At 44.5% G+C, this 71669-nt stretch overlaps 1 protein-coding gene and 1 pseudogene across 9 annotated transcripts; both read left to right on the top strand.

The window, feature by feature from the left end:
- Positions 1–23548: 23548 nt before the first annotated feature.
- LOC129458828 (double homeobox protein 4-like protein 4) lies at positions 23549–24940 on the top strand (annotated as a pseudogene).
- A 1003-nt stretch (positions 24941–25943) lies between these two features.
- LOC129458829 (putative uncharacterized protein LINC02693) lies at positions 25944–70692 on the top strand. Of its 9 annotated transcripts, XR_008649739.2 has the most exons (5): positions 51555–52322; positions 56373–56608; positions 62120–62176; positions 62942–63042; positions 67726–70692. XR_008649739.2 is itself a non-coding variant. In XM_055235108.2 (4 exons), exons 1-4 carry the CDS (start codon positions 37429–37431, stop codon positions 67962–67964), a joined length of 465 nt encoding a protein of 154 aa, XP_055091083.1. In that variant the 5' UTR covers positions 37230–37428; the 3' UTR covers positions 67965–70692. The 9 variants fall into 9 exon arrangements, 6 of the variants coding, with proteins under 6 accessions (XP_063469927.1, XP_063469926.1, XP_063469925.1 ...); XM_055235108.2 differs by lacking the exons at positions 56373–56608; positions 62120–62176; positions 62942–63042 and adding exons at positions 37230–37435; positions 37609–37706 and having other exon boundaries at positions 52202–52322; XM_055235107.2 differs by lacking the exons at positions 56373–56608; positions 62120–62176; positions 62942–63042 and adding an exon at positions 54598–54710 and having other exon boundaries at positions 51563–52055; positions 52202–52322.
- Positions 70693–71669: the final 977 nt, after the last annotated feature.

The raw sequence follows: 71669 nt of genomic DNA, 5'->3' as shown, positions 1-71669 counted from the left end.
CTTTCCCCATTGCTTGTTTTTGTCAGGTTTGTCGAAGATCAGATGGTTGTAGATGTGTGGTGTTATTTCTGAGGTCTTTGTTCTGTTCCATTGGTCTATATATCTGTTTTGGTACCAGTACCGTGGTGTTTTGGTTACTGTGGCCTTGAAGTATAGTTTGAAGTCTGGTACCATGATGCCTCCAGCTTTGTTGTTTTTGCTTAGGATTGTCTTGGGTGGATAGGCAGACAGGCTCGAATAGTTGGGGTCACATGCGCAGAGTATCACAGCTAATTAAGAAGTGAGCTGAGACTTGAATGCGCATGCTCCTTCCCTTACCAGGATCTGTTGTGTCATGCATCTTAGCAGCTATTTAAGGGTAGGAAGTAGAACATTTGGACATCTTTTAACAACTTATTAGTCATTTTCATAATGCAGGAAAGACCCTCATCCCATCCCTGAGCCCCTCTCTCACCAGCTGCACCTCACTGCTGACCACGTTGTGTGGTGGCCATTAAGAATCAGGCGGGCAGCGGGGGCTGGGAATACATAAGCAAGAATGATGTTGCCTAAATTTGCTCATCTTAGAAATGCTCCACAACCATTCTTTGTGAAGTCCTGATTTGGTTTCCTAGTTTAGACCCTGGAGGTAGCAGTGAGAAAATGTTTGGGCCACATCAGAATACTTGTTCTCAGCTGGAGGAGATATAGAAATTTCTTGATAATATCTAACCGTTTATATGTAACAGTGACAGCTGGAGGGCAGGGAGGGATACAGATGACACAATCTTAGAAGTTTAATTTGACTATAAGGTTTTTTTGTTCTTGTATTGTTTTCCTTTGTTTTTGAATACAAGGTCTTGCTCTGGTGCCCAGGCTGGAGGGCAGTGGCACAATGATAACTCATAATTTGGTTGTAACAGTTCTTTAAAAAATATTTTTGGCTGAATTTGGTAGCTCACACCTGTAATGTAAACAATTTGGGAGGCCAAGGTGGGATGATTGCTGGATCCTATGAGTTCAAAACCAGTTTGGGCGACATAAGTAGGCTCAGCCCCTACAAAAAAAATTTAAAATTGGCCGGGTGTAGCATTGCATGCCTGTAGTCCTAGCTATTTGAGAGGCTGATGTGAAAGGATCACTCGAGCCTAAGAGTTTGAGGCTGCACTGACCCATGATTCAGCCACTGCACTGACAGACTGAGATGCGTGTGTGTGTGTGTGTGTGTGTGTATAAACAATATGGATGTGAAAAAAATTGAAGCACGGGAGAAAAGTGAAAGCCCATGGTGGGGGATGTGGAGAAAGGTGAGTGCGGCTCCAGCAACTCAGTGAAACTTGGTTTTCCATCTTGGAGAATTGCCCATCCACACTGAAACCATAGCCTAGCACATTCCAGTTATCACACTACACCTGCTGGGATACCACTATGTACCCTTTTTTTAAAAATAAAATCTTTCACCTAAGAGAAGCAGAAGAGAAAAGGAGGGTTTCACATCTAAAGCCTTCATTTTCTTTATGAAACAACAGCCACTTGTCATTTGAGTTGTCCAAAGGTGACTGACAGCACTAATACACTTAATAAATCAACCAGGAAAAATGGGCCTCTCGGGTGAGGAGGAGGCACAATAGTAACTAAACCCAATCCATTCTCAGCTTTACGTGGTGCCCGTATCTCAAGAAGTGGTGTTAGCCACGTGAACCGCTTTCACTGGACAAGGCCAGAGGAAAGAATATTTAGTACAACACAACCATGAGGCTGCAAATCAAACTGCTAATGGGAGCATGCACGAGGCTTCAGTGGCCGAGACACTGGTGGCTACCCTTGGGTGTCACTTAAATCTTGGAGATGAAGGACATTTTTTTTCCAGTTGGCTCAGGGAAACTAATAAACATTAGAATTGAAATTTGTTTTTCTTTTCAAAATTTCTAGGACGTAGAGGACTCTCTCAACACTCCAAAAGACATTCAGATACACATGCAGCTGAGGACCTGCCTGCTCTGCAGAGGGATGGCTGAGCAGCAGCCACCAGCTGTAATAGCTTTAAACTTCTCCTTTCACAGGGACAGGCCACTCCCACACACACCAGTTACTTCATAGGCTCTGGCCTTAAGGTGTACTTGGGGGATTGCCTTCCTCCCATCTCATTAGCTCTCCAAGAGAGTCCACCTCACTCTAAAACCTACCCTAGGTTGGTGAGTTGTAGACTCTCCTCCATTCTCCCAGTGCAGTGTGACTTCCAGAGGGTGCTCCCCCATCCTCTTACCTCAACTGATGTGAAAAGGGCCGGTGCCTGAGAAGTTAGATGTTCAGTGACCTCACAGGTCCAACATGCCCAGGGCCTGGCCCCACAGCCTGGCACCTCTCCCCAACCTGGCCTTCATGCCGGCCTTTTCTCTTCTGTCACCAATATCAGGTGATGTTCACCTCTGTCACACTCTCATGAGCCTTGTAAGTGATGGGTGGGTAAACCCCAGCTGAGTGCCTGTGACTCTACCTCTTACCTTTCACTCAAGTGACATTATAAGCACAATTTTACATTTGATTTAATTTATGCATGATCTTTTCTTGTAACATTTCTGACAACAGCCCTCTCAACCGTCCTTACAAAGGAGACTGGGTTACAGAACACACGGGCGAGGCTGGGGTAGCAGATTTCACTTACTTTATTCCAATGTGAAATGCAGATGTGATGGTTTAAAACCAAGACAAAGTTGTTTATCAGCTGTGGGGTTGCTACGCTTGCTAGCTCATGCTCACTTCCTTTGAAACAAGGTATCTGGAGAGACTATATTCATAAGTAGCTCTTTGCAAAACCCCAGGCAGAAACCCAAGTCAGACACAGCTCCCTCAGGCTTACAAGGCGGCAACCTCCTCCTCCATGTTAGGCTCTGCCAGCAGGTAAGGGAAGGAGCACAGTCAAGGGGGACAGGAAGCCACCTGGGCCATAGGGATCCCCAAATGCCCCAGAGCTATTCTCTGTAGAAAGGGCTGTGTGGCAAGGACCAGGTATGGAGCTGGGTTCCACAGAGAGGTGACAACAACTTCTGTATCTCTAAATTTCCCCCCAGGATCCATAATCCAGCCCTGCTTTCCCCCAGGCCCTTCACTCACCCCACTCCCACTGTGTGTTAGGCAGCTCGGGTTAAAATGGGAGAAAAATACATTCAGATTGTAGCCTCCAAGTATTCCCGTCTGGGCTGCAGAGAGTAGGGAAGGAAGTCGGGGCCTGTGGCGGTGCCTTTTGCTGTGCCTGAGGGCAGGAAGGCCAGGGCTGGGCACATGGATGTCTCTGGGACCACCACTGCTGACTCCCTCCCCCTCACCCGGAGCTACAACCAGGCCAGGCTATCACGATTAATAAAACCACTGCAGCTCTCATCCTGTCACAAAACTAATGTGCACCCAACCCCAGCCCTACACAGATCCCTGGCTTCCTATCCCAGAACACAGAAAAGCCTCTTATCTTTTTTATTTAAAACCTGGACTTTAAGCCAGATTGGGCCTGGGGATAGTGGCAGCAAAAGCAACAGCCAGATGTATACACTCCAGATGTATACGCTCAAGGGCATGACGTTCCACACTTGCTGGAGAATGAAAGGCCTGAGAGGCACCTGTTTCCCAGCTGCTAACTGATGTCCACACACCCCATTCATGTGTCTTCATTTAGGCCTCTGCATCTTGTATTTGTTCAGCCAGTGCAAACACATCTTCTGGGGGGCATCATTAATTGCAGCACCAGCCCCACTTGTTCTGGGAGGGAGTCAGGAGGAATCTGGTCAGTTCCTAATCCCCCAGGACAAAGGTGCTGCCCCCTTTTCAGCACTCACATCCAGCAGCGCCATCTCGGGATGGTTTTTCAAACACAAGCAGCATGAGGTAGCAAGCATGGTGTGACAGGCTCAGGGCCATAGGCAGCCGGCTGCTGGAGAAGCAGCACAGGGCAGGCACATATGTGGGTGGTGCCATGACAAGCCAAGGCAACTACAGCCCCTACCCCCAATAGCCCCAGCCCAGATGGCACTCAAATCTTCCTGGATAGTATTGGGGTTCCCAATGCCCATCACTCCCCTGCTCATTAGCACTGCCTTGTGTTGGTTACTCAGGGACTAAGGAGAGGGGGTGGGGGTGTAGATCCAGGGTGGACACCACCTCGCAACCAGAGTCCACCTGACTGCAGGCCAGCAAGCAAGCCCAAGCAGCTCAGCTCTAGACACTTAGCCTCACCACCTCTGGCTACACTTTCTATGCATACTTTATACAAAGGTAGAAAAAGAGGTCAGTATTAGCTGTTGTGACATAAAAGTCTATGCCCCACTAAGACCTTCTTAAAATGTTGTTGTCGTAAGCCCTCTTTCTTCTAATAAAATTTATACAAATACACACATACAAGCTGAAGCTACTATAAATGAAATATTAGGATTTTTTAAACCCATAAACAAACACTAAAACAGTCATTGTTTGAATGCAGAGAAAGTGGGAGTCTAAAGCAGCTGACCCCAAAACAGCCTCACCAAGCCCGAGGCCAGGCCAGGCAGTGTGAACACTACAAGGTCACGTGATGGTCACAGAGGATGACAGCTCCCATGGGTATTCTCAGGCACTGTTAGTTTCTCACTCACAGAGTCTCAGACACCTCCTCGCCAATACCCTGTGAGGGGAGGCCCCGCCTCACTAGAGCATAGGAGGTTCCTGAGCTCTTCCCAGAAAATGGTTATCAAAGGGTGGAGCTGGGGGAACCCAGACAGAACAAGTGAGTCCCCAGGGTCTCCTTAACCTCCCTCAGCTCCTCCACATGGGGCCCTGAGGGAAAATGAGCAGCCTCCTAACCCCTTTGATAGGGTTCCAGTCCTGCAGGTCTGGACTCCCTCATTTTCTGGAACCATAGGAGGTGACAATGCAACCCCAGGCCCCTTATTTGCCATCCCTCAATGCCAGGCCAGGCCCAGAGCCTTGTGCTGACACAGCCCAGGGGATGCTCGAGGCCCACCTCAGCACAGTCACCAATAAGGTAGTGAGATGAGCAAGGAGGTGCAAATAGGCACAAATCCCCATGGGCATGGCCTCAGGCATGTTCCACAGGCTCAAGGTCTCCCTGATGAGCTCACAGCCCTCCTTCAGGGAGCCTGCAGAGCACACCCCCAGGGACCAGTGCTCAGATGAGCAGGCAGGCCCCAGATCCCCCACCCCAGGACGCTCTGTTCCACTTTACAGGGCTTCTGCCTTGGCCAGTCCCCACTGCTTTCTGGCGAAACGTCTGAGTTGAAGTGAATGTTGAAGGGTATACAGCTGATGGAGGTGACTGCCTTGCAGATGCTGTAAATCACCTCCTGGCTCCACGGGTCAGCTGTGGAGACACAGCTTGATGGGAGGTAGCCCCACTCCACCATCAGTGTTGCTGGGCTGCCCTGATCTGCGCCTTCCAGCTCCTTGCTGAGATGTCTGCATGCTTCTCTAAGGGACTGGGTCACGAGACAACCCTGGCAAGGCCCAGCTGGCAGAACAGGCTGGACACTCTCCCTCAGCCTCCCCAGCAGCCCTGGCTGTGCTGTCACCTGTGCTGATGACCTCACTTCTCTATCTTAATAACAGCACTGATAACTTTTAAACCCTAGCAAGCGGAAACTGCAAGACAAATGATCTTCTGCCTTAGAAGGGCCATGGTTGGGCAGTGTGTGCCCAGATGAGAGCCCTATGGTTGTTAGTGGAAGTAGGGAGCTGGATGGGCCTGGCCTCATAGCCTAGTGAAAAGTAGGGCCCTCTCCTTCCAGAGCATCAAAGTCTTAGAGGCTGGAAAAAGGTTCTTGGGTGGGCTACCAAGAAGCAGAAGGCTAGAAGGCTTTGCAAGGAACCCCAACAGCCTTCAAGGTGCCTGAGAGGGCTGGGCTTATTCCAGCTTTCTTTGCTTTCATCCTGTTAGCAAGAAAACCTGCTCACAGGTGGCAGGTGGGCCTGAGGCTGCCGGTCACTCACCAGGGGCTATAGGCGCCTTGATTTGGCTGTTTCTTGAAGCAGCTGCTCAAGCCAGTTATTGCAGAGCAGTTCCCTCATTATCCACAGGTCCTTGTTCCAGCCCCGCCTCTGCAAAGGGACTAGGGAGGGACTAGGCAAGGACTCAGCCTGTGCCCCACAACCTGCTCTGAGATATCTCTTTTGTTACTTCCTCATGGACAGCCTCAAACTTCCAAATGAACAGACCAGCATGGAGCCTCCAGGAAAGTGCATAGAATTCTGTCTGGTGCCCAGAGGGAAGGGGGTTCCCAGTGAGGGCAGGGCCAGGCTGCATGCACCTCTTCAGGAATGTTCTCCTCATAGTCCAGCCTCAAGGTGTGCATCCTCTGTGTGCATGGAGTCCATGGCAGGCTCTGCCTTGGGAGCCGTCCAGCTGCACACCTGCAATGTGGTGGTGACCCTCTTGAATGGGTGGTTCTGGGCCCCATGGCTGGCAGCAGAGAGGGAGATGCTCAGCCACCAAGCCCAGAGCCCTGCCATAGGCTTCTGTGAGGCCTCCATCTGCTCTGGGTTCTTGCCCTGGGAGGCTGCCCTGAAGTCAAACAGAAGCAGGTGGGCCTCTCTTCCAGGGCTGCTCTCTCCCCGACTGACAGCTCCCTAGAGGGGGACTCGGACAGCGGGGACAGATTCTTCAGGCAGAAGCACTGGAGTTTAGGCTAGCCAGTTTATTCCATACCCCCACATGACATGACACAAGGCAGAGGCTGTGGGACAAAGGCATTGCCTTTTCTTCTGGCATGAGGAACGGCTCAGGAAGCAGAGGATGGTGGGGCTGGGGTTGAGTGATGGGCTGTGGGCCACAAGGAGTGGGTGGGCACTGGGCAACTGTCCTGGTTGTCTGTCTACGGACCCAGAACAAGTGGCATCCCAGGAGCCTGTGAGGGGCTGGCGGAGACTTACTGGTTCCAGTAAAAGCCCCATGTGGATGCAGTAATGCTGCCTGCTGGTCCTTGGCTGTAATTACAAACAGGTACGTGAGGTACCCATGCATCTTGAAGCTCTCAGGGAGTGGGTTCCAGCTGCTCATGGTAGGCACTTTTAGTCACTGAAAGTGCTTCAGGTATGGCCAAGCTTGATTAAGCCAGGCGTCTTGCTGTGAGACCCTCCACTTCACTGAGGACACTCTTCCTTGCTCCCCCTGGAAGTTTGACCTTCCAGTTCTGGTTCTGGAGACATGATGGCCCCTCCTGGACCCCTGCGAGAATGTGCTCAGGTGACACACCATCGATGGGGCCCATTTCCAAGCCATTCTTCTGTTTCCCACCGTTTGAGGGACCTGAGGCCGGTGACAAGCAGAGAGCCACCCCGGCCCAGCTGTCTGCACCTAAATGTAATGCTTGTCTGGATGTCTCAGGGCCAGAACCCTCCAGGTGAGGTGGCCTGGTCCTCACCACCTGGCCTCCATGCTCCCTTTTCCTCTGTTCAATCCTGGACCCAATGCCTCCTGCAACTCTCAGGTCACCATTGGAGAAGATGCTCAGGAAGAACAAGCAGCTGCAATCAACCCTGCTGAAGGTGGCAGATGGGTCCAGGCTCTTGAGCTCGTCTTGGACATGGCACATGTGGATGCAGGCTTTGAGCAGTGTGTGTAGCTCTTTCAGGAAGGAAGGAAAAAGGGTGTTACCAGGGTCTTACACTCTGGAACGACCCATCTAGGACAGTAAATAGTTTGCAGGGTGCAGTCATGTGTGATTTTAGTTTTCAACTTTAGGCTTTCGTTTCAAATTCCACAATAAACACATAAGGTGGGGTTCTGGTTTCAACACACACACACACACACGCACACACACATTCTCTCTCTCTCTCTCTGTCTCTTTCTGTCTCTCTCTCTCCTTCCTGCTAGTGGGCAAGGATCCTTGTTAACAAGAAACCTGCCAAATGCCTCTGAAGCACAGGCAGGTCTTGGGGAGCCACAAGGCCACCTCCCCTTTGTGCACTAGTGTCTTGGGTAGACATAGCCTTCAGAGCTTTGGGGCCTCCACAACCTTGCCCTGCTGTCCAGGGGCAGCCCTCATGCAGGGGTGTCCTAAGAACTTTTCAGGACCCCCACGTTCAGCACTGTCTTCCAACGTGTGCTTCACGATATTTTAATGGTGGTTTTTTGGGGAAAAGGAAAGGTTCTGTGATCAATTATGGGACACATTGAGCTACAGATCTTTTTACAATTGCTCTTAACAAGCAGGTAGGCCCTGAGAACATGAGTAGCTTCCCCGCAGGTAACTTGAGTGCATAAGAAGTTTTGCTTTACAACAATGCCAATTTCACCTCAGCAGTTGGCAGTGCTGCACTGGGCAGACTTCCCTACTCAAAGGCTGTGGAGCTTTCCTTTCTTTTTTTAATACATTATTTTTCTTTATAGAATTTGATTGGGCTGATATCAAGCCTGGCTTGGTACTGCCTGAGTTTTTTTTAGAATCAGAACCCTGTTCTTTAACTTATGGATTGTGAAGTTAGAAGGTGCTGGTGTGACAGCCTGAGAAGCAGAGCTGCGCTCCAGTCCCACCTTCACGTGCTCATCCGTGACACAGAGCCCTCAGAGGAGTGGAGAAGTGCTTCCTGGCCCTGCTTCTGGGGGCCGTCCCCAAGGCAGTCCACCCAACTTCCAAACCAGCCTTCCCTCACGCACAGCCCTGAGCCCACCTGCAGCTCCTCAATGTTGCACATCTCTGAGAAGTGGTCCAGAATGTTGCTGTCCAGGGGCAGTGAGAAGCAGGTGCAGTGACACATGTCTTCACAGACCATGAGCACCGGGTAAATCTCCTGCACCGTCTCCTTGGGGGACACCTTCAGGGAGAAAGCCCCAACAACTGATGACACACCACATGGCAGAAAGCAAAGACTTACACTTTCCCCAGCCCAAAGTCCTGAGAATCATGCCAAAAATTCTTGGTTTCCCACTTTTTGAAAATTTAAAAATTAAAATCCCAGGTTCCATGTATACATGCTATGCCCACCTGCACCTGTGAGTGTGTGTGTGTGTGTGTGTGTGCACGACAGAGCCTGGCCCATTGACTATTCCTGTAGACCAAGAAAAATCCTCATGCAGAGTAAGGGGAGATGGAAGAAACGAGGGAGAGAAAATGGCAGCCTTGCCTCCTCCCTTGCCCAGCGTTAAGGTCCCCAGGGCAAATGGCTTTTGCCTTCAACTTCACCTTAACAGCATACGAAATATATTCTCTTTTACTTCCCTCACTTTCTTAACATTACAAATTGTATCTTTATATATGATGTGTATTTTCACAGAGATTTAAGAATTTAATGCACCATTTAGTAGAAAATTGTAAATCTGTGTATATATTTATATTTAACAGAGAGCTTTATATTTTCATATGGTTTTATGATGCTGTCCAGCATCATTTAATTTTTCAACATAATTAACTCTCTTTAGCATTTTTTTTCCTAGGATTATTCTGGTAGTTAACAATCTTAGCTTTTTTATTTTAATTTTTGAAAGTCTTTATTTTTTTCTAATTTTTGAAATACAATATTTCTCAGATCAATTATTCTTGGTTGCTAGTATTTTTTGTTTCATCGCTTTGAAATGTGGAAAGTTCTTAGCATCCCCACTTTCTCTCTGAAATAATGTTTATGCCATTTTCTCCCTCTGTTCTTTTTAAAAGACTCTATCTCTGAATGTATTGGTCTACTTGATGGTGTCCAGTAAGTCTTATATTTCACCTGTATTTTTCCCATTCTTTAAAATATTAGTTTCCAGGACTCAATATTTGTGAATAATGTATGTTCAATTTTCTTTTTTCTTCTCCGTTGTTTGCTGTTGTGCCTCTGTAGTGAATCTAGAAAACTCAGTTATATTCTGCCGGGTGCGGTGGCTCACGCTTGTAATCCCAGCACTTTGGGAGGCCGAGGCGGGCGGATCACGAGGTCAGGAGATCGAGACCACGGTGAAACCCCGTCTCTACTAAAAATACAACAAAATTAGCCGGGCGTGGTGGCGGGTGCCTGTAGTCCCAGCTACTCGGAGAGGCTGAGGCAGGAGAATGGCGTGAACCCGGGAGGCGGAGCTTGCAGTGAGCCGAGATTGCGCCACTGCACTCCAGCCTGGGCGATAGAGCGAGACTCCAGCCTGGGCGACAGAGCGAGACTCCATCTCAAAAAAAAAAAAAAAAAAAAAAAGGAAACTCAGTTATATTCTTCAACTCTATGATTTCTGTTGGGTTTTTAAAAATAGTTTTTATCTCTTTGTGATATCTTATTTTGCTCATTCATTATTTTTAAATTTCACTGAGTTGTCTCTTTTTGTTATTTTTTTTATTTTTTATTTTTTTGAGACGGAGTCTCGCTCTGTCGCCCAGGCTGGAGTGCAGTGGCGCAATCTCGGCTCACTGCAAGCTCCGCCTCCCGGGTTCACGCCATTCTCCTGCCTCAGCCTCTCCGAGTAGCTGGGACTACAGGCGCCCACCACGACGCCCACCTAATTTTTTGTATTTTTAGTAGAGACGGGGTTTCACCATGGTCTCGATCTCCTGACCTCGTGATTCGCCCGCCTCGGCCTCCCAAAGTGCTGGGATTACAAGCTTGAGCCACCGCGCCCGGCCTCTTTTTGTTATATTTTTGTTCATTGAGAATGCTTAAGATGATTATTTTAAGTTCTCTATCAGATATGCAAAAAATCTTTATTTGTTAAGATTCAATTTCTGGATATTTATATTTTCCTTCCAATGGGGAATATTTCCTGCCTTCTCTGTGTGCCTTGTGATTTTATAGATCTATACAGCAGCCATCAAATCTAGCATTTAGAGACTGGCTCAGTAAAGAGGGATACTGACAGCAATAGTCCAGGCTATAGATTCTAGGTGCTTCACAAACACATTCCCAAATACATTTTCTCTGGACTTGGGTGTGTTTCCAAGTTAAAGAGAATTTTTTCTCAATGTTTTCTAGATTCTATTGTCTATTTTCTTCCCCAGTTGACTGTCTGTGGTATTGCAGTTTCTCTAGTGCTGTAACAACACTCATCTTTCTTCTCAGCGACACAAACTGTCATCCATATGACTCCGTCATGTTCTTGAACACTCCACGTCAGGAGAGACAGAATCGAGTCATCAGACAATCTCTTAAAAAGCCAAATATTTAAACACATATTCTACAGTTCTAATTCCCTCCTGAGAGAGATACTGGGAGTTGGGCATTTTCTGATTCGCCCAATTACTGTTCTGGGTAAAAAAAGAAACTGTAGTGGACAGTTTGTAATCCAGACTTGATCACCTTCCTGCAGCAATGAAAAAAAAATTTACAGGAGAAAAACAAAAAACCCTATTAAAGGTCACGGACAAGGCCAGAGTTTGAATATGTTTGGTCATCTCTGCTCCAATGGAAATTGTTTCGGAAAAGCCTACTTTTATTTTTCTTGCTGTTACAGAGGAATATTTCCTGTCTTATGCTTATTCTGCTCTGCAATCCTCTAAGGCTTTTTCTCTCCCTCCCAGAATCTTCCAGTGCATTCGCACTGACAGCCAAAGTCCTCCCAGAATCTTGTGAGAACCTAAATGATCTGATTAGTTTGTCATTGCTTTTGGGGATCTGGGAAAATCTGTGCACAGTTCTTGAGACCCTTGTTATGCCATTTTTTATAACTCTGTTGTGCCTCAAGTCAGAAGTGTGTGAAGGGAGTTGTGGAGGCATTGGGATTTGTTTTAGAAATTCCAGGAACACCAGAGACAGATGACACCTGTTTTCTGCTTTATAATGTCAAGTCCTATGAAGACTAAAACATAATTCTACAAAAAAATTAGACTGAAAAACTTTATAGGCAAAAAGTGTCTTATTAAATAGGAAAATCTAATTATTTTATTTTAAAATTTTCTTCTTTGTGGGACCTAATCATAGAAATTTAAACTCTATATACCAACAGCCTCTACTGTAGGGTGGTTTATTGTATGTACTCATTTTACAGATTTCTTACAAAAACTTTTTCTGTAAGGGAAATTAGAAAGTTGTTCAACATACATTGAATTCCCAATTGTTACCTCATTTCTCACTTATTATTTTATGATTCTGTCTTCTTTAATATGAAGATTACTATGACTGTGTTTTCACTTTCTGAATTGTCATATGTCACAATTGTCTGTAATTTCAGTTTCAGAAGTTCTAAAATAGCATGCTCCAATGTAGATGTTATGTATAAATTATATAATTAATAATTTATTAAAATATTTGGCTTATATGTTTAACTGAATTAGGCACAGTGTTACTATTAGCATTTTCTTTCAGTTTCCTCAACTTTTATTTGAATAATAGTACAATTTATTCCCAATTTTTTTTATATATCAATGTTTTATACTGTATTTACAATATTTATATTGTTACTGCACATAGAAATGTAAGACTTTTCTCCTAAAGGCTAGATTACAGCCTTACTATTTTGTGTAAGAAAAGCAGCAATGCATCAGTAGCATAATTTGAAAGTTTTGGCCGGGCGCGGTGGCTCACGTCTGCAATCCCAGCACTTTGGGAAGCCAAGACGGGTGGATCACGAGGTCAGGAGATGGAGAACATTCTGGCTAACAACGTGAAATCCCGTCTCTACTAAAAATACAAAAAATTAGCTGGGTGTGGTGGCGGGTGCCTGTAGTCCCAGTTACTCGGGAGGCTGAGGCTGGAGAATGGCATGAACCCAGGAGGCGGAGCTTGCAGTGAGCTGAGATCACACCACTGCACTCCAGCCTGGGTGACAGAGCAAGACTCCATCTCAAAATAAATAAATAAGTAAATAAAAATAAAAAGTGTCTCTAGTATTACTTAAATGCTTATTCCTTAAAACTTTCTCATCACAGCTCTTTATGATAATTATAATGTGTTTTCTCTAAAATGTCATTACCCTGACTGTATCCAAATGATTCAACACTTACACATTTCACGGATTCACAGGAAGAGTTGAAAATTGTAGTTATCTAGGATTCTTTTTCAGTAGGACACTATGTTTATTCAGGATTTTATGGATTAAAGTTTCTCTTAATTATGTTTTATAATTTTATGTTCCTGCATTTTTTTAGAGTAGGCTGTCTCGCATCAGTCAATTGTGCTTTTACTTTCTACCTATTTATTATGATTTTGAATTACATTATTCTAATCAGAATTCTGGCGGTTATTGTTTCTTTTAACTTTGTTTTGCAATTTTACATTTCTGTGATTCATTTTTTAGGGTAGGGCACCTTATATCAGTTTATTGTTTTTAGTTTTAATTTATGTAATATAATTTTGTATGACACTATTCAACTCTGTACACCTTAAGACAGTGTGGGGCAAAAGTCAAATATGAACCAGTCCTATGTGTTTTGTCAATATAATGATCTGTTTGTTTGCTTGTATAAATATTGCCCCTATTTTGTTTATGACTTGTATATTTTCTTCTTGGTTAATGGCCAATAATTGATTTTAAGTGAGTAGTCATGGAAATTGTCTTAATTTCAACATCTGTTGTTTATATTATCTTTGAGTGAAAGAAAGACGTGATTTGGAGGCAATTTTTCAAAACTTTGTAACTCTATCTCTTTCAGGTAAACTTTTTTTTTTTGACAGAATCTCACCCTGTCGCCCAAAGTGCAGTGGCACAATCTTGGATCACTGCACCCTCCAACTCCCAGGTTAAAGCAATTCTCCTGCTGCTGCCTCCAGAGTAGCTGGCATTAAAGGTGTGCACCACCACACCTGGCTAATTTTTGTATTTTCCGTTGAGTTGGGGTTTCCCCATGTTGGCCAGGCTGGTCTTGAACTCATGGCCTCAGGTGATCTGCATGCGTCAGCTTTCCAGAGTGCTGGGATTACAGGCATGAGCCATCGCTCTTGGCCCTTGGGTGTCATTTTTAATTTTGATTGTGGTAAAAATACATAACATAAAATTTAGAATCTTTAATATTTTTTCTTATACAATTCAATCATGGTAAGTGTATTTACATTGTTATGCAACATATTGGTAAAACTTTTTTCTCTTGCAAAACTAAAACTCAATACACATGAAATGACAAATACTCATTTTTCTTACCACCTGGCTCCTGATAAAAATCATTCTATTTTCTGTTTCTAAGTGTTTCAATACATTAGATATTACATATAAGTAGAATCATAGAGTATCTGTTTTATTGTGACTAATTGTACTTAGCATCATGTTCTCAAGATTTATCTTTACTGTGGATGTTAACAAGATTTTCTGCCTTTAAAAGCTGAGTAATATTCCATTACTTTTATATTACAAATTGTATTTCTTTATTCATTCTGTGAGGAAAGTTTGTGTTGCTTTCACATATTGGCCTTTGTGAATAGTGCTGCAATGAATATGGGTGTGTAAATAACTATTTGCTCATATGTGTGAAGTTTACATCTGTGCTACCTTCTTTTTTTGGGGGGGAAATTGTCTGTCTTTTATGCCAGAAACAAACTGTTTTCATTACTGTTGCTTTGTAATGTGCTTTGAAATCAGAAAAGATGAGGTCATTAACATTGTTGTTTTTTTAAACATTTTTGGGCTCTTTATGGTTGCTTGAGGTTTCATATAGTTTTTTGGTTTCTTTTTCTATTTTTTTTTTAAAAATCGTTAATTTAAAAGGGATTCCATTGAATCTGTAGCTTGCTTTAGGCATCATGAACGTCTCCACAATACTAAGTCTTACAACCCTTAAACATGAGCGTGCTCAAAAGTGAGTTGTTTAATTTCCATACATATGTTGATATTTCTGTTTTCTTCTGTTATTGATTTCTAGTTTTATTCCATTTTGATCAGAAATAATAATCATCAAAAAGGTAAACCACTCTGGGAAGTGACCTCCATTATAGAACATTAAAAAGACATGTGAGGGCACGGTGCTTCTGCCCTGATGGGCTGCAGGGATGAGTTCTCTGAGATGACATATTGCAGACAAATGCAGGGAACAATGTAACTCCTTTTTCATGTAACCTCTTCCCTATTTTTGTAGAGTAGTAGTGATAGTGGTGGCGTTTAAGTCTTGGAGAAGGTCTGGCAGTACAGTGAGGCTGTCTGCTACAGATGGTACAAGGAGTGAATAATTAAAACAATACAAACTGTAGCAGCATGAATAAATACAGCCTAGTGTAGAGTAAAAACAACAGAAAGGCCTTCTCTGATATTTCTACAAGTATGTAAAAAAGGACTTTACATCTAACCAAGTTGCCATTGGGACTAATGAAGGCCAGATTTTTGGGGGGCAGAACTTTGAGTCACTCATTGAAAAGCCTTAAGAGAGAGCCCAGAGAAATTCCACATTTGGGTCTGGGTCCTGGGCCCATCCTGGTTTTGTCAGGCCCCTGTCTGTAGGGACTCCCATGTGCCTGCTCTCACCATAGCTCACTGTATGCCATGCGTGGGGGTGTGGTGAACCTGCCCCTTGTCCAAAGAGATGGGGGAGTTGAACCCATCAAACAGCTGCTCACTGATTTTAATGCAGCTCTATAAAGAAAGTTCCTGATGGGGCGTGGTGTCTCATACCTGTAATCCCAGCACATTGGGAGGCCGAGGCGGGTGGGTCACGAGGTCAGGAGATCGAGACCATCCTGGCTAACACGGTAAAACCCTGTCTCTACTAAAAGTACAAAAAATTAGCTGGGCATGGTGGGGGCACCTGTAGTCCCAGCTACTCGGGAGGGTGAGGCAAGAGAATGGCGTGAATTTGCGAGGCAGAGCTTGCAGTGAGCCAAGATCACGCCACTGCACTACAGCCTGGGCTGCAGAGTGGGACTCCCTCAAAAAAAAAACAAACAGCAAGTTAATGGTCTGCCCTTCCTTCCTTCCTTCCTTCCTTCCTTCCTTCCTTCCTTCCTTCCTTCCTTCCTTCCTTCCTTTCTCTTTTCCCTCTGTGGCCCAGGCTGCAGTCTACTCGGCTCGCTACTGCCCCGCACCGCGGACTGCCTGCGACTGCGGGCCCGCGCCACCACCGCTGCCTGCTTCTTCTCCTTTGGCTGTAGGCGCGGTTTCGCCATGTTGGCCACGCTGGTCTCCAGCTCCTGACCCCGAGTGCTCTGCCCACCTCGGCCTCCCGAGGTGCCGGGACTGCAGACGGAGTCTCGCTCACTCGGTGCTCGGTGTTGCCCGGGCTGGAGTGCGGTGACGTGGTCTTGGCTCGCGGCAGCCTCCGCCTCCCAGCCGCCTGCCTTGGCCTACCAGGGTGCTGGGATTGCAGCCCTTGCCCGGCCGCCGCCCCGTCTGGGAGGTGGGGAGCGTCTCTGCTCCGCCGCCCCTCTGCCCGGCCACCTATCCTCTGGGAAGTGAGGAGCGCCTCTGCCCGGCCGCCCCGTCTGGGAAGTGAGGAGCGCCTCTGCCCGGCCACCCATCATTTGGGAAGTGAGGAGCACCTCTGCCCGGCCACCCATCGTCTGGGAAGTGAGGAGCGCCTCTGCCCGGCCATCCATCGTCTGGTAAGGGAGGAGCGCTTCTGCCCGGCCACCCCATCTGGGAAGTGAGGAGTGCCTCTGCCCGGCCGCCCCGTCTGGGAAGTGAGGAGCGCCTCTGATCAGCCGCCCCGTCTGGGAAGAAGTGAGGAGCGCCTCTGCCGGGCCGCCCCATCTGGGAAGTGACGAGCGCCTCTGCCCGGCTGCGTCTTCTGGGATGTGAGGTGCGCCTCTGCCTGGCCGCTCCATCTGGGAAGTGAGGAGCGCCTCTGCCCAGCCACCCATCGTCTGGGAAGTGAGGAGCACCTCTGCCCGGCTGCCCCGACTGGGAAGTGAGGAGCGCCCCTGCCCAGCCGCCCCGTCTGGGAAGTGAGGAGCACCTCTGCCCGGCCGCCCCGTCTGGGAAGTGAGGAGCGCCTCTGCCCGGCCGCCCCTTCTGGGACGTGATGAGCGCCTCTGCCCGGCCGCCCCTTCTGGGATGTGAGGTGCGCCTCTGCCCGGCCGCCCCGTCTGGGAAGTGAGGAGCGCCTCTGCCGGGCCGCCCCATCTGGGAAGTGACGAGCGCCTCTGCCCGGCTGTGCCTTCTGGGATGTGAGGTGCGCCTCTGCCTGGCCGCTCCGTCTGGGAAGTGAGGAGCGCCTCTGCCCGGCCACCCGTCGTCTGGGAAGTGAGGAGCACCTCTGCCCGGCCGCCCCGACTGGGAAGTGAGGAGCGCCTCTGCCCGGCCGCCCCGTCTGGGAAGTGAGGAGCGCCTCTGCCCGGCCACCCCGTCTGGGAAGTGAGAAGCGCATCTGCCCGGCCGCCCCATCCGGGAAGTAGTGAGGAGCGCCCCTGCCCGGCCACCCCATCTGGGAAGTGAGAAGCGCCTCTGCCCGGCCACCCCGTCTGGGAAGTGAGGAGCGCCTCTGCCCGGCCACCCATCGTCTGGGAGGTGAGGAGCGCCTCTGCCCGGCCGCCCATCGTCTGGGAGGTGAGGAGCGCCTCTGCCTGGCCACCCATCGTGTGGGAAGTGAGGAGCGCCTCTGCCCGGCCACCCATCGTCTGGGAAGTGAGGAGCGCCTCTGCCCGGCCGCCCATCGTCTGGGAAGTGAGGAGCACCTCTGCCCGGCCACCCATCGTCTGAGAAGCGAGGAGCGCCTCTGCCCCGCTACCCATCGTCTGGGAAGTGAGGAGCGACTCTGCCCGGCCGCCCCGTCTGGGAAGTGAGGAGCGCCTCTACCCGGCCACCCATTGTCTGGTAAGGGAGGAGAGCCTCTGCCCAGCCACCCATCGTCTGGGAAGTGAGGAGCGCCTCTGCCCGGCCGCCCCGTCTGGGAAGTGAGGAGCGCCTCTGCCCGGCCGCCCATCGTCTGGGAAGTGAGGAGCACCTCTGCCCGGCCACCCATCGTCTGGGAGGTGAGGAGCACCTCTGCCCGGCCACCCATCGTCTGGGAAGTGAGGAGCGCCTCTGCCCTTCCACCCATCGTCTGGGAAGTGAGGAGCGCCTCTGCCAGGCCGCCCCGTCTGGGTTGTGGGGAGCGCCTCTGCCCGACCGCCCCGTCTTGGAGGTCTACCACGGAGGCCAGAAGCAATGTGGGGGCTGGACGTGGTGGCTCACGCCTGTGGTCCCGGCACTCTGGGGGGCCGAGGCGGGTTGATCACTTCAGGCTGGGAGTTCGAGACCAGCCTGGCCAACATGGCGAAACATATGAAAAATACAACAGAGAAACCAACCAACCAACTCAGTGATAACAAAACAGGTCTACCCTGGAGTTATACTCTAATTTTTTCTATTTTCCTCCCTTTCTGATCCTTTATCCCACTTTCTTTTTCTTCCTCTTCCTTCTCCTTCTTCTTTGTCAAATGGAGGATTGAGTTGTTATCACTGATCCATATAAAGTCCCTCTCTCATTTATTTTAATTCCCACCCCCCATTTCTATTCCCCGACTTCCCATGTGCAACCTTCTTAATATGTTTGATACACATCTTTTTGTTTGTATGTATTTTTAGAAAATGTTTATTGTTTTTGTGTGCAAAAAAAAATTAATTAAAAAAAAAATGGTCTGCTTTGTTTTTACCACCAGGTCACATCCCCATTAGAAATTCTGCTTCCTAGATCAGGAACATAGGAGCATCCTCATAGACCCCCAGCCAGTGAGGAAACCAGAGGACAGTTTAAGGCCTTGGGATTCACATCTGAGTAGACGCACTTGGTCCCCAACGTTCAACTTTTTATTCCACCAGCCATGACCTGGGTATGAACGTGACAGACCCACCAGGGTTCCAATGCCTGACAACTTCCCCCTGTCAAGAAGAGCTTCCTCCTTTCCTGCTCCCCCTGCAATACATGGTAATGGTGGGCAGCGTGGGGTTGCCCAGATGAGATGACAAGGGAGGCCTGGCATGGAGGGACCTGCCCTGGGCTACACTGTGTTACCTGTGGGTGCCTCTTGCCAAATGGTCAGAGGTATCAAGGATGTGCGCTGAGCCAATGTGTATATTACCGGAAAGGGCTCTCACTTTGAGCCTTTCTCAGGCAACAGCTTAGGAATGTAGCACACAATGAGAACACAGTGCTCTCTGAAGCATCTCCCATGAAATGAGCTAGATACAGGGCTGTCTCTAGCATGTGGGTGTCTGGTTCCCAAAGTTCTAAATTCTGTCAGATTCTGTCACAAGGGAAGCCTGTTAACTTCTTCAAGGTTCCATCCCTTGAGCCCTTTTCTTCCACAAATCTATGCAAAGGCCCCGTAGGGCTGCTGATTGCTCACCCTCCTCTCCCGTGTCCACTCTTTACCTGTACACTGTTATGCACACACAATTATGCTCCTTACTCCTCAAAAAGATCTAAATGCAGCCAAGGCCCCAGGTTTGAAGAAACAGATTTGGGTTAAAACCTTCTTTTTCTTTTCATTTCTGTGACCATATAAAAGTCATTGTGCTTCAGGTCTCCCCAGACCTGAAGTATGCATAATGGGATTATGCCAGCATCAACTTCCAAAACCATTCACTGGGGATGTATGAGATAGGATAAATAAAAATCGGTTGGGTGCAGTGGCTCATGCCTGTAATCTTAGCGCACTGGGAGGCCAAGGCAGGCAGATCACTTAAGGTCAGGAGTTTGAAACCAGCCATGGACGACATGGCAAAAATGCTTCTCTACTAAAAATGCAAAAATTAGCCAGATATGGTGATGCATCCCTGTAATCCCAGCCACTCAGGAGGCTGAGGTGTAAGAATCACTTGAACCCAGGAGGCAGAGATTGCAACGAGCCATGATTGTGCCACTGCACTCCAGCCTGGATGACAGAGCGAGATACTGTCTTGAAAATATATATATATATAGGCTGGGCACGGTGGCTCAAGCCTGTAATCCCAGCATTTTGGGAGGCCAAGATGAGTGGATCATGAAGTCAGGAGATCGAGACCATCCTGGCTAACATGGTGAAATCCTGTCTCTACTAAAAATACAAAAAAATTAGCCGGGTGTGGTGGTGGGCACCTGTAGTCCCAGCTACTCCGGAGGCTGAGACAGGAGAATGGCGCGAACCCGGGAGGTGGAGCTTACAGTGAGCTGAGATCGCGCCACTGTACTCCTGCCTGGGCGACAGAGCGAGACTCTGTCTCCAAAATAAATAAATAAATAAATAAATAAATAAATACACACACACATATAGACACATATATATACGTATATATAGATATATATACATATATATAAACACATATACACGTATATGTATATATGTATGTATATATACGTATATATGTGTATATATGTATATATGGACACATATGTATATATATACACATAATATCTATATATGTGTGTATATATTTTAAATAATAAAATAATGCATAAACTGAGAGAAGCTTTACAGGGAGGGGTGGGAGGAAGCATGGCCTGCAACTCAAACAGGCCTGGGGTCCAGCAGTGTGATCCTGGGAAAGGCACCACCCCACTGGCCTTACATTTCCATTCTACACCAGAAAGAGGTTGAAATTAAAAAAAAATTAGATACTGTCCTCTGGCATTAAGTATTCCAGTGCCTGTTCATTATTTTTAGAATCATATCTATATGCCTCATCTCAGCCTATGTGGTGGGCACCCCCACAAAGTCTCACAACAACACTAAGTTGTGAGTGACTCAGTTTGTTATTTTAAAAAGTGGCTCACAGCTCAGTGCCTCAGAAGCCAGTACTGTAACACTGGGTTTTTGAGCAAATATATGTATATATGCAGGTTTGTTACATATGTATACATGTGCCATGTTGGTGTGCTGCACCCATTAACTCATCATTTAGCATTAGGTACATCTCCTAATGCTGTCCCTCCCCCCTCCCCCCACCCCACAACTGTCCCCAGAGTGTGATGTTCTCCTTCCTGTGTCCATGTGTTCTCATTGTTCAATTCCCATCTATGAGTGAGAACATGCAGTGTTTGGTTTTTCGTCCTTGTGATAGTTTACTGAGAATGATGGCTTCCAGTTTCATCCATGTCCCTACAAAAAACACGAACTCATCATTTTTTATGGCTGCATAGTATTCCATGGTGTATATGTGCCACATTTTCTTAATCCAGTCTATTGTTGTTGGACATTTTGGTTGGATCCAAGTCTTTGCTATTGTGAATAGTGCCGCAGTAAACATACGTGTGCATGTGTCTTTATAGCAGCATGATTTATAGTCCTTTGGGTATATTCCCAATAATGGGATGGCTGGGTCAAATGGTATTTCCAGTTCTAGATCCCTGAGGAATCACCACACTGACTTCCACAATGGTTGAACTAGTTTACAGTCCCACCGACAGTGTAAAATTGTTCCTATTTCTCAACATCCTCTCCAGCACCTGTTGTTTCCTGACTTTTTAATGATGGCCATTCTAACTGGTGTGAGATGGTATCTCATTGTGGTTTTGATTTGCATTTCTCTGATGGCCAGTGATGATGAGCATTTTTTCATGTGTTTTTTGGCTACCTAAATGTCTTCTTTTGAGAACTGTCTGTTCATGTCCTTCACCTACTTTTTGATGGGGTTGTTTGTTTTTTTCTTGTAAATTTGTTTGAGTTCACTGTAGATTTTGGATATTAGCCCTTTGTCAGATGAGTAGGTTGTGAAAATTTTCTCCCATTTTGTAGGTTGCCTGTTCACTCTGATGGTAGTTTCTTTTGCTGTGCAGAAGTTCTTTAGTTTAATTGGATGCCATTCGTCAATTTTGGCTTTTGTTGCCACTGCTTTTGGTGTTTTAGATATGAAGCCCTTGCCCATGCCTATGCCCTGAATGCTATTGCCTAGGTTTTCTTCTATGGTTTTTATGGTTTTAGGTCTAACATTTAAGTCTTTAATCCATCTTGAATTAATTTTTGTGTAAGGTGTAAGGAAGGGATCCAGTTTCAGCTTTCTACATATGGCTAGCCAGTTTTCCCAGAACCATTTATTAAATAGGGAATCCTTTTCCCATTTCTTGTTTTTGTCAGGTTTGTCAAAGATCAGATAGTTGTAGATATGTGGCATTATTTCTGAGGGCTCTGTTCTATGCCATTGATCTATGTCTCTGTTTTGGTACCAGTACCATGCTCTTTTGGTTACTGCAGCCTTGTAGTATAGTTTGAAGTCGGGTAGCGTGATGCCTCCAGCTTTGTTCTTTGGGCTTAGGATTGACTTGGCGATGCGGGCTCTTTTTTGGTTCCATATGAACTTTAAAATAGTTCTTTCCAATTCTGTGAAGAAAGTCATTGGTAGCTTGATGGGGATGGCATTGAATCTATAAATTACCTTGGGCAGTATGGCCATTTTCACGATATTGATTCTTCCAACCCATGAGCATGGAATGTTCTTCCATTTGTTTGTATCCTCTTTTATTTCATTGAGCAGTGGTTTGTAGTTTTACTTGAAGAGGTCCTTCACATCCCTTGTAAGTTGTATTCCTAGGTATTTTACTCTCTTTGTAGCAATTGTGAATGAGAATTCACTCATGATTTGGCTCTCTGCTCGTCTGTTATTGGTGTATAGAAATGTTGTGATTTTTGCACATTGATTTTGTATACGGAGAATTTGCTAAAGTTGCTTATCAGCTTAAGGAGGTTTTGGGCTTAGATGATGAGGTTTTCTAAATATACGATCATGTCATTTGAAAACAGAGACAATTCGACTTCCTCTTTTCCTGATTGAATACCCTTTCTTTCTTTCTATTCCCTCATTGCCTTGGACAGAACTTCCAACAACATGTTGAATAGGAGAGGTAACAGAAGGCATTCTTGTGCCAGTTTTCAAAGGGAATGCTTCCGGTTTTTACCTAGTCAGTATGATGTAGACTGTGGGTATATCATAAATACCTCTCATTATTTTGAGATACGTTTCATCAGTATCTAGTTTACTGAGACTTTTTACCATGAAACATAGTTGAATTTTATCAAAGGCTTTTTCTGCATCTACTGAGATAGTCACGTGGTTTTTCTCCTTGGATCTAATTATGAGATGGATTATGTTTATTGATTTGTGTACGTTGAACCAGACTTGCATCCAAGGGATGAAGCCTACTTCATCATCGTGCAAAGCTCTTTGACTATCCTTGCCAGTTTCCAAACTGGCCACACTGAAGACTCCTCACGTTGCGGGACACAGGAATCCATCATCAGGCCATCATGCCAGGGATGTATCTTTTCTCTGGGGTTTCGCTCTGGTCTTCGATGTGGAAATGAACGGGAGCCACACACCTGCGTGTATGAGACTGTCACGGCAACAGCGACACTCACAGGCATTTGGTGTCTTCACGGAGAGGGGGCCTGGAAAGCTGAAGACTCTCTAGGAGGTTCAGTTCCACACTCCACTCCACCCTTCCAGGCTGGTTTCTCCCTACCGAAGACGCGTGGGAGCCCAGAGAATGGCTTCCAGTTCCCGCGGGATTCCTGGAGAGGTCTGGAGAGCCAGCCCCCGCCGGAAACCCACCCCCTTCACCCCTTGCCCCTCTCCCCCTTCGGCTTCCTCTCTGGCCTCTGGCCCCACCAGCACCACCTCCCTCCCCGACCCCCCCCACCCCGCCCCAGGCTTCAGTGCCCTGGGGCCCTTCGGAGGGCGGGCTGTCCCAGGGCTCAGCGGCAGGCATGAAGGGGTGGAGCCTGCCTGCCTGTGGGCCTTTATAAGAGCCCCTGGCTGTCTGCGCGGGCCTCCTGGCTGGACCTGCGCGCAGTGCACAGGCCGGCTGAGGTGCACGGGAGCCCGCCGGCCTCTCTCTGCCTGTGTCCGTCCGTGAAATTCCGGCCGGGGCTCCCGCGATGGCTCTCCTGACACCTTCGGACAGCACACTCCCCGCGGAAGCCCGAGGACGAGGACGGCGGAGGTGACTCGTTTGGACAACGAGCCAAAGCGAGGCCCTGCGAGCCTGCTTTGAGCGGAACCCGTACCCGGGCATCGCCATCAGAGAACGGCTGGCCCAGGCCATCGGCGTTCCGGAGCCCAGGGTCCAGATTTGGTTTCAGAATGAGAGGTCACGCCAGCTGAGGCAGCACCGGCGGGAATCTCGGCCCTGGTCGGGGAGACACGGACCGCAAGAAGACAGGCGAAAGCGGACCGCCGTCACCCGATCCCAGACCGCCCTGCTCGTCCGAGCCTTTGAGAAGGATCGCTTTCCAGGCATCGCCACCAGGGAAGAACTGGCCAGAGAGACGGGCCTCCCGGAGTCCAGGATTCACATCTGGTTTCAGAATCGAAGGGCCAGGCACCCGGGACAGGGTGGCAGGGCGCCCGCGCACACAGGCGGCCTGTGCAACGCGGCCCCCGGCGGGTGTCACCCTGCTCCCTGGTCGGTCGCCTTCGCCCACACCGGGGCTTGAGGAACGGGGCTCCCCGCACCCCACATGCCCTGCACGCCCGGGGCTCTCCCACAGGGGGCTTTCGTGAGCCAGGGAGCAAGGGCCGTGCACCTGCTCCAGCCCAGCCAGGCCGCGCCGGCAGGAGGGATCTGCCAACCTGCCCTGGCAGGCGGGGATTTTGCCTACGCCGCCCTGGCTCCTCCGGAAGGGGCGCTTTCCCACCCTCAGACTCCTCGGTGGCCTCCTCACCCGAGCAAATGCCGGGAGGACCAGGACCTGCAGCGCGACGGCCTGCCGGACCCTTGGGCGGTGGGACAGCCAGGGCCCGCTCAAGCTGGGCCACAGGGCCAAGGTGTGCTTGCGCCACCCACGTCCAGGGCAGTCCGTGGTGGGGCTGGGGCCAGGGGCCCCAGGTCGCCGGGGCGGCGTGGGAACGGCAAGTCGGGGCAGCTCCACCTCCCCAGCCCGCGCCCCCGGAGGGCTCCGGGAGGCAGGAGCAGATGCAAGCCATCCGGGCGCCCTCCCCACCGCACCAGGAGGCGGGGCGCTTGTCTGCACTCCCCTCCGGCCTGCTGGATGAGCTCCTGGCGTGCGCAGAGTTTCTGCAGCAGGTGTAACCTTTCCTAGAAACCGAGGCCCCGGGGGAGCTGAAGGACTTGGAAGAGCCCGCTTGGCTGGAACGACCCCTCAGCGAGGAAGAATACCGGGCTCTGCTGGAAGAGCTTTAGGACGCGGGATTGGGACGGGGTCGGGGCAGGGCGGTGGCCTCTCTTTCGCGGGGAACCCCTGGCTCGGCATGGAGGGGAGTGTCTTCCCTCCGGGCTGACCCGCCTGGGATTTCTGCCTTCTAGGTCTGGGCCCAGTGAGAGACTTCACACAGCGGAGAACTGCCATTCTTTCCTGGGCATCCCGGGGATCCCGGAGCCGGCCCAGGTACCAGCAGGTGGGCGGTCTACCGCGCACGCGCGGGTTTGCGGGCAACCACCTGGCCTCCTCTGGGAGCAGCCCGGGCAGAGCTCTCTTGGGTTTCCACCACCCTATCCCCCACCGGGCACATGCCTGGACACCTTTGTTGGCTTCGCCATCGCCCCATATGCCTCAGGTGACACACATTCACACCATCTGCTCTGGGATACGTCAGTGCCTCGCCTGATCGCATTGTCTCCACCTCGGATTCGCCGGGGGTCCCTGTCTGCACGTGTCCTGGGAAGCTGTGTCGGCTTGCAGGAGCCCCAGGGCTTTTAAAAGCGGGGCAGGCCACTGCTCTTTCAAAGGAGGAGGGAGGCAGAGGGCTCAGGGATCAGTGAATTTTCAGCTGACACCACGCCTCGAGGGCCATGGGATCATTCTGTGCTGCAGCGAGGCCCTGCCTGCCTCACCAGATATGAGCCCATCCTTTCTCACCCGAAGGGGTCCAAAATCGCATCTGAAGAGGAGTCCTGAGAACCCAGCAGGCGCCCTGAAGCTCCCGCTCCATCGGTGGAAGTCCGCTCAAGGAGGTCCTGAAGATCGGACTCCTGGGGTCTTGGCCCTGGGACACCGGCGGCCCCCTCTCCCACGCGGCCCCAAACTGGACCCCGGATCCAGCCGCAGCCGCGGCTGCAGCAGGAGCCCCTTGTGCCGCCGCGTAGCAGTCATTATTTAAAGGGGACGCAGCCTGATTGCCAAGAGCGGAGCGCGAGTTGGCCCAGCCAATGCGCATGCGCGAGGCGCGAGCTGATTCTCCCGTAACAGTGGTTCCCACGGTTGTCTTAGAAACCAGTCCCTGAGGCTGGGCAACGCTGGAGCCCTCCGTGGCAGCGCTTAGATGTGGGGCCTCCGAGGCTCTGGCCTGACCTCTCCAAGGGGTCCACAGGAACGTCTCCGGCTTCCAGGAGTGGCAAAGAGCCGACCAGGATGACGAAACCACAGGAGGAGTCCGGGGAAGCAGCATGGCATCCCAGCCTCAGGCCTGTCCGGACGATGTTCGGGTGAGTCTCAACAGAAGTTGTGCCCCCGAGATCTCCAGGACAGGTCTGCCTGTTTGCCCGCGGGCTGTTCTCTCACCCGAGGGTCATTGCCATCGAGAGCAGAACCCCACAGCCACAGGGGTTGCCTGGGGGTGTTTACTTCTGTGCCACGTCTGTGGGACTGCGTGTGTGGGTGTGTCTCCCATTCTCTCTTCTGTCTCTGTCTCTCACCCTCTCTGTGCTTCTTTCCCTCTCTCTGTCGGGGTGTGCGTTTGTGTGTGTGTGTGCCCGTGCGCGTGTGTGTCTTTGCACGAATGTTCCCTATGCGTCAGAAAGCGATTTCTTGCATGTCGGCCGGTCTTTTTTGAGCCTCTTTCTGCGTCTCTGCCTGGGTCCTGTGGCCGTTTGTCCATCGTTTTCTCGGCGGTTCCACTTTGGTTTTGTGAAGGCCTGGATCACGTTAGGAGATGCGTCTTTCCCGGAGCTATGGAAGTCTCATCCCCATCCTTAGCGGCCTCTTTTCTAGGGTCATGAGGACCACACTGCAGCCCAGGACAAAATCTCCACAGGAGCACATTGTCCGACAGGAGAGGAGCAGACCCACGTCCAAGAAGATGGTTGTATTTTTCCACGGCTCTTCTCTGTGAAATGAAGCCACACCATGGTACAATCTTGAAGAGGAAGCCGGGAATGGGAGACGGCAACAATCCCTGAGTCTGGAACGCTGGCCTCTCCGGAGAAGTCATCCATTTCGCATCCCTCCTCTTATGCCCGTGGCGGTTGCTCGTGCTGTATCCTGCCTGGGCTCTGGCCCCTGCTCTGTCCTCCCTCTTGCTCTGTCTCCCCTGTGTCTGAGGGGCATCAATGCTTCTTGGTCTGGCTTAATGTCTTCAACAAAGATCACTGCCCAGTGCATCAGGGAGACACTTTGCTTCGTGGAGATCCGCATCTTGATTGTTTCTCTCTTCAAACCTGTTTCTGCTTGTTTGGGCAGGTTTGATGACCCTGGAGCCCTTGGTTTCCATACTTGTCTCAGACAAGGAAGCGACGTTGGTCTCCACGTTTCACCTCATGGGTGGGTGGACTGCCTGCAATGAGCAGTAGGCGACCGTGACTGGCCTTGTCTTCTAGGACAGGAGCAGTGTCCCATTTCCTCTGCATCTCTTGTCTCATCCTTGAGGGACATCCTCTCCTCTGCTCCTGGGTGGACTGACTCCCTGAATCTTTTAGCCCCCTCCTGTATCCCAGGTATTCTTTGATTTTCCTTGGCATTGATGGAAAGGTCACTTGTGTCCCCCTTCCTCCGGGCACATGCCCGGACCCCATTGTTTGTTTCACCATCGCCCCATACACCCTCGGTGACACACGTTCACATCATCTGCTCTGGGAAACGCCGTCCCACGCGTGGTCGCATTGGGTCAACCTCGGAGTCGCCCCTGTCCCTGTGTGCATGTGTCCTGCAAAGTGGTATCAGCTTGCAAGAGTCCCAGGGCTTTTTCTCTTTCAAAGGAGAAGGGAGGCAGAGGGCTCTTGGGTCAGTGAATTTTCCACTGACAGCACGCCTCGGGGCCCATGGGATCATTCTGGGATGCAGCGAGGCCCTGCCTGCCTAGCAAATGTGGTGAACCCATCCTTTCTCACCCAGAGGGGTCCAAAATCGGATCTCAACAGGAGTCCTGGGACCCCAACAGGCGCCAAGAAGCTCCCCCTCCACCAGTGGAAGTCGGCTTAAGGAGGTCCTGAAGACAGGACTCCTGGGGGTTTGGCCCTGGGACGCCTGTGGCCCCCTCTCCCATGCCGCTCCCTACTGGACCCCGTATTCAGCCGCTGCCATGGCTGTAGCGCGAGCCGCCCTGCCTCCGCGTAGCCGCCATTGTTTAAAAGGGACGCAGCCTGACTGCCAGGAGCTGAGCGCGACTCGGCCCCGCCAATGCGCATGCGCAAGGCGCGGCCGGATGCTCCAGTCACAGTGATTCCCACGGTTGTCTTAGAAACCCGTCTCTGAGGCTTGGCAAAGCAGGAGCCCTCCGTGGCAGGGCTTGGGTGTCGGGGCTCCGAGGCTCCGGCCTGACCTCTCCATGTGGTCGACAGGAACGTCTCCAGCTGCCAGGAGTCGCAAAGGGCCGACCCTGAAGACGAAACCACAAGCGAAGTCCGGGGGAAGCGGCATGGCATGCCAGCCTCAGGCCTGCCTGGACAGTTTTCGGGTGAGTCTCCCCAGAAGTCGTGCCCCCGTGATATCGAGGACAGGTCTGCCTGCGTGCCTATGGGCTGCTCTCTCACCTGAGGGTCGTTCTCGTGTAGGGCAGAACCCCGCTGCCTCAGAGGTTGCCTTGGGATGTGGTGTGTTTCTGTGCCACTGCTGTATGACTGTGTGTTTTTGTTTGTGTGTGTCTGTGTGTCTCCTATTCTCTCCTCTCCCTCTGTCTCTTACTCTTTCCCTCTCTCTGTCAATTTGTATGTTTGTGTCCTTGGGCGTGTGTTTGGACGAATGTGCCTTGTGCACCAAAAAGCTATTTTTGCATGTCGTCTGGTCTTTTTTTTGAGCCTCTTTCTGGGTCTCTGCCTGGGTCATGTGGCCGGTTGTCAATCGCCTTCTCGGCGGTTCCACTTTGGGTTTGTGAAGGCCTCGACCGCGTGAGGAGATGCGTCAGTCCCAGGGCAATTGAAATCTCATCCCCATCCTGAGCTGCCTCTTTTCTAGCATCAATATGACCACACTCCAGCCAAGGACAAAATCCTCATGGGAGGTCATTTTTCTGCAGGGATGGAGCCAACCAAAGTCAAAGAAGATTGTTGTATCTTTTCACAGCTCTTCTCTGAGAACGAAGCCACACAACGATACAATCTTGAAGAAGAAGCCAGGAATGGGAGATGGCAACAATCCCTGTCACTGAAACACTGGCCTCTCTGGACAAGTCACCAGTTTGGCACCTCTCTCCTTATGCCTGTACCGATGGCATGGTGCTATATCCTGCCTGGGCTCTGGCCTCTGCTCTGTCCTCCCTTTTGCTCTGTCTCCCCTGTTTCTGAGGGGCCTAGATGTTTCTTGGTCTGGCTGAATGTCTTCAACAAAGATCACTTCCCAGTCCGTCAGGGCGACACTTCCTGGAGATCAGTGTCATGATTGTTTCTCCCTCCAAACCTGTTTCTGCTTGATTAGCCAGGGTTGATGATCCTGGGCTCTTGGCTTCCATACGTGTCTCAGACAGGGAAGCTACCTTGGTCTCCATGTTTCATCTCATGGGTGGGTGGATTGCCTAGAATGAGTGGTAGGTGACCGTGACTGGCCTTGTGTTCTAGGGCAGGCACAGTGTCGCATTTCCTCTGCACTTCCTGTCTCATTCTTGAGAAACATCTTCCCCTCTGCTCGTGGGTGGACTGACTCAAATCTTTTGACTGTAACGAATGTCAAGGATTCGATAGGCCTGGGCTGGGGCTGGGGCTGGATGCAGGGGAGGTTCCATCAGGGCTACCTGGGCATTGGAGGATTGGAGGTGGATTGAACTTTGCAGAAACCTCTTTGCTCCTCCAGCAGGCTTTTCAAAATGTGGCTTGGACTCATGCAATAAGAAATTTAGGGGTTGAAAGGGCCCCTTTTACATTGGCACTCTGGGTAACATCGCTTCAGCAAAATCATATGATAGAGAAGTCTTATCAAATTTGCTGTCCCTCAGGGCTCTTACAGATGCTTGATAAATGATTAGGGTAATAAGAAAAAAATTGAAAGGAAAAGAAAGTCCAAGGACCTGCCCCAGAAGAATCATAGATATGTTTGAATACTTATTCATTATTTGCCCCAGATAGAAAATGTATTTTAATCAAAAGGCAAAAGTTATAATGAGGAAGATAATATTGCCTGGGGCAATGTTGAGACAAATAAGGTGAAGATCAACCAAATGCCCTGAGTCCTTTGCCCCAAATCCCTGCTGGGGACCCAAATACTTTTGATATAGCATCCTGCTACCTGAGGAATGCAAAGAGAATAATACTCATAAGCAAAGAGCCTCTGTTTTCCCATAGGACTGACTCTAACTACGTGAAGAACTGCTACATATTCTACAGTGCTTGATAGGTTGTTCCCATCTAACAGGAGCTGCTTGGCTTGTGGATAGCAGTTCCAAGATGAACAAATGACAATGTGTTTGAAAGCCACTGCTCTTATTAAAGAAGAGTCAAGCAAATGTTTTTATTTTGAGTTATTTATAGTTTAGAAAAATTGGGCAAAGTGTGTTTTTGTAAGCAAATTTATTTTTCTCTAGGTTATCCATAATTTGAAAGCTGTGAGTATTCTGGTTAGGTGACGATATAGTTATTTGCTTAAGTACATCTTTTATTGTAAAATCGGACAAATGGAGACACTGGTTATTTTATCCAGGCTTTGACTAGAATAACTTAATTTTAGGTAAATTCCAACAAACCCAACTTAAGAGGAGCCTATATGGCCAATTAATTGTTTCTGCACTTTAAGTGAATACTAAGGCTGTACTCGTCCCTTCTCACACTGCTATAAAGATGTTACCTGAAACTGGGTAATTTATAAACAAAAGAGGTTTAACTGACAGTTCTGCATAGCCAGGGAGGCCTCAGAAAACTTACAGTTATGATGGAAAGGAAAATAGGCACCTTCTTCACAAGGTGGCAGTAGAGACTGTGTGTGTGTATGTAAAGGATAAAATGTCAAACACTTATACAATCATCAGATTTCATAACTCACTATCATGAAAACAGCATGGGTGAAACAACTCCCATGATACAATCACCGCCCACCAGGAGGGATGACAATTTGAAATGAGATTTGGGTGAGGACACAGAGTCAAGCCATATCACAAGCCAACCGTAATAAGCCTAAAACTTATTTTTCACACAAATTGTTCTCACGATGACTTCTGTTTAATAAAAAAGGAGAGCTAGAGAGAGAGAGAGACAGAGATTGTTTTGAGGAAAAAGGGTAATACTTGTTACTAAATGTCAGCTCTGGCTTTTATTTTATTGAGTACAAATTGAATCATAAAATTTTTATATTTTATTTTATTTTCCTTTAAGTTCCAGGATACATGTGCAGAATGTGCAGGTTTGTTAAATAGGTTTACATGTGCCATGGTGGTTTGCTATACCTATTGACCCATCCTCTAAGTTCCCTTCCCTCACCCCCCACCCTAACAGGTGGTGTGTGCTTTTTTGCTCCCTGTGTCCATGTGTTCTCATTGTTCAACTCCCACTTATGAGTGAGAACATGTGGTGTTTGGTTTTCTGTTCCTGTTTTAGTTTGCTAAGGATGACAGCTTCCAGCTTCATCCATGTCCCTGAAAAGGGCATGATCTCATTCCTTTTATGGCTGCATAGTATTCCATGATGTACATGTACCACATTTTGTTTATCCAATCTATCATTGATGGGCATTTGGACTAGTTCCATGACTTTGCTATTGTAAATAGTGCTGCAATAAACATATGTGCATGTGTCTTTATAGTAGAATAATTTATATTATTTTGGGTATATATCCAGTAATGGGATTGCTGGGTCAAATGGTATTTCTTGTTTTAGATCCTTGAGGAATCATCATACTGTCTTCCACAGTGGTTGAACTAATTTACATGCCCACCAACAGTGTAAAAGCATTCCTATTTCTCCACAGCCTGGTCAGCTTCTACTCTTTCTTGATTTTTTAATAATCGCCATCCTGACTGGTGTGAGATGGTATCTCATTGTAGTTTTGATTTGCATTTCTCAAATAATCAGTGATGTTGAGCTTTTTTTATATGTTTGTTGGCCATGTAAATATCTTCTTTGGAGAAGTGTCTGTTCATGTCCTTTGCCCATTTTTTGATTGGGTTGTTTGTTTTTTTCTTGTGAATTTGTTTAATTTCCTTGTAAATTCTGGTTATTAGACCTTTGTCAGATGGGTAGATTGCAAATTTTTTCTCCCAGTCTGTTGTTTGCCTATTCACTCTGGTGATAGTTTATTTTGCTGTGCAGAAGCTCTTTAGTTTAGTTAGATCTCATTTGTCAATCTTGGCTTCTGTTGCAGTTGCTTTTGGCATTTTCGTCATGAAGTCTTTGCTCATGCCTATGTCCTGAGTGGTATTGCCTAGGTTTTCCTCTAGGGTTTTTATGGTTTGGGGCTTGACATTTAAGTCTTACGTTTAAGGTTTAAAGTCTTAAGTTTAAGGTTTAAGGAAGGGTTCCAGTTTCAATTTTCTGCATATGGCTAGTGAATTTTCCCAGCACTATTTGTTGAACAGGAGATTCTTTCCTCGTTGCTCCTTTTTGTCAGGTTTGTTGAAGATCATATGGATGTAGATGTGTGGTGTTATTTCTGAGGTCTCTGTTCTGTTTCATTAGTCTATATGTCTGTTTTGGTACCAGTACCATGCTGTGTTGCTTACTATAGCCTTGTAGTATAGTTTGAAGTAGTGTGATGGCTCCAGCTTTGTTCTTTTTGCTATTCCAAACAATTGAAAAGGAGTGACTTCCCCTTAACTCATTTTATGAAGCCAGCATCATCCTGATACCAAAACCAGGAAGACACACACACACGCACACACACACCCCCTCCCCCCCCGCCACACACACACTTCAGGCCAATATCCCTGATGAACATCAATGCACAAATCCTCAACAAAATACTATCAAACCGAATTCAGAAGCACATCAAACACTTATCCACCACAATCAAGTCAGCTTCATCCCTGGGATGCAAGACTGTTTCACCATACACAAATAAATAAACATAATCCATCAACATAAACAGAACCAAAGACTAAAACAGCGTGATTATCTCAATAGATGCAGAGAAGGCCTTTGATAAAATTCAACACCTCTTCATGTTAAAAACTCTCAATAAACTAGGTATTGATGGAACATATCTCAAAATAATAAAAACTATTTATGACAACCCTACAGCCAATATCACAGTCAATGGGCAAAAGCTGGAAGTGTTGCCTTTGAAAACTGGTACAAGACAAGGAAGCCCTCTCTCACCACTTCTATTCAACATAACATTGGAAGTTCTGGCAAGGGCAATCAGGCAAAGGGAAGAAATAAAGGGTATCATATAGGAAGAGAGGAAGTCAAGTTGCCTCTGATTGCAGATGATATGCTGTTATATTTAGAAAACTCCATAATCTCAGCCCCCAAACCCCTTAAACTGATAAGCAACTCCAGCAAAGTCTCATCATAGAAAATCAATGTCCAAAAATCACAAGCATTCCTTTACACCAACAGTAGACAAGCAGAGAGACAAATCATGAATGAACTCCCATTCACAATTGCTAAAAAAATGAATAAAACACCTAGAAATACAGCTAACAAGGGATGTGAAGGACCTCTTCAAGGAGAACTACAAACCACTGCTGAAGGAAATAAGAGGACATAAACAAATATGAAAACATTCCATCCTCATGGATAGGAAAAATCAATATCATAAAAATGGCCATATTGCCCAAAGTAATTTATAGATTCAATGCTATTCCCATCAAACTACCATTGACATTCTTCACAGGATTAGAAAAATCTACTTTAAATTTCATATAAAATCAAGGAAGACACCATATAGCCAAGATAATCCTGAGAATCCTGAAAGTTTTCATAGTTATAATAATCTTCTAATGAGTACAAGATTATCATTTTTCTTCATATTTTCAGTTGGTGACTTAATGAAATAGGGTATTTTTTTTCTTTTGACATACAAATACTCTTCTGATGGTCAAAATATTAATGTTATTTATCTCTTCTTGTTTCACTTCAAAGGCAACCAGAATCATGGCATTCTGAAGACTAGAGATGCAAATCTCCCTCATTTGGCATCCCACTGGACCCAATCTGTTTTTCATTGCAAATGTCCTACTGCTAAGACTATGCAAGGACCCTCCCTTTAGGCCCAGAGACTGTTGCAGAAGAGATGGGTGCATGAGATTGTAAGGGCTGGTTTTGATGGATACAGTTAGCTCAGACCCTCCAAATCAAGGAGGGTACACAGGTGCCTAAACAGCTTGTAAAACAAAGAACTTTGCTTTCTCAGCTATTATGTGGCACCTTTTTATGCACCCCAACCATGAAAAATGTCTTGCTTCCTCGAATTAAAAGAAAATAATTATTAAGAGGATAAAGATACCTCATGACCAAGTCTCCTGGGTATAATACTCCCAATTATAACTTTTGCAGATATATGTATATATTTAGATATATAAAATTATTTTTTAGAAAAATGCTTATGTTTTGTATAGTTAATCACCATAAGTCTGTAATTAAAACCAAGATTATAGTAGTTCAACACATAGAAGTGAAAGAAAAGTCAATTTTTGTAAACTCGCCATTGGCTTTTTGTTTTTGGCTCTTTACTTTAAATAAATCTTTTAAGGGGTAATGAATGCCTGTCCGAGTCCATTCCTATCTTTCCTAGAACACTTACTTGTCTATAAGTATTTTGACTTTAAGCCCCTCCACCATAGGGAGTCTCACTGAAGGATAGGTTGGACACAAGGCAGGCAGCCATGCCACCCTAGCAGTGCTAGGGGAAAAAAAAATTTAATAGCCATTGATGCTGAAGCTGGCAAATATTGGCCATAAAGGGAAGAATGTAAACCAAAAATAAAATTCTAAGTCCCTCAACCATCTGAACATACCCCTCCTCTCGGGCATAGGGATTCCAGAGTGAATCTGAAAATCTAGTTCAGGCCATGATGGAAGAGAACGTTGGACATGCCTCAGTATATTTCCCCAGGATTAATATCAACACAGACCTTAAGACATCAACATCAGACCCAAGAGTCTGATCAGAAATATTTAACATCTATTTTCTCTGAAGCCTGCTACCTGGAGGCTTTATCTGCATGATAACATCTAGGTTTCTCCAACGCCTTATCTTAACCCAGACATTCCTTTCTACTGATAATAGAATTCAACCAATTGCCAATCAGAAAATTTTAAAATCTACCTATAACCTGGAAGTCCCCACTTCGAGTTGTCCTGCCTTCCAGACTGAAACAATATATAGCTTACATGCATTGACTGATGTCTCATATTTCCCTAAAATGTGTAAAACTAGGCTATGCCCTGACCATCTTGGGCACATGTTCTCAGGGTCTCTTGAGGGCTGTGTCATGGGCCATTGGTCACTTATATTTGGCTCAGAATAAATCTCTTCAAATATTTTAGAGTTTGGCTCTTTTTGTTGACCAGTCACTCCCTAGTAAGTTTAGGAGCAGGGATCTGACAGCAACCAATTCATGCTCAGAAACAGCATTCTCTCATCCACTGTCCCCAGGCTCTGCAGAACCCAGGGTCCTGGTATCTATAACCCAAGGAAATGGGAAGGAGTCATGAGCTCTTGGGCTTTCTCATTCTCTGAAAATGGGCAATTGATAACTAGCCTTGATTTTTTTTAGAAGTATAAATAAATGTCACATTTCTAAGCAAAATCAAGTCTAGTTTCAAATGTGTGAAAGGAAAATAGAAACTTGGGACCACAATTCACTCTGCCAAAAGGGGGAAATTAAGCTGAAAGCTGAGTCATGCGAGAAGCTGACTTTCCTTTTCCTCCTAAGCACACAGCTCCAGATAGAATGTTAAATATCCCCACAGGTAGGTGCTCTGTCCTCATCTTACCTTATGTGAAGTGCTGATTTATTGAGCATAAGATGAATACAAAATTGACTATTCCCCTGCCTTATCCTTTCTTTTGCAATGTGTAGATTCAGTAATGTGACCACCCTTCTTCTTTCCCCTCCAGCACACTCTTACCCTTTAAATATTGAAGCCTCAACATCATCTTTGGAGAAAGGCACAGACCACAGATTGTTTCTATGATTCTGTGTTTTTTCCTTCCAACTTGTCCTTAATCTTGGCAAATAGACTTCTAAATTGATTGAGACCTGTCTCAGATACTTACTGGTTTATGAATATTAGAAGCAGTTTGTGTTCTCATTGTGTGTGTTATTACAGCTTTCCCTTGTTATCCAAACTTTTACTATCAACTCAACAATTGAATAAAATTAGATAACTTTTTAGGTGAGTCCCTTTCTATATAAACTCTTGCTATTCGTACTGGAGCTACATTCATTAGGATAGTGCTCTCCCTCCTAAGTCAAGCTTGGTGCTTGACTCTTCCTATCCAAATCAGAAGCCAAATAGACTTGGAAGGTTCGGGCAGTCAGTGTACACAGAATACGCACCGACCTTTTTGTTTAGCCATTGCTAGTTATCTCTAATGGGTGTAATAATGAGAAAAGTTTACTTTTCAAATACATTGCTCTGGTGTTTTAATTTTTACAAGTGTGTTTACATAACTAATTTTTATAAAATACACCTGTTGCTGCATACCTCTTGTCCCTATCTTGATAACCATCACCCAGATTTGCAAAGGAGGCCTTGCTCAGATATTTGGAAACTAATGCCCTCAGAGAGATATCCACCAGCCTTGTTCCTCTCATTACTATTTAAAGATGGTGATGTCATTGGAGCTTTCCCTAGGCTGGACACTCCTATGTTGAAGATGCATCGACTCACATACTGCATAAATGTTTTAGATTTTACTGTGAAGGAAACAACTCACTCCTCAGATCCTCAGTCACCCAAGTCCACATCTGGACTTGAGATATGGCTTCTCTTGTCCTAACTGGGACTTATCTGACCCTGACAGGAGATAACTTCAGTAGGGACTTTCCCTAATAGCGAGCATGCACACTTCAACTTGGCTTGCCCTGAAGGTAACATTTACTCATTATAATGGTAAAAAAAAAAATGCCCCTGGGTGGAGATTTCAGAGATTCCTAAGACATGTGATAATATGTACTAACATGTATCACCATATAGCATGTGCGCCCAGGAGACCGCCCAAAACATGTTTGCTAGTAACACCCCTTCACAACCCCTTTCATGAATAATCATATAAAACCCTCATACGGGAGCTTCCCCAGTGACAATCAGTACTGTCTCTTTTTCCAAGCAGCCCGCTCTGCCTTGGCTTTTAGAGTGTACTGTCTCTTTAAATAAAATCTGCAGCTGCTTCACTGTCACTGCTTACTTCTTGGCTGAATTCTTTCCTCCAAGAAAACAAGAAATGAAGACACCACACCTCCCAGTAACATTACCAACTCTTTCTACTTTTTCTCTGGAGCTGGTGCTCAGAAGTTGAGAGCCCTGTGCTAATGGTCCCAGGGTGGGAGCCTGTTTGCCCCTGTCTGGTACTCAGCAATGTCCTTGGTCAGCTGCCTGGCAACAGCTGTCGATTACCAGAGGGAACAAGTGATCAGCACCAGAGTCTATGACTTCACAGAGGAGCTGAAGTGGACGGGGTCAGCTCAGGCCTCCTGGACCAGGGCGAGAATGTCCCGTGATGGCAGGTTAGTGTCTTAGCTACCTTGGAGACACCTCTTCATAGACTGCAGGGATCATTTAGGTAAAAATATAGCCTGTTGATTTTTACACCTTGCTGAAAATCTTTGCTAATAGCAATCTGTTAGCTGTAACAATTACCATTGTTTTTTATTTTTCATTTTGTTCCTTATTACTGAAGATATTCTATGGAGCTTTAAAGCCTCCTGCAGCAAGAAACTAATAAAGAAAAATACTGTTTGGAGGAAGGAAAATTACCCACAATTCTTGATCTCTAAGGTGCATGGTTTTCATTCCAACAGCCATTCTCAGCAATGAACTGAGGACCCTCAGATGTGTTTCATTCCCTTAGTATTTTAACCCTTTCCTCCACTCTCAATTGCCACTTTTCCCATGAATGGGGGAAAAGGGGTTGGGAGGAACATCTCCTGTCTTGGGCCCACAGATTTTGAAGTTCAAGTCAGAAGCTCCAGTGATTGCCTGTGTGTAGTAGCCAGGGGGCGAGACAGATGTGTGGTTAGTAGTCTTTCCTTCTCTGCACATCTGGCAGCCTCTCTCCTCAAGTTGGGGCTTCATGGAGTCCCAGAACTTTGAACCTGAAGTAGTGTCAGCAGCCATGCTGCAGCTGGAGCCAGGCCAAATATTGGTCTCTCTCCCAGGTGACTGGGATGCTTGGAAGAGCCAAATGGGCAGGCTTGGAGAGCATGTACTTTTGGAACTCAAGTGTACCTTAAACCATTTCATTCCAAATATGTGTGTGTGTGTGTGTGTGTGTGTGTGTGTCGGGAGGATGCATAACAGCCTCACTGAGGGGTGACTGACATATAATAGAAGGACTTGTGCAGCCGTGAAACCATCACCATTATCAAGACAGCGGGCATGTCCGTACCCCATAGGTTTTCTTATGCTCCTTTGTGATCCCTTCCTCCTGCGTCTCCTGCCATGCTCCACCCCAAGCAACCACTGATCTGCTTTCTGTCACAATATATAGATCGGCAAACTACTTACAATACCAGTTCTAACCTCATCAGGCAAATACTTTCTTTTTGTAAGTTGGGCTTTTCATTGTGTTCAACATTCTTGATTCGGAAAGAGTGAGAGAGAAAGGCTGGTGTGGGCCCCTCCTGGGAGGCCTGGCGCTATCCACAGCTCCAGTGTGGCTCACATGCCCTGGAGCCCCTGCCCACAGGACAGCCCTGACTGCTCATCCACAAGCTGTGCGGTATCCTCTACCATTCCTGGGCAGGCTCTGTACAGCGCAGAACTTTCTCCCAGTCCTTGCACCAAAATAACAAATGCCAGAGATAGTATATTTGGAGTCAGTGGCTGTGCCCTCACCTCTAGATGCCTGTAATACTGAGCTGCTAAGCAAGAGGTCCCTCCCTCCTTGCCCTTTTCTTGGGGCCTCACCCCTTGTGCTCTGCTCTTCCTCACACAGAATCTATCTTCTGATTGCTCCTCTCCCACCTCCTACAGTCCCTGGACCCCCATGGCAATACAAACAGACTCTTCTATATCCTTAGTCCATTGCAGGACCACAGCTCTGACCTGGCTCTTCTGCATTTTCCAAGCCCTGCACCTGTGGAGTTGGGAATTAGCACCCACATGACCCCATTGTAGCATCAGGCCTACCCTCCCCAATGCAGGAAGAGTTCCAGATGTTGGGGAGCTATGGCATTATCCTGCACACATATCGTGTCCTGGCCTGGGAAAGTGATGATGATGATATTTTCTCACAAAATAGACAATAACATCATGAAAGTGCCTAGTTCATTTTCTAGCGTAAAATATATATAAAAGCAGTGGGGTTTAGTAGGCATATGTAGATTTTAAAAGTTCCTCAGAAGGCAGGGAATGATTTCTTCAATAGAAAAAGAAAAACGCTACCCCAAAACGAGAAGATCAATACATTGGATGATAGTAAAATTAAGAATCCCTCAAGAAATTCAATGAGAGGGAAAAGATAAGTCACAAATGGGAAATATGTTTGTCACAATATAACAGGCAAAGGACTCATGTCCAGAGTGCATGAAGAATTTCTACAAATAAAATAAAGAATCCAACAGAAAAATGAACAAGAGAAAGGAATAGGAACTTCATTTTTTAAAAAAAGAAAGAAAAGAAAAAGGAAGTAAGGAAAGACAAATGAACATCCAAATGGCCAGAAAGCATATAAAAATGACCAACCTCATAAACCATCAGACAAATGTGATCCACAATGAGAAGCCAACACACACCGACCAGCATGGCTAAAATTAAGAAGACTGTTAATACCAAGTGTTGGTGAGAATGTGAAGTAACTGAAACATTTATACACTGCTGGTGGAAATGTGAAATAGCACAACTACTTTGGAAAATTATTTGGGAATACTGCTAAAGGTGAGCACCCCTATGATCCTGAAATCCCACTCTGATGTGAAAACCCAAAAGAAATGCATTCTGATAGAGGCACTTTTAATAGTAGCCCAGTGTTAATCACGGAAGAATGGACAAATATATATTATACCATGGAATTTTTATGGTAATGAAAATAGATTAATAACTGACAGGCACAGTTTGTGAATCTCACCAACATAATGTTGAGTGAAAGAAACCTGATACAAATAAATATGTGCTGCGCTATTTCATTTCCGTGAAGCTCCAAAACAAGCAAAACGAACCTGTAGTGTTATAAGTCAGCATAGTGATTATCTTAGTGTTTGCATGGGAGTTCTGGTAATGTTTTATTTCTTGATCTAAGGGCTGGTGTCCCAGATGTGTTCACTTTGTGATAATTCATCAATCTGTTTTCTTGGGATTTGTGGCTTACCTGTACAGATATACTTCAATTAAAAAATCATTCAACTCAATGACAACAACAACAACAAAAACTTGATTTTTTAACATTTTGTGGAGTGTTTATTATGATCCAGTCAGCATACTAAATACACTATTTTATTTGATCCTTAAAATAACTTAAACAACTTGATTTAAATATGGGCAAAGGACTTGAGAAGACATTTCTCCAAAGAAGAAATACAAAAAGCACATGGAAAGACCCTTGACATCATTAGTCATCAGGGAATGCAAATGTAAACCACGGTGGGATACAACTTCACACACGTTAGAATGACTATTATCCAAAAATAAAACAAACAGAAAATAACAAGCATTGGCAAGGATGTGGAGAAATTGAAACCCCCATGCATTGTTGGTGAGAATGTAAAATGGTGCAGCTGCTGTGGAAAACAGTTTGATGGCTCCTCAGAAAACCATACACAGAATTAACATATGATTCAGCATTGCCACTTTCAGGTATATACCCAAAACAATAGCATGAAACACATAAAGAGACATGTTCACAGCAGTATTATTCAGAATGACTAAAAGGTGGAAGCCATGTTAAGCGTTCATTGACAGATGAATGGATAAGCAAAATGTGGTATATCCATACAATGAAATATTATTCAGCTTTTAAAAGGAAGGAAATTTGATACATGCAACAACATGGATGAATCTTCAGGACATTGTGTTCAGTGAAATAAGCCAGTCACAAAAAGACAAATACTACAAGATTGCAATTACATGGATGCCTAGAATAGTCAAATTCATACAGACAGAAAGTAGAATGGTGGTTGCCAGGTCCCAAAGCCAACATAAAGCAGCGGTTGTGTACAGCTTCAGTTTCAGCTGAACTTGACTGTATGTTAGGCTGAAACCAGGGTAATCTGATGTCCAACACTCAGAGCCAGTTAAAACTTTTGTTTCTGGCTACCTGGGGAGCTGATGGTGCTTTTCAGGCACACCAGGGATGACTCTTATTTCGCAAATGGGTTGGCAGATTGTTGTGGGTGCCAGGTCTTTGATGGAATGGATTTAGACACAAATAGCCTGCTGGGATTTTGATTGGGATTGTAGTGAATCTATATTGAATCTGTGTTTTAAGAGTATAACCTCTTAACAATATTGAGTCTTCTGACTCACGAAAAACATATATCTCCCCATTTATTTATGGCTTCTTTAATTTATCATAGCAATATTTTATAGTTTTCTGTGTACAGGTCTTTTACATTTTTTGTCAGATTTGTTCCTAAGTACTTTACATTTTTCATGCTATTGTAAATGTTGTTAATTTTTTATTTTAATTTATTTTTTACTTGACAAATACAAATGTTATCTATTCATAGTATACAATATGATATTTTGCAATATGTATACATTTTGGGATGGTTAATCCAACCAATAATATATGCATTACATTTTAATTTTGAATTAAGTTACAAAGCTCTCATCAAACAATTTTTGTACACTAATTTATCCTGAAACCTTGATAAACACACTTACTAACTTCTTGTACATTCTACTGAATTTTCTACACAATCATGTCGTCTGTGAATAACGACCATTTATGTCTTTCTTTCCAAACTGAATGTTCTTTATTTCTGTTTCTTGGCTGATTGCACAGTCTACAGCCTCCAATACAGTGCTGGATAGAGGTGGTGAGGGCAGGCATCCCTAGTGTGTTCCTGATATGAAGGGGAAAGTATTCAGTCTTCCACAATCAAGTGTGATGCTAGCTGAAGGATTTTTGGAATTGCCCTTTGTCAGCTCGAGGAAGTTCCCTCTGTTCCTATTTTGCCTCAGTTTTTATCAGTACTGGATGTTGGATTTTGCCAAATGTTTTTTCTGTATTGATTATGGTGATCATATAATTTTTTAGTTTGTTTATGTGGTAAATTACATGATTTTTTTTTATTCTTAAATCAACCTTGCATTTCTAGGATAAATACCACTTAATTATGATGTATTACCTTTCTATTATATTTAGGATTCCATTTGCTAAACTTTTGCATAGAATTCTTGCCCTATGTTCATGAGGAATATTGGTCTGTAGTTTTGTTTTCTTCTAATATACTTGTCTGGCCAGGGTACAAGGATAATTTTGGTATCAGGGTAATGCTGACCTCATAGATTGAGTTGGGAAGTATTTCCTCCTCTTCAGTTTTTTGGAAGAGTTTGTGAAGTATTGTTATTACTTCTCCCTTAAATGTTTGGTAAAATTCACTACCGTCACCATCTGGGCCTGAATTTCTTTATAGGGAGGTTTTTATGTTATGTTATTCTTTTTTTTTTTTTTTTTTTTTTTTGAGACAGAGTCTTGCTCTGTCACCCAGGCTGGAGTGCAGTGGTGCGATCTCGGCTCACTGCAGCCTCCACCTCCTGGGTTCAAGTGATTGTCTTGCCTCAGCCTCCCAAGTACCTGGTATTACAGGTGCATGCCACCACGCCTGGCTAATTTTTTGTATTTTTGGTAGACACGGGGTTTCACTGTGTTAGCCAGGATGGCCTCCATCTCCTGACCTCATGATCCACCCACCTCAGCCTCCCAAATTGCTGGGATTACAGGGATGAGCCACTCATCCTTTTTTTTTTTTTTTTTTTTTGAGGGAAAGTCTCACTCTGTCGCCCAGGCTGGGGTGCAGAGGTGTGACCTCAGCTCACTGCAACCTTGGGGGAACCCACCCCCAGTAATTCATTGTGGGTCCTTTTCTATTTTCCCTAAGTGTCAGCCAGTCTGAGAAATAAAGGGAAAGAGTACGAAAGAGAGAAATTTTAAAGCTGGGTGTCCAGGGGAGACATCACATGTTGGCAGGTTCCATGATGTCCCCCAAGCCGCAAAAGCAGCAAGTTTTTATTAGTGATTTTCAAAAGGGGAGGGAGTGTATGAACAGGGTGTGGGTCACAGAGATCACATGCTTCACAAGGTAATAAAATATCACAAGGCAAATGGAGGCAGGGTGAGATCACAGGACTGGGGCAAAATTAAAATTGCTAATGATGTTTCGGGCACGCACTGTCATTGATAACATCTTATCAGGAGACAGGGTTTGAGAGCAGACAACTGGTCTGACCAAAATTTATTAGGTGGGAATTTCCTTGTCCTAATAAGCCTGGGAGTGCTACGGAGACCGGGGCTTATTTCATCCCTTATCTACAACCATAAAAGACAGACGTTCGCAGAGTGGTCATTTCAGAGACCTCCCCCTAGGAATGCATTCTCTTTCTCAGGGCTATTCCTTGCTGAGAAAAAGAATTCAGTGATATTTCTCCTATTTGCTTTTGAAAGAAGAGAAATATGGCTCTGTTCCGCTTGGCTCTCAGGCAGCCAGACCTAATGGATATCTCCCTTCTTCCCTGAACATCGCTGTTATCCTGTTCTTTTTTCCAGGTGCCCAGATTTCATATTGTTTAAACAATTTGTGCAGTTAATGCAATCATCACAGGGTCCTGAGGTGACATACATCCTCAGTTTATGAAGATGATGGGATTAAGAGATTAAAGTAAAGACAGGCTTAGGAAATCACAAGAGCATTGATTGGGGAAGTGATAAATGTCCATGAAATCTTCACAATTTATGTTCAGAGATTGCAGTAAAGGCAGATGTAAGAAATTATAAAAGTATTAATTTGGGGAACCAATAAATGTGCATGAAATCTTCACAACTTATGTTCCTCTGCCATGGCTTCAGCCAGTCCCTGCATTCAGGGTCCCTGACTTCCTGAAACACCCCCCCATCCCAGGTTCAAGCAATTTTCCTGCCTCAGCCTCCCAAGTATCTGGGGTTACAGGTGCCTGCCACCATACCCAGCCAATTTTTGTATTTTTAGTAGAGACGAGGTTTCACCATGTTGGCCAAGCTGGTCTCGAACTCCTGACCTCAGGTAATCTGCCCGCATCAACCTCCCAAGGTGCTGGGATTAAAGTCATAAGCCACTGTGCCTAGCCTATAGGGAGGTTTTAAAACAACACTTTGCATCACTTCTAGGCCTTTTACCTAAGATCAAGTGTAAAAACCAAGTTGAGTTTCTTTAATAGATACAGGGCTATTCAGATTATCTATTTCTTCTTGGGTGAACTTTGGTAATTTGTCTTTCAAGGAATTTGTCAATTTTATCCATGGTGTTGAATTTAATTGGCATAAAAGTATTCCTAATGTTATTTTACTATCCCTTTATATCTGTAGAATCTTTAGTGATGCCACCTCTCTTATACCTTCTACTGGTAATTTTCTCTCTCTTTTTTCCCTGATCAATCTGGCTGAAAATGTATCAATGTTGTTGATTTCCCAAAGAACAAGCTTTGAGATTCATTGATTTTCCTCTAACTTATTTTCTTTCACTGATTCCCACTTTGATCTTTATTATTCCTTTTTTCTGCTTACTTTGGATTTAATTTGCTTTTTTTCCTCATCTTTAAGTGAAAACTGAAGTCACTGATTTGAGACTTCTCTTCTTTTCTAATATAATATTTAATGACATAAATCTTCCTCTAGGTACTGTTTTAGTGACAGCCCATATATTCTATGTTGTTTTCTATTTTCACTCACTTTGAATTGGTTTCTAATTTTCCTTTAGATTTCTCCTTTGACCTATGGGTTATTTAGAAGTATATTAGATGTCAGCTATTTGGGGATTTTCAAGGATCTTTCTGTCACTGATTTCTAATTTAATTCTAATGCGTCATATGCAGTATATTCCATAGAGAACATACTGTGTATGATGAATACTTTTGAATTTATTGAGACTTTTAAAAATGGGCCACAATATGGTCTAGATTCATAAATGTTCCATGGGCACTTGGGAAAAATCTGTATTCTGCTATTGTAGAGCAAAGTGTTCTACAAATATCAAGTCAAGTTAGCTGATAGTGTTGTTCAAATCTACTATATTATTTTTTGTTAGTTTGTTTGTTTGCTTTTGAGATGGAGTCTCATTCTGTAGCCCAGCTTAGAGTGCAGCAGCACAATCTCGGCTCCCTGCAATCTGTGCCTCCTGGGTTCAGGTAATTCTTCCTGCCTCAGCCTCCCAAGTAGCTGGGATTACAGGCGCTTGCCACATGCCTGGCTAATTTTTGTATTTTTAGTAGAGACAGGGTTTTGCCATGTTGGCCAGGCTGGTCTCGAACTCCTGACCTCAGGTAATCTGCCCACCTCGGCCTCCCAAAGTGCTGGGATTACAGACGTGAGCCATTGTACCTGGCCAAATCTACTGCATTCTTACTGATTTTCTGCCCACTTGTTCTATTAATTATTGAGAGAGGGATGTTAAAATATCTGACAGTTGTGCATTTTTCTATTTCTCTTTGATGTTTTATTAGTTTTTCTTTTATTCATTTTGAAGCCTTATTAGGTACAAAAACATTTATGATTGTTATATCTTCTTCACTGATCACATTGTCAGTATGAAATAACCTTTGATTCCTAGAAATAATTCTTTGCTCTGAAATGTATTTTGATATTAATATAGCTACTCTAAATTTCTTTTGACTAATGTTAGCATGGTATATCTTTTTCCATCTTTATACTTTTAACCTATTTGTGTCTTTATATTTATAGTGCCTTTATTATAGGCAGAATATAGTTGGGTCTTAGTTTTTCAATGTAATCTGACACTCTCTGCCTTTTAGTTGGGGTATTTAGACTATTTACATTTAATGTGATTACTGATACGATTAGGTTGAGCCACTCACCTTGCATATGTTCTCTATTCATCTCATCTGTTTTTTATTTCCTTTTTCCATTTTCCTTTGAATTAATCAAGTATTTTTATCATACCATTTTATCTCATTTTATCTCTCTTGTCAAATGGCCACAATTCTTTCTTTTTTTTTTTTTTTTTTTTTTTGAGATGGAGTCTCGCTCTGTCGCCCAGGCCAGAGTGCAGTGGTGTGATCTTGGCTCACTGCAAGCTCCGCCTCCTGGGTTCATACCATTCTCCTGCCTCAGCCTCCCAAGTAGCTGAGACTACAGGTGCCCACCACCACCACACCCAGCTAATTTTCTGTATTTTTAGTAGAGATGGGGTTTCACCACATTAGCCAGGATGGTCTCAATCTCCTGACCTCATGATCCGCCCTCCTTGGCCTCCCAAAGTGCTGGGATTACAGGCGTGAGCCACTGCGCCTGGCCTACAATTCTTTTTTTTAAATTGTAAACCTTAAGATAATACATTTTATTTGAAGAAAGGTGCTGAAGAGGTGTTATTGGTGTAGGGTGTTAAAATAATGGTAAGCTATGAAAAGGGGAAAAGGGCATTGAGGCTAAGGAGTTAGTATGAAAAAACAACAGACCAGTACACATGGGAATGTTGGTGTAGTTTTGTACTGGGGTGGTTAGATTTGCAGTCGCTGAAGCTAAGTTTGTAGGCAAAGACTGAAGGAGAGATGAATCTGGAATGGCAAGTTCAAATTAGTCACTAGAAGACCTCAAACCATCCCCCCTACAACCCCAGTTCTGTAGATATTGAAAGAATGGTGGACCCGGGGCCTGCTCTCTCTGAACTTGACTCCTCACTTCCCTATGAAAGCTGGCTTTGCTATGTGCCCTGTGATATATATCTGCCCCCACTTTACAAAAGTATGAACCTTGTCTCTGGTTTACCTCCAATGCCTAGAAAAATATGTTGCAGAATGCATGCTTCAGTAAATAATCTTTTAATCACTGAATATTTCAAGAATTCCACATAATTCTATATGACATTATTAACTATTGTAAATTTTTAAGTGGAGAAAAAGTACTATGTTGCCTTTATTTCATGAAGGCAACCTTAAGAGTTGGCATGAACACATCTATCCATCCACTTGTATTTGTGCTCATATACTCGTATCCCACTTACTATGGATGAATGGAATGATCTATCATCTAAAGTCAGTATTTCTTCTTCCTAACTTCCAATCGAAGGACATTATTCCAGAAATACTTCCTTGTATTTCCTACGTTATCAATTTTGTCCTCTCTGTGGAATATTTCCATTGGCATGCAAACATGCTATTATTTTTTCTCATCTTATAGAACATTAAACACAGCAATCTTGACTCTACTTCCTCTATAACTACTTACCTTTTCTCCATTCCTTTTTTGAGTGAAGCTTCTTGAAATTGTTGCCTGTGCTTACTGCATTCAACCCCTCTACTTAGTTCTCTCAGAAATCCCTTTCAGTCAAGCTTTCTCCTTATCACTTCACCCAAAGGACTCTTGTGAGGTCATCAGGGCTAGCCACTTTACTAAATCCAATGGCTGATTATCAGGTCTCATTTTATGTCAACTTTCAGCAGCATTTGATAAAATTGGCCACCATTTTCTTGAAATAATGTTTTCCTTTGGCCTTGTGAACATCATACTCTCCTTTACTGGTTGCTTTTCAATTTCTTTTTCTGGTTCCTCTTTACCCTTCTTTATTTTTATTTCAATAGGTTTTTGTGGGGAACAGGTGGTGTTTTATACATGAGTAAGTTTTTTAGTGGCAATATCTGAGGTTTTTGTGCATCCATCACCAGAGCAATGTACACTGTACCCAATGCGTAGTGTTTTATTCCTCGACCCCCTCCTACCCTTTCCCCCAAGTCCCCAAAGTCTATTGTATCATTCTTATGCTTTTGCATCCTCATAGCTTAGCTCCCACTTACCAGTAACAACATACAATGTTTGGTTTTCCATTTCCGAGTTACTTCACTTGGAATAATGGTCTCCAATTCCATCCAGGTTGCTGCAAATGCCATTATTTCGTTCCTTTTTATGGCTAAGAAGTATTCCATTGTATGAATGTGTATATATACATATACACATACATACATACATACATATATACCACATTTTCTTTATTCACTCGTTGATCGATGAGCATTTGGGCTGGTTCCTTATTTTTGCAATTGTGAATGCTGCTATAAACATGCATGTACAAGTATCTTTTTCATGTAATGATTTCTTTTCCTCTGGGTAGATAACCAGAAGTGGGATTGCGAGATCAAGTGGTAGATCTCCTTTTAGTTCTTTAAGGAATCTCCACACTGTTTTCCATAGTGGTTGTTATTAGTTTACACTCCCACCAGCAGTGTAAAAGTGTTCCCTTTTCACCACATCCACACCAACATCTATTTTAATTTTTTGATTTTTTTATTATGGTCGTTCTTGCAGGATTAAGGTGTTATCGTGTTGTGGTCTTGATTTGCATTTCCCTGATAAGTAGCAAGGTTGAGTATTTTTTCATGTTTGTTGGCCATTAGTATATCTTCTTTTGAGAATTGTCTATTCATGTCCTTAGCCCACTTTTTGATGAGATTGCTTGTTTTTTCCTGAACAGCTACAATTATTTGGCTTGTTATTTTAGTGGTTGCTTTAGGGTTTATAGTGCATGTCTTCAACTGATCACAGTCTACCTTCAAGTGATAATATATCATTTTAGTATAAGAAACTTACATCAGTATACTTCTTCCCTCCTAGTGTTTAAGCTATGACTGTCATCCGTTTTATTTTACACGTCGTAAATTCCATAGTAGTTTATTATTTTTGTTTAAACAATTACATTTTAAAGAGGCTTAAGTAATAATAACAAATCGTATATTTGTCCATGTTGTTACTATTTCCAGTGCTCTTCATTCCCTTGTGCAGATCTAGATTTCAATATGGTATCCTTCTTACTGCCTAAAAGACATCCTTTAATTTTTCTTGTAGTGCAGGTCTCCAGGTAAGAAAGTCTTAAGTCTTTAGAAGTCTAAAAATGTATTTATTTCTTCGTATCCATTATTCTCTTTTTGGTAATATCTAGTTGGCTGTGACACTAATCCACTAAACTTTCCGTTTCAATTATGGTATTTTTCAAATCTAGATTTCTATTTGGTAATTTTTCTCAATCTACTTGATTATTTTCATACTCGTGCTCTTTAATCCGCTTGTTTCTTTACGTGTAAGATGCACTTTATGTGATGTTTGGTGACTCTAATATCTTAAGTCTCTGTAGGTTGTTTCCTCTGTACATTGTTTCTGCTGGCTCTTGCCCATTATACATGTTTGTAATTTTTGATTAAAAACTTACATTCCTTGAAGCTGTCTTCCATTTTGCTTTTGCCAGGCACCTGGAAGGCATTAAAAACCTGATGTCACTTTAAATTTGCAGCTTGGGACTTTTTAGATTTTACAGCTTGTGTGTGAAGCCACCAGTGGAAAGGCTGCCCATGGTTATATATTAATGTATACACACTCTCAGGAGAGATGTTTTCCCTCAGGATGGACAATCTTGTCTGCTGTTCCAAGGGCTGCAGGGATTGAGGGGGCAGAAGACAGGGGAGGCAGACAGGTTGATTCATAGTTCCCTCCTACACTAAACCGATCTTTTTGGTGTCCTACTTTTTGATGTCTTTTCCTAACCCTCCCACCTTGGACAGGATCTAAACTTTGTCTGCTATTCTGCTGCCCCATCCTCATCCCAGACTATGAAAAGAGAGTTTCAGTATGACACTTGGCAACTATCTTAAGGGTGAAAAATGGCATCTAATTACTTCTTTGGGTTTCTACTTTCACTTTTTAATTTTAATTTTTTTGCCTCTGTGAACTCTTAATTATTTTGCAGCTCATTGATACATTTTTAAAAATGGTTCTTAATATGTATTCCAGAAGTTTTTGTTGTTTTTTGCTCCTTGTCAGCCCATGTTGCCGGAAATAAAATTCTTTCAACTTGTTCTTTAACAATTTACAGTATCCATATATTCTTTCCTGTTCCAGAAGCAATAGAGTGAGAACACACACTTAGGAGCCAAACTGGCCTGAGATTAAGATCCACCAGCAATGTGACCTCAGTAGCCTATTTACATTCTGAGCCTCAGTTTCTAATAGGGTTGGCGTGATAATTAAATGCGGTAATATATGAATAACACTTAAAACAGAGACTGACACTGGCAAGGATGGACTTTCTTGTTATCACTATCTGAAAAAGTTGAAAAATTGTGAGCCTGAGTAACAGTTATACATCTTACCCAATGGTTCACTAACCTCTGGTCCCTGGCTACCCTGGCCCCCTCTACCATGCAGTCACCCACACCCATGCTTATACTGATGGAGAGGAGTCAACTATGAGCTATTCACTGGATGACAGGCCCAGCTACTGTCACAGATGCACCCCAAGTCCAGGACAGAATGCTAGCAGATAGCTGCTGGTCTGAGAAATGTCATCATCATATAAGCCTGAGTGAAAACACAGCCCCTTTACTACTAAGAAATCTGAAAACAAACCAACATAAACAAACACAATTTTAAATTTTGTATTTTTTATGATGTCATTTATCCCAACAGCCATCTGACATCAATAGCCCTGATTACTAAAAGTCTCAACGTTATAGAAATGTTCTCCTTTTTTGAAAACCACGTTTATTTTTCCCCCACAATACAGCGCTCTCTGCAAAGACTTGAACTGATAACATAGCTCAGGGACTAACTCTGTCTTAGCAGAGTAGCAGCTGAAAAAAGAAGAGAATTCTTGACAAACAGGGAGACCAGGAATGCTCACTTCTAAAAACATTATTTATTCAGGGCAAGTGGTATTTCTGATGTGCGAATGAAGCTTAAACTTCAGCTTTAATTTATAAGAATTAGGAAATGCAGATTAAATCTCTGATGCCATAGTGTGAATTCAGTAAAGGTTAACTAATCTATGACGCAAAGACAAACGTTAGCTATCCTACGCTTATTATTCTGGAAATTTAATGAAAATTAAATAAGCAGACTCACGGAGTGTAAGAATTATCCCCCCGCCTTAACAGTGCTGTTTTCAGCCTCTGTTGCCTGAAACATTGCAGAATAATTCAGATTTTTTAACCCCACCTTTTTATTGAGTAAAACCAAAGTACTAAACTAATAAATGTGAAAAAGGATGTTGGGTTTAAAAAGAAAAAGCCTCTAGCCATAGAGCCTCTTAGATATTTTAAAAGTGAAGACTGAGAAGGAACGCACTGTTGCTAAATAGAATTAGAGGATTACGGTCAGTTTATAAACTTTTCAATATGGGATTTGAATGTTCTGATATTAGATATGATGTACATACTTTATTTATATAGTACCTCCCGAGAAGAAAAAAATCAATATTGTTTTATACAGTATTTGGCATGCTATTCACGTATGCAGTGATGTATACGATGTCAGAGCTAAAAAATAGCTTAGATACGATTTGGATTCAGCGCTGGGCGGGTCCACCCCCGCCAATCCCCGCCCCGTCCCCTCCCCCTCGCCTCGCCTCATCCCGCCCCCTCCGCCCCGCCCTCTCTGCCCCCCACCCCGCCCCCTCCGCCCCTCCGCCCCCGCCCCCGCCCCGTCCCCTCAACCCCGCCCCGCTCCGCCTTGTCCCCCTCCGCCCTGCCCCGCCCCGTCCCGTCCCCTCCGCCCCACACCGCCCCCTGAGGCATGCGCGGTGCGCCTGGCCGGCGGGGCTGGCTGTTTGAGAACTGCAGGCGGAGCTTCCTGGCCGGTGTCTGAAGTCGTCAGTTTACTGCTTGTAACGAACATAACGATCACTGGGAACCTGGAAGTAGAGACTCCTTTCTGCCGTCTCTCCGTCCCTCGGGCTGCTGCGAATCTCCCCCGACGCCGGTCGCCAGGACCCCGGGCTGGCTGAACGCCCGCACCGGTCCCGCCGCCCCAGGGCCCGCTACGCGCCCGGCATAATGGGAGAAAAATCACGACGGAAAGGCCCAGCCCCTTGCCATGCAGACGGGAAGCTTGCCCGCACGTGTGACCACCCTTACGTACCTTGGGGCTTCACCCCCGCTTCGCGGGCTCCAACAGCCTGGGTCGGGGCCTCCTTGTCCTGTATGGGCCTCTCGGCGGTAAGAACACAGTCCCGAGCCCCAGCGAGCTCGCGGGCCTCCCACCCGCCGTGCACAGGCTGCACTTCTGCGCCCCAGCACTGCACCTGCCTGACCACCTGGGTCACTTTTCCATTCTGATGACGTCCTGTACTTCGTGGCTGCAGGCTTCTCAAGCCCCAGGTCTGTGCAGGGACGAGCAAAGCAGCAGAATATCCGTGCCACATCTTTCTGGAGCACCCATTTTACTACCAGATTTGAAAGGAACGCAGTTAAGTAATTTCCAAGGTAAGTAATTAAAATTTTACGATGAAAAGGCTGGAAACTCTTCTGCTGGTAATAACTGTCGTGCCTGAAATGTCAGACTTTCTCTGAGAAAAAAACTGAAAACTTGTTTCCCATTATTTTAAATAGGAAAAATTATAGGGCACTTGAGCAAGTCAATAGAAAAAACCTACCAATTTCCTAACTCAAAGTGTGGCAGTAGGTTTAAGTTGCACATAAGTTAGGATGTAAAATGCTTAAATGTTGCCACTTGGTCACCCACATTTGATATGGTTGTTAACATGCAGTTGCCTTGGATGCAGTAGCTGTGGCTTGAGACCAGCAACATCACACGTGAACCTCCCCTTTGTCAACACACCAAAGCTTTTTGAAGTGACTGTCATGATCCTGATGGTCTACCAGTTGTTTCTGGAAGCAACATGTGGCTTTTCCAGCAAACTATTTAGTTTAAAGTGTTGTAATTTTTGAAAGCTCAAACATGATGTCTACAACCATCAGCCGAAAAATTTGAGACAGGTTCTTGCTCTTTTGCCCAAACTACACCACGATAGGGGCTCCAGCGATCCACCTGCTTCAGCCTCCCCAGTAGCTGAGACCACAGGTGTGTGCCACCATGCCTGTTAATGTCTAAATTTTTTGTAGAAACTACATCTCCCCACATTGCCCAGGCTGGTCTCGAACTTCTAGACTCAAGCAGTTTTCCTGCCTTGGCCTCCCAAAATGCTGGAATTACACACGTGAGTCATCGACTGCACCCAGCCTGAAAAATGTTTTGTGAGATAAATAGCTGCTATACAGTTTAGATATTAAAAACTAAGATGTGTTCTTCCAGGAAAGTAATAATTTCGGGTATATTCTGTGTCACATCCTGTATTATGAAATAGATGGCAAAAAAAATCCCATTTAATTTAAAGATGGAAGCTGTAACTTCAAGTAAATTTGGAGCTGAGGAGTCCTTTCGGGCTATGACCCCAGAATTCTGGGATTCTCTGTACTGATTTTTTGCTAGTGTCCACACACAAGCATTCCTTAATGCTGTGCGTTAAACAAATAGACCTTCTTTGACCCCAGATTTCTCTCCATTTACCATTCTGTTTCTCTGCTCCATGCAGCTACCTCACCTTCTGTCCTCTCTTGAACCCACTCCTTTCTAGCTTTTCTCCAGGGTACTTTGCTGAAAAGACTTATCTCAGTCATTTAGCTGCATTTGACACACGATACAACTGAGGAGTTCCACCCTTTCTTCTGCATTTTAAAGACCTTCCCTCCTGGATTCCCTCTCACCTTTATCTTCATCCTCCTGCTCCTCCTCCACCAGATCTCTAGTGATCCCCTCAGAATGATCCCACACAGTCTCATAGCTTTAAATACCATTCATCTGTTGATAACCACTAGGCTTGGGTCCTCTTCCCTGAGGGGAGCACCAAGAGTCATCCCTGACTCTATTCCCTTCTCCCCCAACGCCCATGCAACCACACAGCAAGTCCTGTGGCTCTTGATTGCAACCAGCATCCTGATTCACCATCTCCATTTCTACAACCAGTTTCAGTCACCTTCCTCTCCTACTGGTCTACTGCCAAAGATCCTCCAACCTCCCTGTATCCTGTGTTGCCCTCCTACAGTCCAGCCTCCCCTCAAGCATCCAGAGTGATCTCTTGAAAATATTAAAACATGATATAGGCATACCCCCACCCCTGTGTAAACCCTGCCACTGTCTACTCATTGCAGTAGAATAAAAGCTCAGACAACCTGGTGCCTGCCTCTTCAACCTCATCTCCTACCCTTGCTTGTTCTTCCTATGTGGGTCAGATTTTCTGGTCTCCAGAGCTGAAAACAATCTTAACTGACAGACATTAGATCATAGACTCTACCCACAGCATAAGGCATGGAAGGAAAAGTCTGAGAGATTGAAGGGCCAGAAAAGTTTGTTTAAAAAAAAACAACTGGAAACATAACTAACCTGTATGTATATACTCAAAAGAACGTGGAAACAAAATGAACTCTTTAGAAACTGAGCCAACAGACTTGCAAACAAATAGAAATACCTTTGGTCTTACTCTGAAAACGAAAAGAATCCTTAGTGAGTATACAAGAACAAAAATTGTACACATTTCTGGGTCATAATGCAATAAAACTAGAAATAATCAAAAGAGATTTTAAAGATGTTCAGCTTCCTGAAAATGTAAATTATCCTTTTAAACAAATTAATGCCTGCATCAGGGTGCAAATCCAAAACACAAATACCTTGCCTATAAAAATATCTTTTTGCAAACAACAGTGTATCCGGATGTAAGAGGAGAGCTCACTGACTCAGAAGCTCCCAGAGTGACCAGATGTGTTCATGGGAACCGGAGCACTGCCCTGCAGTCATTTGACATCACCTTATTACAAGTAGGACAGCCATGCTGGGAGATCCCCAGATGCCAGTAATAAGTCAGAGGATTCCCTCCTGAACGGGACTTCCCAGTCCTCTTTGGCACAGGGTTCCAGGCAGTGACCACAAATCCGTCGGTGAGGGCTTACAAGATCAACCTGCCCTCAGGCAGTGGAGTGGAAACTGGCACTAGCAGCTACAGTGGAAAAAATGAATGGCCTCTAAGAATATGTCATCTGCTCCATGCAAAGACTCTGGATCCCAGAAGTCCTCCTGGTAAAGACTCGGAGCCAGACAACTTCATTTCCTGTCACCTGGGCTGCTCTCCCTCTGGCAGCTATGGAAATTGGTGAAGCACAGGAACGTATTGGAAATGGCAATGATGTGCCATTCCAATGTGTGGAAGTGTACAAGTTAAGTAATATTTTAAAAACAGAACACACAACAATTTGCACAATCCGACCAAAGCTCTGTCATGTATGTTTCTAAACAAGTTTGGAAGAGAATTTGGAAATGGCTGAAATTTTTTTATAAAGCTCATGTTTTTAGTTTGTTTAAATGTAAAAGCATACACTTAGAAACAAGTTAGTACATAAAAATTTTTAATCTTATCTATCTGGAAGCTTCAAATACCTAGAATGAGGCATTTCCCAAAGGTCTCTGTAACTTGAATTTTACTGTAGTTTGAAAACTCTTGCCCAGCATAGTGGCTCACACCACTGTGCACTTTGCACCACTATGCACATCATTCAGCACTTTGGGAGGTTAAGGTGGGCAGATCACTTGAGCTAGGAGTTAAGAGACCAGCCTGGGCAACATGGTGAAACCCCATCTCTACAAATAATTTAAAAATTAGCTGGGAGTGGTGGCACTGCCGATAGACACAGCTACTCAGGAGGCTGAGGTGGGAGGATCCTTGAGCCCGGGAGGTCTACAGTGCAGTGAGCCATGATTGCACCACTGTACTTCAGCCTGGGCAACAGTGCCAGACCCTGCCCCCTCCCCCAAAAGAAAGAAAACTATTAGTTCATAGTGCAGTTGATGAAATAATGTACATCCACAAAGAAAGGAGCAATCATAATATGTATATAATTACTCAGTATTAAAATATTGTGTATAGTATTACATATATAATATTGAATACCTATAATGAATGGGGCACTGCTTTAAGCACTTTATGCTCATTATCCCACAAGAATTCTCTCTCCAGCAGGTCTTAGTATATTCAATTTAAAGGCTAATTAGTAAGCAATATATAGAATTGAACAAGAAACTACTTAAAACAGAAGGCTCTCGAAAATACAATGTGGAATGAGTAATGCAAGTTACAGAGATACACAGCACATTTATAGAAAGTGTAAAAACTTACAAAGTTGAACAGTATATTATTTAGAGAAACTATATTATTTAGAGATACTATGTAATAAAAGTATAATGAAAGTCAGGGAAATAATACTTTTTTTAAAGCTTCAGATGAATGATTGTCCTAGATGGGGTTACATTTCAAAAGGGCCAACCATGCAGATGGCTTCAAATGTAGTGGTGTAGGTGATGGGTACAATGTATTTATTTTACTTTTATGTGAGTCTGTGTATGTGTGTGTGTCTGTGTAATTTTGTATGTATAAAATAGTTCGTAATAATTTTTTTTTTGAGTTGGGATGTTTCTCTGTCTCCTAGGCTGGATTGCAGTAGCATGATCACCGCTCACTGCAGCCTCCACCTCTCAGGCTCAAGTGATCCTCCCGCATCAGCCTCCTGAGTACCTGGGACTACAAGTGTGCACCACCATGCTTGGCTAAATTTTTAAAATCTTTTGTAGAGATGGGGTCTCACTCTGTTGTCCAGGCTGGTCTTGAACTCCCAGCCTCAAACAATCCTCCTGCCTCAGCCTCCCCAAGTGCTGGTATTACAGGGTGAGTTGCTGTGCCCAGCCTATTTTTTTTTTATTTTTAAACAGCTTTATTGAGGAAAAATTCACATACCTTATGATCTGCTAGGGTTTAGCATAACCACAGATATGTGCAACCAAAACCATGGTTAAGTTTACAACATTTTTATTAGTCCTGTACCTTTTAGCTATCACCCTGTTTTTCCCTCCACCCCCTAACCCAGTTGTAAGCAACCACAAATCTAGTTTCCATCTCAATAGATTTGTCTTCTCTGGGCATTTCATATAAATCAATCCATATAAGTGTTTTTTCATATCTGGCTTCTTCACATTTGTCTCATTCCAGAAGGTGCCTGAATTTTTCCACAACTGGGAATACTAAGCTGTGGGGTGAATTTTTGGTTTCCAAGTGAATGTGAATGAGGCAGAGTGGAAGGAGAGTTCTTTTACTGAGGGAACGGAACAAGAACCAATGAAAGAGATCCAGCAGGAGGGGAGGCAGGAAGCGGGGGGGAGAGCTTCTTGAAGCAGATGAACAGAGCTCTGGGCCATGACAGCAGAATAGAAGGTGCAGTGCAGCGGGGTGCAGGTCCTGAGGGGGAGGGAGGGGGAATGTGGAAAACAGCAGGTCATAAACTCTGAATTCCAGCTGCTGGAGCTGTGGGTCCCAGGGGCCTGGTTATCCCCTCACAGGCAGGAGCTGGAAAGTGGGGCTCTGCTCAGGTCCAGGAAGGAAGTGGGTGCACGGGTGGTGTGGACATGTGCATGGAAGCCCACAATGTGAGGTCAGAACTTCAGGGAGAACCTGCATTTGGGCTCCAGGCTGGTTGGAAGTGTCCTTTCATTCAGCAGCCTTCTCATTAAGTGCCTGCTGTGTGACAGACACTGCAGAGCACAGGGATGCAATCTTACCTGTCCCAGCTTTCCAGGCACCCCACGCGCTTTCAAACAACCAGCTCTCATGTTTCATGGAGCAAGAACTCACTACCACCGGGACAGCACCAAGCCATTCCTTCCAGGGAGTTGCCTGGAAGGCTGGGACGTGGTTATTTTCCATCTCCCCACGGTTCATGGAACTGTATTATGCATAGAATTGGCAAAGTACAACTATCATTGATTAGTAATTGAAGAAACAAAGATTTTACCTTCATGTTTTTTACAAAATGCAATATCTGAGATGTAGCATTCTATATCTTTGGCTTCTTTAATGTTAGCTATACAGACAAAATAGAAAATGAAAAAATTTTTTCCAATATTAAATATTCACATTGATGTCTGTATTAGTCTATTTTGTGTTGCTATAAAAGAACACCTGAGGCTAGGTAATTTATGAAGAAAAGAGATTTATTTGGCTTATAATTCTGCAGGCTGTACCAGCCTGGCACCACCATCTGTTTCTGGTGAGGACCCTAGGAAGCCTCCAGTCATGGTGGAAGGGGAAGTGGAGCAAGGAAGGAAGGAGGTGGGGAGCCACACGCTTTCCAACAACCAGCTCTCATGTTTCATAGAGCAAGAACTCACTACCACTGGGACAGCACCAAGCCATTCCTGAAGGATCTGCCCCTAAAGACCCAAACACCTCTCACTAGGCCCTGCTTTCAACATTGGGAATCAAATTTCTTTCTTTCTTTCTTTCTTTCTTTCTTTCTTTCTTTCTTTCTTTCTTTCTTTCTTTCTTTCTTTCTTTCTTTCTTTCTTTCTTTCTTTCTTTTTTTGAGGTGGTGTTTCGCTCTGTCTCCCAGGCTGGAGTGCAGTGGCACGATCTCAGCTCACTGCAAGCTCTGCCTCCCGGGTTCATGCCATTCTTCTGCCTCAGCCTCCCGAGTAGCTGGGACTGCAGGTGCCCACCACCACGCCCGGCTAATTTTTTGTATTTTTAGTAGAGACAGGGTTTCTCCGTGTTAACCAGGATGGTCTCGATCTCCTGACCTTGTGATCTGCCTGCCTCGGCCTCCCAAAGTGCTGGGATTACAGGCATGAGCTACCGCACCTGTCCTAGGCCCCACTTTCAACATTGGGAATCAAATTTCTTTCTTCTGTTTTGTTAAAGAGATAATCTCACTTTGTCACCCAGGGTGGAGTGAAGTAGCACAGTTATAGCTCACTATCGAAGCCATGGCTGAGCTGAGCCATAGCTTACTGTGGCATTCAACTCTTGGGGCTCCAGAGGTCCTCCCACCTCAGCCTCCTGACTAGTTGGGATAACAGGCTCGATCCACCATGCCCAACTAAGTTTTTAATTTTTTGGAGAGACAGGGTCTTACTAGGAGGTCAAATTTCAACATGAGATTTGGGAGGGGACAAATATTCAAACTATATCAATGTCAGTAGGTTTTTTTCCTCATAAAGAGTATCTATGTGTTAGGAACTTTAGATGTTTAAAAAGTGGTGGAGGGGGAAGAAGTATATAATAAGGGACACACACTTTATAATTTCCTCACATTTTAAATTACTCCAATAACTAATACATAGATGGATTTATAGGTCTGGAATTTTTTCAGTGAGACATTTGTTTATAATTAAAATGTGGATTTTATCTCCTTATTCCTTTTTAATTCAGTCCCAGGCCTGAGCCACCATCAAAACCTTCCGACATTGAAGCTGGGGTTTTTCCCTGAAAATGTTGCTTGTTAGGAAAAAAGGAAGCAGTTGCCTTGAGCCAGCTGACCTTGGCTGCCATGCCACTCTCACAGAGGAGTGTTATTCAGTGGGAAGTTTTGCTCCCTGCATGGCACCACAGCCCCTCAGCCCTGAACTCAGCAAACACTGTCCCATTTTGCCCCCAGTAACAAGCACAGGGGCACCATCACAGGCTAGTACCCAGTGTGGACTAAGTCTTGGGAACTTACTGGAATTGTTGGAAGATATGTCCCTTTTTAGTAATGCACATGGCCGTAAATATTAGGTACAATTTGAGTTCAGACTCAATTCATCATGTGTTTTGGCTCAGCTGTGGCCTGCATATGGTGTTGCTGATAATAGCAATTAAAATGCTGGTGAGCCACAGAAAGAAAAATCCTGTGTTTTCTGGAAGCTTCAAACACCTTTGGATTTGTTCCTTAATCACCTGGGAGGAAGAGAATCTACAAAAACTGGAAACACAGTGGCCAGCATGCAGCCCTTGAGAGGCTTGCTGAGCTATGAGGGTCTGGAGGAGGAGGAAGCTCTGCATTGTTTCTGCAGCCCCCGTGCAAAACAATGTTGAATTCCAGTGTGATATTGAAATGAATGTGTTTTATTGCAATGTTGAATCTTAAATTTTTTATTAAGTCGTTTGTTCACAAATGGAAACAACAAAATTACAAATTATTTAAAATTTTCAGATTTTATAACCTTCCTGTCCTCTAGCAAAAAAAAAAAAAAAAAAAGGAAGAGAGAAATTTGATTCCCAATGTTGAAAGTGGGGCCTAGTGAGAGGTGCTTTGGTCTTGGGGGCAGATCCTTCAGGAATGGCTTGGTGCTGTCCCGGTGGTAGTGAGTGAGTTCCTGCTCTATGGAACACGAGAGCTGGTTGTTTGAAAGCATGTGGCACCCCACCTCCTTTCTTCCTTGCTCCACTTCCCCTTCTATCATGACTGGAGGCAGCCTGAGCTTCAGAAGGGAGGCAGTCCTTTAAGACAGCCATGTCCAATATAAACAGAATATGAGCTATGCCTGTCTGTAGTTTTAAATTTTCTAATAGCCAGGTTAAGGAAACTAAAGAGAAACAGGTGGAATTGATTTGTAATAATATAATTTATTTGACCCAATGTATCCAAAATATCATTTTAATGTGTGATCAGTATAAATTATTAATGAAACATTTTACATTTCTTTGTCCTAAATCTTTAAAACTCACTCCATATTTTACACCTCTAGCATATCTCAGTTCAAAGCAGCCAGATTCCAGATGTTCTGAGAGCTCTGACTCCCTGAACTCAGGAAGGTGAAGGGCCTGAACCCCACTTCTCTGCCAGGATCGAGGGAGCTCCCCCTCCCTACCCACATCTCTTCTCAGTCCCAAAGGAAGAGAGAGTGCCCTGAGAGAGCAGGGGCTGCCAGCAGGAGGTGGCCACACGTAGGCCACTGCTGCGGATCTGCTGCTTGGTGGGGCCATTCTCCCCTCCAGAGATCAGAGGACAGTGGGGTCCCTGGAGTTGGGACCTGTCCACAGCCTTGACCTCCAGAGTTTAGATTTGGAAGGAATAGATTGCAGACAAATGCCTTACCTTGCTATTTGGCCTTTGCCTTAGTGGTCAGGCTGTCATCTATTTCCTCCTGTGTTGTGTGATACTGTGTGAGTTTTAAGCACATACATGTCTACACGCACTTCTTCATAATTCAAGGGACCCAACTTCTAATAAGGAGAAAAGGAATTCAGTACCTAGACGGTCCCTGTAGTGTGCCAGCTAACTTGTAGTCAGCATGTTGTTAATCCTGGCCTCCTGTCAGCTCTGGGTGTGTTAGTTAGCTTTTACTGTGTAATGAGCCATCCCAAAACTTATTTAGCTCATGATTGAGTAAGTCAGCAATTTATGGCAGGCTGCTGCCATAAATTAATTGCTATACCTATAAAACCTGCCATACCTTTATAAGGTATAGCAATCCTCATGCGTGTGTATGGGAGAAGGGGGTCAGCTGCTGGTGACCAGGCAGCTCTGCTGTTGAGAGTGAGTTGGCTGTGGACTGGGCAACTTTGGTTCTCTTCCCCAAAGTGTTTCATCCTCTAGCAGGCTAACCTGGGCTTGTTGTCATGGAGATGGCAGGGTTCTGAAAGAAAAGAAGCATTCAAGACCTTTTGAGACTGGGCCCAAAACTGCCAGCTGGATCCAAGTCTTGGGAAACAGATTCTAACTCTGGATGGGAGCAGCTGTAAAAGTGCATTGCAAAGGGTGTAGATACAGGGAAGGCTGAAGAAACACATATAAAGCACTCCACATGTTTGGAAATTCTTTTCATCCCATTTTGGTATTTGTAGGCTATTACTGCTCTTCAACACAGACTAAATCAAAATGCTGTGCCCAAAACAACCTCTTACTCTGAAAGCAAGTGATGTAAACATAGATCTGCTGAAAAGACATTTCCTCCTGCTGCAATTTAGTCAAGCAGCTGAGCACGTCTTGAAGCCGTCCTTTGATTTTAACAGGGCAGAGCCATTTTCTAAGACTGCCCACCACCTCTCCCCGCAAAGCTGAGCTGCTGCAATGAAGCAAATCCCCACAGCACACAAGGAAATCAGACACAGCTAAGGTTCTCACCCCTGATGCACCTTACAATCACCTGGGTGGCAGGGGGCTTTTAAAATTCCCAAAACCCAAGTTGCAACAGACCAGTGAAATCAGAAGCCCTGGGGTAGGATCCAGACATCCTTGCTGTTTAAAGCTCTCCAGCTGGTTACAGTGTGTGGCCAGAATTGAGAACCACAGCATGAAACCAACGTCTTTTGATGAACTAGTAGCAAATGGTTTCTCAAATGAATGTGAAGTCTTTGCTGCCGAGCTGTAGCATTTCAGTCTTACTTGCATTATTTACATTATTTACGTACTATCTTTTGCAGGACTTGACCTCTGCTCCTGGTTTTGTTTCTGATTCAACTCAATTTCACAAGTACTGAGTGCGTATGATGAGCAGAGCACTGTGCTAGTTATTGTGGCCTTTGTTTGGGGAGGACTTTGCTGGGAAATAAAATCACATCGTCAGAAATAAGAGTCTTACTACTTACAAATTGAGGCAAAAATGGGAAGACCTAGGGGGTCTCACTCAAGGGTTAGGACACTAATAGGTACATCAGAATGTTACAGTTCATCTGATGATGCTGTGAGTGGAAGTGTCCCACTTTGAAACAAAAAACACTGCTGTTACTCTGAGATACTAAGTTATGTGTGCAAATATGTGGTATTTAAATATTTTGTTGATATATAACATGCATATAGAAATATGTGCATAAAGCATTCACTTAATCTCAATGTATATTGTGACAAAATTAATACACATGGGTAACCAAGAAATAGAAGCAGCCTCACTCATGTGGCCCACAAGTGCTTTCTCCCTCCCTCCTCTTCAAATGTACCAATGTCTTAACAGCTGACATTATAGATCAGTTTTGTCTTTCTGTGCAAGTCTTTCGTTACAGAAAAATTTAAATATATAAAAAATGAACAAAATTGTATAATAGAGCCATGGCCCAGCTTCAACAGCTAATAATCATGTGCCATTTTTGTTTCTTCTGTACCTCAGCCCTTTCCCTACCACTGCTCATTTTATTTATTTTTTTAGTTCTTTTTTGGTGAGGTAAGATACACATGCATTGAAAGACACAAATCTTAATTATACAGCTTTGAAAAATAAATACACCTATATAACCTTCACCTCTTTTCAGAATGGAATATTTCCACCATCCCCAGAAGACACCCTCATGCTCATTCCTAGGCAATTTTTAACTCCCCCAGAGGAAAGTACTGTTGCGGAGGTTTTTCAACCGTAAGTTCATTTTGCTTGAAATCATACAATATACATTTTTATGTCCAGCTGTCTCAGCATAATATTTGTGAGACACCTCCATAGTGTGTGTTTTAGTAGTTTGTTCCTTTGTATTCCTGAATAGTATTCTGTTGTATGAAACCACTGTGGTTTGTTCATACATTTCTCTGTTGATGAATATTTGGGTTATTTCCTGTTTTGGGCTATCATAATAGTAAAGATCTATGAACATTCTTATACAAGTACTTTTTTGTATTGTTTTATTCCTTTATCAGCATTGAAGTGACACATTTTTTCATTTTTTAGCAATTGCTCCAAGGATTACAATGTGCATCATTAACATTCTCACAGTCTAGAGTTAATATTGTACTATTACAGTGAGTGTAAAATAGAAAAACTTACTACAGAATAGCACCATTTATCTCCTATCCTTTGTGCTGTTGTTGCTATAAATTTTACATCTGCAGATGTCATAAACCCCACAACACAGTGTTATATTTGCTTCAGTCATAGATCTCTAGATGAAATTAAGAGGAAAATAAAGAAAAATACATAATAAATATTTGGAAGGAGACGTTTTGAGGCCACAGAAACATACTGTTTCTTCATCCACAATTTTTGCATTCGTTGATGACTCTTTCCTGCAGTAGTGATTACTGTGGTGTTCTAGTGGTAGTTTTCTATTTGTGCTCCTTCAACATTTATTACTTGGAATTCTTCTGTAAGTAAGATTTGTCTTTCCTTCCTGATTTATTTAATCTTTTCTATATCAGTATGGACTTGTGGATATTTATTTTATGTTGTTGGTTATAATTTAGTGCTGTCATAATTATTTGCCACTCACATTGTTCCACCTTGAGTCATAGAGCGCTCTTCCAGGTTGGCTTCTTTTGACATGTCCCCACCCTTTTATGTTTTTTAAAAGCACTTTCTTATTTTCTGGCACTGCAAGTTGCTCTAGTCTTATCTTGTGTTTTTCATGGCAGGCCTAGAATTAGTCATTTCTCCAAGAAGCCTTGGTTTCTTCTATAGGAGAATGATATTTAGAAACCAGGATCTGGGTACTGGGTGTGCTCATTAATACTGGGATATCACTGCTTCAAGGCCCTCTCAGCATAGTTTGGAAACACATGAATGTTTCCAAACATGTATGCATGAATACAAACTCAGCATCTACCTATCTATATCTGTCTAAACAGATACATTAAAATAGACATGGGTTAATACTGACATTCCTAACTCCAGTCCAGCACTTTAGGGTTTATTCTAGCATTCTCTCTTTGTTTATTTATAACTCTTTCACCTACAGAGACAAACTGGGCTCTAATTCTCTAAAATATATTTGCTAACATGGAAAATCATTTCAGAATGGCTAACCCATACCCTGAAACAAATTTGCCAACCAGAATACAGTATGTTTGTGTGCAGTTCTTGAGTCTTACAGTATGCAGTCAAAACAGTATTTTCCAAGGTTACTTAGGTGAAGACTTTTTTCCCCCACACTCTTCAGTATGGGTCAGTCATAATTTTTAATGCAGTAAGATTCATTTGTCACCAACTGCATTCCATCTGACTTGCCCACCATCTTTGTTGACTTTTAAATTTACATAGAGTAAAACTCATTCTTTGTAACATACAGTTTTATGAGTTTTGACAACTGTATAGAGTTATACATTCATGTTCACAGTAACAGAACTGTCTCATCACCTCTAAAATTCTCTATTGTTGATGCCTCTTTGTAGTCAACCCCTTCCCCAACCGCATTCTTTGGCAACCACTAATCATTTTCTATCCCTATAATACTGCCTTTTCTAAAATATCATATAAATAGGATTATAGAACATATACAACACAGATGAATCAATTGGGTTTTTTGTTGTTGTTGAGTTGTCAAGAATCACTTGGCAATATATGTGAGAGTTTATTTTGGGGCTCTCTAGTCTATTCTGTTGGTCTATATGTCTGTCTTTATGCCAGCACCACATTGTTTTGATTTCTGTAGCTTTGTACTAAGTTTTGAAATCAGGAAGTATGAGTCCTCCAACATTGTTATTTTTCAGGATTGTTTGGACTATTCTGGATCCTGAAATTTTATATGAATTTTAGGATGAATTTTTCTATTTTGCTCAGGACATCATTGGGATTTTTACATTCTTGGTTTAGTTAATTCCTAAGTATTTTATTCTTTTTGATGCTATTGTAAACAGAATTTTCTTAATTTACTTTTCAGATTATTCATTATTAGTATTTAGAAACACAGCTGATTTTTGTACACCGATTTTCTATTGTACCATTCAGCTGAATTTGTTTATTCTAACAGGTGTGTGTGTGTGTAATCTTTAGGGTTTTCTATATCTAAGATCATATCATCTGCAAACGCATATAATTTTACCTGTTTCTTTTCAGTTTGGATGCCATTTGTTTCTTCCTCTTGCCTAATTGTTCTGGCTAGAACTTTCAAGCCATTTTGAATAGAAGTGGTGAAAGCAGGTCTCCTTGCTCTGTTCCTATCTTAGTAGAAAACCTGTCAGTCTTTCACCATTAAGTGTGATGTTAGTGTGTGTTTTTCATATGTGGTCTTTATTATATTGAGGTAGCTTCCATCCCCTCTGCATTTGCTGAGTGTTTTATCATGGAAGGGTGTTTAAATTTTGTCAGATGCTTTTTCTACATCAGTTGAGATAATCATGTGATTTACCACTGCATTCTGCTACTGCAGTGATGTTTGAATGTTCAACCATCCTTGCATTCCAGGAATAAATTCTACTTGGTCATAGTGTATAATTATTTTAATATGCTGCTGAATTTAGTTTGTTGGTATTTTGTTGAGGATTTCTGCATTGATATGCATCAGGGAAGTGATACGTGTCTCCAGTTTTCTTGTCTACTTTTTTTTCTGACTTTGGTATCAGGGTAATTCTGACCTCATAGAATGAGTTTAGAAATGTTCTCTGATTTTCAGTTTTTTAGAAGAGTTGGATTCGTGTTATTTAAATGTTTGGTAAGATTCACCAGTGAAGCCATCTGATTCAAGGCCTTTGTCAGAAAGTTTTTGATGACTGATTCAGTCTTCTTCATAGTTATGAGGTCTATTCTAATTTTCTGTTTTTTCGTGATTCAGTCCTAGTAGGTTTTGTATACCTAAGAACTTGTCTATTTTATCTAGACTGTCCTATTTGTTGGCAAACTGTTGTTTATAATACACCTCTTGTAATTCTTTATTTCTATAGAATTCGTAATAATGCCCCACTTTTATTTTTGGCTTTGAGCCTCTTTTTCTTAGTCAATCTAGCTAAAGTTTGGTCAGTTTTGTTCACCTTTTCAAAAACCAACTTTTGGTTTTGTTTATTTACTGATACGGAGAGATTTATTTCTGTCATATACTGTTTGTTATTTAGATCCCTTATAGCTTTTTTGTTCTTCATTTCCTGCATTCTGTCTTCTTTTGCATTTAATTGATTTTTGGTAATGAAATGTTTTAATTTCCTCATTTCCTTTTGTATATGTTCTAGTGTGTGTGTGTGTACCACCATGGGATTACATTTAACTTGCAAGTTTATTCATTTTATTCAATTATATAAACATACTGTAATTTATTTATCCATTCTACCCTTGATGGTCCTTTGGATTTTTTTTTAATTATTGGACTTTTTTTTAGAGCAGTTTTAGATTTACATGAAAAATGAGTGGAAAGTACAGGGAGTTCTCATATATCCAGTCTCCTGCCCACATGCCCTGTTGTTACCCTTACAGTCTTGTCTTGTGGTACATTTGTTACAGTTGATGAACAATGTAGAAACATTATTATTAACTAAAATTCATTAGAGGTCACTCTTTGTGTTGTACCTTCTATAATTTTGAGAAATGTGTAATGACATGACATGTATCCATCATTAATGCAGCATACAGAATAGTTTTGCTGTCTTAAAATATCCCTTGTGCCTCAGCTGCTTGTTCCTTTCTTTCACCCTCCCCCTCCCACAACCCTGGCAACTACTGCTCTCTTTACTGTTTCCATAGTTTTGCCTTTTACAGAATATCATATAGTTGGAATTCTATGGTACATAGCATTCAAGTGGCCTCCTTTCACTTACCAATATGCATTTAAGTTTTCTGTGTGTCTTTTCATGGCTTGTTAGCTCAGTTTTAAATCAAGGAATAATAGTTCATTGTGTGAATCCAAAACAGTTTATCTATTCACCTATTGAAGGGCATCTTGATTGCCTCCAAGTTTTAGCAGTTATGAATAAAGCTGTCATAAACATTTACATGGAAGTTTTTGTGTGGATATAAGTTGTCAGCTTACATATGATAAGTGTATACTTAGCTTTATAAGGAACTGCCCGGCTGGGCACAGTGACTCACGCCTGTAATCCCAGCACCTTGGGAGGTTAAGGTGGAAGGATTGCTTGAGCCCAGTAGTTCATGACCAGTCTGAGCAATATAATGAGGCCTCATCTCTACAAAATAAATTTAAAAATTAACCACATGTGGTGGTGCCTGTTGGTGTTAATATCATTGTTATGCAACCTGCTCTAGGAAATGACGGTCCTGTGTTCTCTAAGATAAACCTAATGAGAAGCACTCAAGTCAGTAGTCACAATCCATCATTAGCAAAAGCTCAGAAAATAAGATGTTAAATGCCTGGCCATTAAGTTTTCTTATTTTTGTTTATTTCTACAGAATCATCTCCCCTGCCCCACAAACAGGAAAGAAAAGACAAGAGAAGCACCCCAGAAGAGGAGGGGAGAAGTGCCCCAGAAAAAATCATCCAGTCTCTGAAGCTTTGCCCAGGTGGGCACAGGCCAGCCAGCCTCTCCTCTAGTTGCCCAGCTGGTTGCGGGCTGTCATTTAACCTTCCGCCTGGCATACTTTTGAGTGTGCAGAAGTGCTGCACGCCCTCTTCTTTGAAAACCTGTTGAGCAAATGCGTCCGCATTTTATGCACCTTCAACCTCCACAGCCAAAGGCCCCCAAGACCAAACATGCTGTGCACTCACAGCAGCTCTTTGTGTCCTGCTCCTGGCCGATCTCCTGCATCATCTCATTGAGCTTCACTGAACTCTGCATCTGCATGCTCTGTGGAACTCAGGGTCTTCATTTTCCGTGGAACTCAGGGTCTTCATTTTCCGTGGAACTCAAAGTCTTCTTGCTCTGTGGAACCTGGGGTCTCCTGGCTCCACAGAACTCAGGGCCTTTGTGCTCCATGGAACTTGGGGTCTGTGTGATTCATGGAACTCGGAGTCCTTGTGCTCTGTGGTACTCGGGGTCTGCATGCTCCGTGGAAAGCACTGGGATGCACTTGACCCCCCACATGCACACATACATCCTTCATTTTATTCCTGGCCCTCACATGTCCACCCTGTGAGGCTTCTTCACCCCCACTCTCCTTTGAGCTCATGCCGGGTCTTTCGGGCTGGCCTGAAGCATGGGTGTTGGTAGGAAGGAGTGGCTGAGGTCATGCCTTCAGGCAAATTCTGCTAGTGTCGCACCTGATGGAGCTGCCTGGGGAGGATGTTTCCTTGGAGGACACGCCCTGGCAGCCAATGGCTTCTTATGGTGCCTGCATTGCTGCTGCTGCCATGGGGGCGCCACAGGGCCACACTGGGGGCTGTTCTGGAATTGGTGGTTTCCATTTCCAGGTTAGGTAGGGACTGGCAGGCACCTTGGCTGTCCTTGTGGCTTCTGTCCTGGCCCTGGTCCTCCCCAGGCTGCTGATTTTCTGGGCTGCTGCTCTTCCAGGAGGAATTAAATGTGGGAATGGCTGAAACCTCAGCTTTGGATTTGCAGAGACCCTAGGCTGTGTCATGAAGAAAGGGAAAGGATTGCAGATGGTGGCGGGATCAGCTGAAGGCAGGGCCTTCACTGTGATGCTGGATGATGCTGGATGTTTGCAAACATTGGGATGTTTGCATACAGCCCAGGTTCAGTTCGGTGGCCCATCAGCGAGTCGTGGATCTGGTCTCACTCACAAGCCATGGACAACATGAGCTCAATTTGCCAGGACTGTTGGGGTTAGGGAGAACTCAGCGTCAGGGCGGCTCTGGTTCCTTCTCATGCTGAAACTCTGCTGGTGTTCCTCCATGGGGCCCTTCTGGGTTTTTCTGAGGTGCCCCTCTTGCTGGAATTGAGGATGAGAAATGTTTTCAGTGGGTTTGCACCCTCCACACATATGTAAGAGATGTTTTGTTTCATTCCTGTCAGTATCCATTGCTGCAGCTTCCTAAAGTAGTGTCTGTTAAAAGGCAGGGACCCGGTGTCCAGGCTACAGAGGGTGACTCCAGGTTTCACACCACCACTGTGGACCAGTGTGCCTATGGCCTTAGGAGAATTCCCAGATAGCACAAGGGGGCTGCCCCAGAGGGTGTTCAGTTTGTTGCCAACAGTTGCTGAAGCCAAAGTCTGCAACCTTGATGTTCAGGTCAAGCAGCCAGAAACAGGATTTCTGGCTTTAGGTCCCTGTGGACAATGCCGTTCTCTCCTTCCCAGGCTACTGATGTCCTGGGTTGCTCCTCTTATGGTAGAAGCTCACGATGGAATGGCTGGAGCTTGGCTGCCTCTGGTTAGAGCCTGGGTTCTGTATTGCAGACATGACCCAGCAGAATTCCTCATGAGCCCCTTTTGTCATGGGTGCGACTGCTGGGGCCGGGGTTGTCGTGGGTAGTAAAGGTATTTACCAAGACAGTTGTGAGTAAAGAAAGGCAAATTTATTACAGAAACTGTGAAAATACATTGCAAGAATGCAACATGCAGCACAGCAGAGAAGGGGCTGTCTGCAAAGATAAAGGTCTGGAGGAAAGTTTTATAAGGTTGTGCTGGATGAGGCTATGTGCAGGTGAGCTTGTGCTATATGCTAAGAATATGTTGGAATAATTTTAACTGCCGGGACTTTCCTCTTCTCATGCCCAAGGGAAACGCCCTGCTGCTTTTAGCTGTCTTGTAACCCACATGCCTTTTCGCTTCTGAAGTTGCAAGATAATGGCTATGGTTTTTCACACAAAAGGGTTGCAGACTGGGTTAGGTCCCCGTACTGCCAACCTGGCTCTTTCCCAGTTTCAGTTAACTTACTGGTTTACTAGAGCCCCACACCTTTTTCTTTCATATGGCCATGATCCAGGAGGTAATACGTCACCTCCCCTCCACTAGAATGCTCCATGGCCAGGGGTAATCCTCACCTCCCCTCCACTAGAGTGCTCCATGACCGGGGTAATCCGTCACCTCCCCTCCGCTAGAGTGCTCCATGACCGGGGTAATCCTCACCTCTCCTCCACTAGAGTGCTCCATGGCCAGGCAGTGTTTCCTGGGTCCAGAGCACCTCAAACAATTTCAGTGTTGTGGTGACTCAGGGCCTTCACCATGCAGACTTGGCAGCATAGTCTAGAGGCTGGAGGGGCTCTGTGACTCCCATTAATGACAGTCACTGCCACGGTTTCCCCAAGCAGGATGTACCGGGAGAACTGCTCCATGTTGGCTCAGCAGAATGTTATTACAGGTAGCTCAAAAAGAGAGGGAACAGGCCTTCTCTAGATTATTTCAGGGAACGAGCTATTATTTGAATGTTAATTTACTTCTATTTTATCAATTAAAAATGTAAGGCCCAAGAAACTTGTTAGGAAGAATGAATAAATTGAATAAATATTGTTAAACTTTATGCTTCTTTCAACAAATATTTTCTGCTCCTATGAGTCAGGCACTGTGCTAGATACCATAACACAGAAACATAGTGTCAATCAAATACGGTGTGGGCACTGTATGTCAAATTTAAAAATAAAATAAAAGTGCTATATAAGAAACCTCTCAGTGCCATGGAGGCAGGGTCCAGAGACATCTCCTGTGGATGACTGGGGCTGAGGTTTAAGGGATGAGTCTCAGTGATGAGATAGACGGGAGAGGGCACCTAGGAAAAGCGTCTTCAGGCAATCGTGGTTGAGTGAGCTGCAGCCATCGCAGCAGGAGAGTGAGGATCGCGGCCCATCTGGTGATTTGCTGTGGTTACGTTCTGTAAACTCGCCTCGGGTGCTGAAGTATTGCTTCTGGGGAAACACAAGGTAAGGTTCCTGCAAGCCTCTGGTCGCAATATTTTCAACTGCCAAGGCATCATTCATGTTCCATAGGTTCATTTTCCAACATCCCTGTAAAACAAGCCAGTCCCATCAGTGTTGAAAACTGCTCTCCACACACCCTTTTCCTGTAGAGTACTTCCTGATCTACAGAGCTGCCGCTCCTGAAAAGCTAACATTTTCCATGCCATGCTGCCTCTCGAAAGGTGCCAGCCAGGCAGCATTAGCTAAGGCCTCTTTTTGGCTCTCCTCACAACAGTGCCACCCGCTGTGCTTTCATTGGTCGTCATCTCATGAAGTCACAAATGTAGTTGCTTTTCCATGGTTTCCTTGGTTTCGCCACGCACTATGGGTGTTAGTTTTGCACTTTCCCGAGCAGCCTCGTGTACAGGTTGGTGAAGCTCCCCTTCCTCTTTCTGGATGCACTGTAGTGTTTGTCATTAGCGTTGAACTCACAGTTTGCAGCACTAGAACCCACACCTGAACCAAGCTTGGCTAACAAGCGTTTTCTCTGTAAGGCACATGACAGCCTTCTTGTTCATAAGGACACTAGACAGCGCTTCAGCAT

Source organism: Symphalangus syndactylus, chromosome 19 (assembly GCF_028878055.3).
Source record: "Symphalangus syndactylus isolate Jambi chromosome 19, NHGRI_mSymSyn1-v2.1_pri, whole genome shotgun sequence".
In the NCBI taxonomy this organism is placed as follows: Eukaryota; Metazoa; Chordata; class Mammalia; order Primates; family Hylobatidae; genus Symphalangus; species Symphalangus syndactylus.
Note: the sequence above shows the minus strand (reverse complement) of the source record. Positions and strands in the feature narration are given on the sequence as shown.

Coding starts and splice junctions, on each gene's coding strand:
- LOC129458829 (XM_063613855.1), top strand. CDS start 26,038: ATGACGAAACCACAGGAGGAGTCCGGGGAAGCAGCATGGCATCCCAGC. Junction 26,112..28,181: donor CCTGTCCGGACGATGTTCGG/GTGAGTCTCAAC, acceptor TGTGGTCGACAG/GAACGTCTCCAGCTGCCAGG. Junction 28,298..28,855: donor CCTGCCTGGACAGTTTTCGG/GTGAGTCTCCCC, acceptor ATTTTTCTGCAG/GGATGGAGCCAACCAAAGTC.